A 53,272-nucleotide genomic window follows, 5' to 3' on the forward strand; every position below is an offset into this window, starting at 1 on the left:
TATATATATATATATATATATATATATATATATATATATATATAGCATAGCATATATAGTAATATACCTAGTAAAAGCTTTAGGGAAATCATAAAACTTGGTAAGGAGTCTGATAAAACTTGGCAATGAGCATCATATTTCAACTATATAATAAATAAAATTAAAATAAATTAAAAAGATGCGAGATTATTGGTGTTTTTTTTTAGGAAAAAGATCTGAGAAGCAAGAGATAAAATGTTTAATTGTTCTGCTGTGTATCTCATTGCTGTGTATGTGAAACAACTGAGATAATAAAAATATCTACTGAAAATGTTATTTTAAATGGGTCTGGACTGTAACAAACATACTGAAAATGTCTATTTACAGTCTTTTCCTCACTTGAAATCCAGTCAATTTGAGCTCAACTCAGACATAAACAGTTGCGAGCACATTTGTCGGTCATCGATTGCTCTGCGGATGACTGTCATGTCTTCCACACGCACGCACTGGGAACCACATGGTGGCCAAGTGTCTCCACACAGAGTGAGGTCCGCCAGTAATCAGAATTATTGCCGTCTAATAAAATAAAATGTCGCAGTTACAGGCCCGGTTCTTCACCGAAAACAAAAAGTGAGTATATCTGGTGTGCATAATACTAATAGCTGAAACGTTTAGCTTTAACGTTAGCTAGATAAGAGATATCCAGCTGACTTTTGATTAGTAGTATTTACAGTGTTCATTTGATAAAAATGGTAGGCTGTGTTTGTATCGGATGTAATGTGCTCTTCTCTGTAGGTATCTGATAGATGATGTTCCGTTCTCCATCCCTGCTGCCTCTGAGGTGGCGGATCTCAGTGGTGTCATCAACAAGCTGCTGGAAGCTAAGAATGGTGAACTTGTTTACCACTCATTCATTTTGACGTGTTTTTACCTTGTTATGGTGCAGAATACTTGCCCACTGTAAATATCACTTTACATAATTTGTGTGGAATCTAATAATAACCTTAATACTATGCTTGGTTATATTTTTCTTGTATTTTTTATTTATTTAAATTCATATAATTGATGTCTCTTTTTACAGCTGGACACAAACATGTTGAGTTTGATTTCCTGGTTCAAGGACAGTTTCTCCGCACTTCACTGGCCAATCACATGGAGACAGAGAACATCTCAACGGTATGGCAATGCATTTAATGTAGTCTCACCTACACGCATCTACAGACCGCCTACAGTCTGTTTACTCTGATACTGAATGCACACGAAACTTGCAAACTCCAATTAGATTACTTGACAGTAGCATTCCATTTCATTCAGACAGTGGCTGCATCCCACATCATATACTTCCCCACTATAGTAGGCGAAAAAACAGTTACAGGCTGTTTTTGAATGTTTTGTTATGTGAAAAGAGTTCAAATTCGTAGTATACATAAAACTAGACAATACCCAATATGACATAATACTTCTGATGAGATTCTGAAGTGCGCCTAAAATAGGCGCTTTACTATCCCATGAGGGCACTGTGAATGTCAGTGGACAATGGTAGGTAAGTGTCAACATAAAAAAAATATGTCTGGATTACCTTCATTCTAAACACATATAGAACATACTTTTTTTAATGGTCACGAAGTAATTACTTATCCAAAAGAAGTACCTACTCAGAGAGTATGTGATAAAAATGAAAAGTCTGTCAGCGTTTACTCAAACTCATGCCATTCAAACACATTCTGCTTGTCTTTGGAATTCAAATGAAGATTTTTTTTTCAATATTATCTCATCATTTTTATCTATGCAACCAAAATTTTCACGTTTTAAAAAGTACAAAAATACATCTAAATCCAATCCTTTTTCAAGCTGAGTTTAAATGCTCAATATGTAGTTTTTCCACTGCTAGAGGTTGCCTATTCAAAACAAAATGATGCAGAGATTGAGTGCGGAATCATAGGAGATGTCGTCTTCACCTCACAGTCGGTGGAAAAGAATCTGACAGGACTCGGGCAGAAATCATGTTAATGGATGAGAGATGTAGTATGAAGCAGAGCAGGGCGAGTGCTGTGTGAGTGGAACGAGGCCGCTGGAGCGATTGCTAATGAGAGACGAGTGTGACACAGCTCGAGAGCTTTTATTATGCCACAGTCGCTGCTTCCGTTGTTTATCATATTAGATACATTTGAGTGTGTTGAAAATGATGTTATAACGTGATTCTGTGTGTTCGCTTGCCGGCCGCTATGAGACACTTGTTGCACGCTGCAGTAAGCTAGATCAATATTAGAATATCATATTAATATAATGAAGAAGGTGAGATTCAAACCGTAAGACTAAATGTGTTGAGCTATATAACAATGATTAGTTTTCTGTCTATAAATGTATCCAAACAGTTGTTCTCTTGTCTTATAAAACATATAATATATTAAAGCATCTTTGCTGTTTCCATGGTTTCTACAAAATAAAACCGGAAATCGAGGGTAACGCATGTATGGTGTCATTCATAGGCGACGCACGGACACGGTCCGTGTCCTGGTTAAAATTGCTTATTTCTCTGGATTTAAACATTTTCGGAAACATCTGGGATAATGCAAGTACAAAAGCCAACAAAATATATAACATTGTTCTTGTGGTTTTTGATATTTTAATCCAAAAATCTTACATATTGTGCCTTTAACAGATAAACTGCTGTGAAAGTGAAACAGCTAATGTGTTCAACATGCAAAAACATGTTTGTTATATGATTACATGCTCATCTGTGTTGTATGTGTGTGTGTTTACAGGAAGAAGTGGTGGAAATAGAATATGTAGAGAAGTTCACAGCCCCACAGCCAGAGGAGTGTATCATGCATGATGACTGGATCAGCTCGGTGGAGGCTGATTCTGAATGGTGCGCTTCATGCAAAACATTCTAAACAGAAGTCAAAAATCGATTTGCTTGGACAGTTTTATGGCTGATCTATTGAAATCATTTCTCTGCTTTGTGCCCAGGATCCTCACAGGCTCTTATGATAAGACTGCACGGATTTGGTCAATGGAAGGGAAGGCTGTGATGACTGTGGCTGGACACACTGATGTTGTGAAGGATGTAGCTTGGGTGAAGAGAGGTTAGAAACGTACAAGTGCATTTATTTGACAGATTAGCAGTATGAGATGCCTAATGTGTATTTATATGTGAATCTGAATGAAAGTTTAAGAGAACTAATGATGTATGAGGTTTCTGAATTGGTTCTCTTGATGCTTCTGTGGCTTTTAGATGGTCTGAGCTCTTTGCTCCTGACGGCATCTCTTGATCAAACAATCATGTTGTGGGAGTGGAATTCCGAACGGAACAAAGTGAAGGCCCGACACTGTTGCCGTGGACATGCAGGAAGTGTAGACACAGTTGCCGTTGACCCCTCTAGGACAAAGGTTTGTGTGTGTTTGCTAGTCTTTCTGTCTGTTTGTCTGCACTAGTTGATGTACTAGAAGTTTTTGATTTTTAAGATTTTTTTTTTTAAATAAATACTTTCATTCACCATGGATACATTAAATTAATCAAAAGAGTCATTGAAGACATTTCATAATGTTACAAAAGATTTCAGTTTCAAAATAAATTGGTTTCTACAAAAATATTATGCAGCACAACAAATGTTTTTAACATTGATAATAATAAAGAAATGTTATTTGAGCACCAAATTAAAATGATTTCGGAAGGATCATGTGACATTGAAGACTGGAGTAATGATGCTGAAAATTCAGCTTTGCATCACAATAATAAATTACTTTTTAAAGCAGTTATTGTAAATTTTAATGATATTTCAGAGTATTACTGTTTTTACTGTATCTGATCAAATAGTAGTGTGTATGTGTATATATATATATATATATATATATATATATATATATATATATATATATATATATATATATATATATTTTTTTTTTATTCATAATAATAATAGATGTACTGCTCCGAGTCTTTAGAATACCTTACCTCAAGATATACGTAATAATTCTAGTCTTTCAATTTTTAAATCACGTCTTACAACTCATTTTTTTAGCTTATTCTGATTGATTAACATAGCTTTTGTGTATTATTGTTGTAATAATTATTTATTGTTCATGTATTTTATTATTTATAAGGTGTCCTTGAGTGTCTTGAAAGGCACTTATGAATAAAAATAAAATGAATGATTAATAATAATAATAATATTTGCATCAAAGAAATAGTTCACCCAAAAATGAAAATTTGATGTTTATCTGCTAACCCCCAGGGCATCCAAGATGTAGGTGACTTTGTTTCTTCAGTAGAACACAAATGATGATTTTTAACTCCAATCGTTGCCGTCTGTCAGTCAAATAATGGAGTGAATGGTAACACAATTTATAAGAGTCAAAAAATATACTTAGACAAATCCAAATTAAACTCTGCGGCTCGTGACGACACATTGATGTCCTAAGACACGAAACGATCGGTTTGTGCGAGAAACCGAACAGTATTTATATAATTTTTTACCTCTAAAACACCACTATGTCCAGCTGCGTTCAGCACTCGCTTAGTGAGGTCTGATCACGCTCTGATGACGGAAGTAATGTCTAGCACTCATTGAAGTATAAGCGCGAGACATCACTGCCGTTGTCAGAGCGCGATCAGACCTCACTAAACGAGTGCTGAACGCAGTTGGAAATGGTGGTGTATTAGAGGTAAAAAATGATATAAATACTGTTCGGTTTCTCACACAAACCAATCGTTTTGGTCTTAGGACATCAATGTGTCGTCACGAGCCGCAGGGTTTAATTTGGATTTGTCTAAGCAAGTTTTATTTACTCTTATAGTAGAAGTTCCCATTCACTCCCATTATACCGCTGACAGACGGCAACGGTTGGAGTTAAAAATCATCATTTGTGTTCTACTGAAGAAACAAAGTCACCTACATCTTGGATGCTCTGGGAGTAAGCAGATAAACATAAAATTTTCATTTTTGGGTTAACTATCCCTCTAATTTGATTTGCTGGTCATATGTCTGTCTCATGTTTTTTTCCTCTTCAGTTTTGCAGTGGCTCATGGGACAAAATGCTTAAGATATGGTCAGCAGGTATGTTTTTTTGTTTTTATTTTTTAGAAACTTTTCTGTGAAAACTAATTCAGAAGGACAAAGAAAAATGTCCACCATCAAAAAAGGAAAACAATGAAAGGGTCTCTACATTTACATGTCTCTACACTATACATTTATAAAAACTGGCTTCTATTGTTGTTCTCAGTGCCAACGGAGGAAGAGGATGAAATAGAGGAACCCAACAGGCCACGCAAAAAACAGAAAACGGAGCAGATGGGGCTCACACGGGTGAGGATCTATGCATGTTCTTGACTCAAAGACTCTTGCTATCAGGTTTGCGGTTTCATAAATTCTTCTTGTTCTGCTCTAGACTCCCCTCATGACTCTTTCTGGCCATAATGAGGCAGTGTCCTCAGTGCTCTGGATGGATGCAGAAGAACTGTGTAGTGCGTCATGGGATCATACCATCCGTCTATGGGATGCAGAGACTGGCGGGCAGAAGAGTACGCTAGTGAGTGGCACCAGTTCTTCAGAAAAGAGTAGTAATAGATAAAGTTGGGAGTCAAGAATTTTGCACCACTAGTGTCATCAAGCATATTCAGACATGATTCCCAGACACTCCCTTCTGCCATTGGTTGAACAAATGAAATGATCTTAAAGGGTTAGTTCACCCAAAAATTAAATTCTGTCAATAATCACTCACCCTCATGTCGTTCCTAACCCGTAAGATTTTCCTTCATCTTGGGAGCACAAATGAAGATCTTTTTGATAAAATCATTCATGTTTGGTTGAGCTTCTGTTTATGTTCACTGATCAATATTTATATTTGAGTAAAAGCCTAAATTAAATCTCTTCATCATATAAAGTGATCGAGTCTCTTCAGAAAATTTGGACTGAACCTCTCGATTCATATGGATTAGTTTTCCGTTATCTCTGAACTTTTTGAATCTATGCAGGAGTCAGAAAGCTCTCAGATTTCATCAAAAAGATCTTCATTTGTGAAAGCCTTACGGGTTTGTAATGACATGAGGGCGAGTAATTAATGACAGAATTTTCATTTTTGGGAGAACTAACCAAGTTGGGTCAGGAGAAAGTATTTTAAGAAATGAAAAATAAACACACAAGGGCTGCTGGATTCTCAGACTGATGTTCTTGCATTGCAGACGGGCAGTAAGGTTTTCAACTGTATCTCATACTCTCCAATGTGTCGCCGTCTGGCCTCTGGCAGCACCGACAGACATGTGCGTCTATGGGACCCAAGATCGAAAGGTGACTCAGAGATTCCACATAATGATGCCCTCTCAAACTAACAGATATTTTTGTTGCTCATCTCACTCTTTTTCTTCCAGATGGCTCTCTAGTTCTCTTGTCACTGACGTCCCATAATGGTTGGGTGACGGCGGTCAGGTGGTCTCCATCACATGAGCATCAGCTGGTGTCAGGATCTCTAGATAATGTGGTTAAACTGTGGGATACCAGGAGGTGTGTGACTCACAGATACATTATACCCCAACACCATCCTGTTCCTGCATGTCTGTCCCTAACAGTGTTGGTTTCTTCCTTACAGCTGTAAAGCTCCACTGTATGATCTTGCTGCCCATGAAGACAAAGTACTGTGTGCTGACTGGACAGAGAATGGGGTACGACAAACCATTCAAATATTTGTCTGTTTTTTACTAGCACTATTAAATATCCCAAAAACTCACAATAGGAGGTTTGTGGCTTTTGAGGTCACCATGAAATCAAAATTGACAATTCAGTTCTTTTATATGGAATATTATAAATGATTTATCCGTGCACATCATTTTTTTTTTTTTTTTTATTCATGTGGCCTCGTAATCTTTAATCAGAATAACTTCCCCTCCCTCTTGCAATGACTTCTCGTCTCTGATGACCTGTCTTTCGGAGCAAGGGCAGGGCAACCTGTCACTCACATGAGATCACAGCAATAGTAAACAACAACCACCCAATCGATTCCCTGACAAAAAAAAGTCCCGCCCTACATTTTACTCAGATATACATCACAATTGGAACGAAAAGACTATCGCAACTCCGTTTCATGCCGACTTTACAGCCTGTTCACACCAAGATGATTATTTGGTTTGATGACCATTTGAGATAAACATTTTAATGTGTCTGTTCAGACTGACACGAACATTCCATCTGCTCGGTGGATTTTTTATGGATGGATGTTTTTATCTTTTTTCCATCGTACTGCGAAGAAAATTGGCTAATGAATTGGGGGCTTGCTCACGAACAAAGGATTTTGCTAAGCGTCTAAATGAATAACAGATGAAGAATCTACAATGGCTCTCTTGTCTCTGTACTTTTGTATATGGTGTTTTCCATAAATGCCATAGCTCAGTGGTTCCCAGACCTGTCCTGGAGGACCCCTAGCACTGCACATTTTGGATGTCTCTCTCATCTAACACACCTGATTCAACTCATCAGCTCATTAGTAGAGGCCGCAAGACCTGAAGTAGGTGTGTCAGATAAGGGCGACATACAAAATGTGCAGTGCTGGGGGTGTGCCTTCAGGACAAGTGTGGGAACCACTGCCATAGCGAATGCTAAAATCTGAATGACTATTTGAAAACAGAAAGTTGCGCAGCGCTGCTTTGTGTACCGTAGTAACTGGGGTAACCGCTATATTTCTGCTTTTCTGTAAATGCCACATACTGTCAGAAAGGTGATTTTGCATATTCAGCCTGTTTGCCATGTTTTAAAGGGGTGGTTGATTATTTCACTTTAACTTTAGTTAGTGTGTAACCCCCAGCACTGCATATTTTGGATGTCTCTCTCATCTAATACACCTGATTCAACTCATCAGCTCATTAGTAGAGACTGCAAGACCTGAAGTAGGTGTGTCAGATAAGGGCGACATACAAAATGTGCAGTGCTGGGGGTTAGATAAGGGCGACATACAAAATGTGCAGTGCTGGGGGTCCTTCAGGACAAGTGTGGGAACCACTGCCATAGCAAATACTAAAATCTGAATGACTATTTGAAAACAGAAAGTTGCGCAGCGCTGCTTTGTGTACCGTAGTAACTGGGGTAACCGCTATATTTCTGCTTTTCTGTAAATGCCACATACTGTCAGAAAGGTGATTTTGCATATTCAGCCTGTTTGCCATGTTTTAAAGGGGTGGTTGATTATTTCACTTTAACTTTAGTTAGTGTGTAACCCCCAGCACTGCATATTTTGGATGTCTCTCTCATCTAATACACCTGATTCAACTCATCAGCTCATTAGTAGAGACTGCAAGACCTGAAGTAGGTGTGTCAGATAAGGGCGACATACAAAATGTGCAGTGCTGGGGGTTAGATAAGGGCGACATACAAAATGTGCAGTGCTGGGGGTCCTTCAGGACAAGTGTGGGAACCACTGCCATAGCAAATACTAAAATCTGAATGACTATTTGAAAACAGAAAGTTGCGCAGCGCTGCTTTGTGTACCGTAGTAACTGGGGTAACCGCTATATTTCTGCTTTTCTGTAAACGCCAACTACTGTCAGAAAGGTGATTTTGCATATTCATTCAGCTTCTTTGCCATGTTTTAAAGGGGTGGTTGATTATTTCACTTTAACTTTAGTTAGTGTGTAATGTTGCTGTTTGTGCATAAAAAAACATCTGCAAAGTTACGACGCTCAAGGTTCAATGCAAAGGCACATGCTAGTTGATGAGTTGAATCAACTCCACAGCAACTACATAAATTTATCCACTAACCACTCAGAAACATCCATTTGTATTCTAAAAGTAACGTCTTCCTGAGTCTCTCCATTAGTGTCCGACTCCGGTTTGAACAATGTAAGGCTGAACGGACAATCCTCATTTTGGCTGCGTGAGATTCTCCGGCTTTGTTGTTGTTGAGCAACCGAAGAGTGAGCTGTTAAAGCTCCGCCCTCTTCTGGAAAGCGGGCCGGGAGCAGCAGCTCATTTGGATTTAAACGGACACACAAAAATGGCATGTTTTTGGGCAAATTTAACAAGCTAGTAAGCTATTATACTAGCAATTTCCATAGTTGCAAAAGATTTGTCAGTTGGCATGAATTAACATTTCTTTTCTTGGTCCAATTACCAATTGTTTATGAAGGAGATCCCTGTAATGTATTCATTTTGAAAATGTTTTCATTGCTTTTATCCGTTGTAGAAGTTGTGGTGGGCAGTGGTTCTTACCCAGGGGGCCGGGGTCCACTAGGGGGCCTCGTCAAACTCCCAGAGGGCCCCAGAAAGTCTTAAAACTGTTTAAATTTAAAAATTATATTAGCAATCTTAATTAAAATACAAAAATATAATATAAAAAACATGGGAAAGAACTGCATTTCATAGGGTCTTTAACAGTTTAACTTGGAGACCTTTTAAACTTGGAGGATATTTCTGTGGGTGTTTCACATTTTGTCTTTGTTCTGTCTGCTTTTCTCTCTAGTTGATTTTGAGTGGAGGAGCAGATAACAAACTCTACACATACAGATACTCCGCCTGCGTCTCGGATGCAGGGGCATAGAACAATCTTCTCTGATGCCAAGACCACAGCATATCCGTCATTTTACTTAAGGATCACCATGGGAACATAAGCAGCGTCTCCTTTTGCTTTATAACTTACAAAAAATTTATTCTGGAAACCAGCTACAAACAGAAAAGAAGACCTTACAGCCTTACAAGAGACAAATACATCTGTGTAAATCATGTGTAAAACCATTCTTGCATTCGATTCAATGGGGCGATTTATGTATGAATAGTTTTAAGAATAATTTGCACAAATTTGTTCTCCTGTTTCATGAATAAGGCCTATTGTTTCATTCAGTTCTTGAGTAAATTATCCAATTCAGTTCAACTCAATGCAACAATTTACATAAGAATGGGTTTCCCAATGATTTACACATTAATTAGTGCTGCTCATGTTTTATGTGTAAGGCATAGTCTTATTTTTGTTTGCTTTGAAATTGTTTAAACCTATGATGCTCAATACAGTGTCTGAAACCAGTCATGTGTCTGTTTTTACTCTGTTGCCTTTCATATAGAACAAATATTGAATGATAAATTTGTGAAATTGTTGGTTAGTTGTGTGATTTTGTGAAGTGTTCTGAAGTTTAAATATTTTTAAATTAGAATTTATGTTTTGAAAGTTCTTCCACACATTACGTCCTGTCATTAAATATTATACTCTTTCAGACAATGTTGATCTTTGGACTGTATTGCGGTGAAATAAATTCTAAATTACAGTTAAAACGCCAACGCTGTTTTATTTCAGTGATATTTAAGTTGTAGTTATTTGACCTGACACCGGCAGGTGGCGGTAGGTGTTCGGGGTTGGTTTACGTTTCTCCATCTTTTTTTTTTCAGTAGAAGAAGAGCGGGCTGGACATGGCCGCTGAAGCAGTGGCGTCGTAATGAATCCTCTTGCTGTTGTATTATTAAAATGTGTTAAATCAACACTGAATTCACAATTAGGGAGTGTTTTATAGTGCTGACACCATGGGAAAGAAAGATAAGAGTGATCGAGGTAAGACAGGCGGAGACGCCAGTCTTTATAAATGCATGAATTTAATCAACACAGTTTGATGAACCAATACAAGATTTGCTTTTATTGATGTTTAACTAATATAGCAGAGAACATTACAGATGGTTAAAAGATAACCATGAGCTCATTTTTGTTCAAAAGTAATATATAAACACAAATATTTAAATACATGACATTCAAGTGTCAAAAGAAATTACATTTTATTTTACCAAATGCTGTACACTTGAACTGTATTTCAGGCAACAGGAGTAAAGTTATTATGAAATTACATAAAAAGATCTACTTAAGTTGGTCAAAAACACAAAGTTAACTAATTGCATTTAATATAAAACTATAATGCATTTTCATATAATTATAGATATCATGCAATTAAGTAAATTCTTTTAATTATTTCTGTAATAAATACTATTTTTAAAAGTATGATAAAGTGTACTTTTTCACAAAGTTTACAGTGTAGATATTGTTTCTAAATACTATCTTAAACTATTACTAAAGACATCTGAACCAGAAAGGTCATCACAGACAAGGTTTGAACTAAAATCAGATCTTCAATAGCAGGATTGATCATCACCGATTGCTGAAGTGGTTGTTTGTTCACTTTAGATAAGAGGTCCAAGAAACGTTATTATGACGAGGAAGAGGAGGATGAAGAGTTGATAGGCAGTGAGTCTCAGGAGGCCATTCCAGCGGCTGCGGGGAAGCAGGTGGATGAATCCAGCATTAAACTGGATGAATATGGAGCCAAAGACTACAGACTTCAAATGCTTCTCAAGAACGACCATTCTTCACGACCCCTATGGGTGGTAAGACTAACTCTTCATCCCATTGTGCAGGCTAAATGATTCTTGATCAATTGGCCATTTACAACAGAAGCCCTAAACCATTATCTATGTGTCTGACTCTTGTAGGCTCCTGATGGTCACATCTTCCTAGAGGCTTTCTCTCCTGTATATAAATACGCTCAGGACTTCCTGGTGGCCATATCAGAGCCGGTGTGCAGACCCACACACGTGCACGAGTACAAGCTGACGGCATATTCTCTATACGCCGCCGTGAGCGTCGGCCTGCAGACCTCTGACATCATTGAGTACCTGCAGAAACTCAGCAAGACCTCTGTGCCTGATGGCATAGTGCAGTTTATTAAGGTGTGTGTGAGCTGCCAGTCAAGTCTGCCTGAATTTCAACAATTTCTGTATATCAAAGCCACTCATTTTCTTTCTCTCTCTTTCTGTTCTTCTGCAGTTGTGCACAGTGAGCTACGGTAAAGTCAAACTGGTCTTGAAACACAACAGGTCAGTTTGTTTTTTACGCATTGTTCATTATTTAAATCTCACTGAAGTTAGTTATAAACTCTGTTGACTATATATTGAATATATAGTCTATTGAATGATTTAGCTGTCATTTCATTATTGGATAATGGGTGGCATTTTGAGCAGCAGTTAGTATTTAGATAAGAGGAAGTTGGATGTTGTAAACCATTTTTTTTTACCATAATCTCTTTGGATTTACTTGAACTTGAATGTGAAGTGTTAGTTTTAAATCTTGAGATTGGATATACACTGCCCTTCAAAAATTTGGAAACGCCCTAGAAAAGTGGACAATATTGGCATGAATCCTTTTTAATTTGTGATAATTTTGCACTGATAAGGGACAACACAAACTACGAAAACATATTTTATTACATGAACAGTTTATACGTAGAAAAAACTAACATTTTCAATTCATCAAAATATCCACCATTAGCAGCTATCTGACCTAAACTGGGTTCTAATTGGTTCATTGTATTCTAAACTTAATTGGCAATCAATTGTTGAAGCTATTAAGGTGTGCTGACGCAAAAATCTTTTACAAACCTGGGCCAAGTTTAAACCAGTAACCAGGCATCACAGCTGGCAAAGGGGCATGTCTGACTTTGACATGTTTATATTGCCATTATTATGTAATCAAAATTAAAATTATTATTGCTGGTCTTCAATAATAATGTCAAGTTACTTTAATGTATTTGCACCAAAAAATTGTAAGGATTTATGCTGATATCGTCCAAAACCACACTTTGCCAGGGGTGTTTCCAAACTTTTGAAGGGCAGTGTACTTGATTATGAACCTAAATTGTGACTTGAATGGTGAAAGATAACTATTTATTGTGGACTATTGTTCAGAAGTTTAGGGTCGGTAAAATTTTTAAAATCAAATTTTACACATTTTAAAGAAGTCTTGTGTGCCCACCAAGGCTGCATTTGTTTAATTAAAAACAGTACTTTAGTAAAATATTATTACAGTTTAAAATAACTATTTTCTATTTTTATATATCTTAAAATGCAATTTATTCCTGTTATGGCAAGGCTGAATTTTAGTCTTCAGTGTCACATGATCTTCAGAAATCATTCTAATATGCTGATTTTGTGCTCATAAAACACTTATTATCATCAATGTTGAAAACAGTTTCAACGTTTAACTTTTTTGTGAAAACCATAATTTTTTTCCAGGATTGTTTGTTGAATGGAAAGTTAAAAAAACAGCATTAATTTAAAACAGAAATCTTTGGTAACACTGTGAATGTCATTACTGTCACTATTGATCAATTTAAAGGTGCCCAAGAATGCTTTTTCACAAGATGTAATATAAGTCTAAGGTGTCCCCTGAATGTGTCTGTGAAGTTTCAGCTCAAAATAGCCCATAGATTTTTTTTAATTAATTTTTTTAACTGCCTATTTTGGGGCATCATTAACTATGCACTGATTTTTTTCAGCGCGCCGCCCCTTTAATTCGCGTGCTCCCTGCCACACGAGCTTTCGATTATATTACAGCACATTTACAAAGTTCACACAGCTAATATAACCCTCAAATGGATCTTTACAAGATGTTCGTCATGCATGCTGTATGCATGCTTCGAATTATGTGAGTAAAGTATTTATTTTGATGTTTATATTTGATTCTCTATGAGTTTGAGGCTATGCTCTGTGGCTAATGGCTAATGCTACACTGTTGGAGAGATTTATAAAGAATGAAGTTGTGTTTATGAATTATACAGACTGCAAGTGTTTAAAAATGAAAATAGTGACGTCTCTTGTCTCCGTGAATTCAGTAAGAAACAATGGTAACTTTAACCTCATTTAACAGTACATTAGCAACATGCTAACGAAACATTTAGATAGACAATTTACAAATATCACTAAAAATATCATGTTATCATGTATCATGTCAGTTATTATCGCTCCATCTGCCATTTTTCGCTATTGTTCTTGCTTGCTTACTGTTGTGGCAAACAAAATCAACTCAGACTCTACTGCATAAGAGACAAACACGTCCAATTGTCTTTAAAGCTTTTATTTCTTGCAAGAAAGGTCAGACAGGTCATACAGAAACACAAGTAGCTGCAGAGTGTAAGACCAAGAACGAAAGCTTCCCCTCACTTTTATATCTCTTCCAAGGCCGAAGCCTCTGTCCTTTTACCATATTTGGAACATCCCTTAGTGGCTGTAACTTTCCACACATTGTTAGCACAGACATACATCTTGCACTTCCCCATACTATATCTTGCTCTTTCTATTTCTAACATCTATGTTAACACTATGTTAAATATTACCAATGAAGCCAACATCATACCATGTTCCATAAGTATCATATTTCATAAGAATACAGGTAAAAAGCATATGAAAAATTAAAATTTCCACAACAATTCCCTCTTCTTATCATTCATTGATAACTAATGATTACTTCTACTTCATTTCACACTCTTAAATTTGTGAAGAAAGTTAGAAAATGCTTAAGGCTTTTTCTGTGGGGATAGACCCTGTGTTTTAGCAAGCTAAATAGGATAGATAAAGAATGGGCTTTACCATGAAGTCAAATACCTCAGTCACATTTTACTATCACATTCTTTGAGGATTAACCACTAATCATCCATATTCATCTTAAAGTATCTTATACAGTAAATTTAAGTTCTTACGTCACATTTATGCTCTTCATTTCTGATCTTCATACAAACAACAAATTCAGATACATCACCCAATCATAGAAATCCTTCATTTTACAGACATATAGCATGCAAATTTAGGTTCTATAACATCTTATCACAACAGATCCATTTTGTAGCCCACGATGTGTCATTGTCCAGCCTCAGTGGTGATTTGGAATTCCTTGAGCTGGTTTCACCTGTACACAAACTTTAGACAGGATAGAAAACATTTCTTTGCAATAGTTCAACATGTCATGTTCACACAATTCTGTTGATGCCACTCGTTGTTTAGCCCCTTCTATTCCCAAAAATGGGCTCTTCCAACCTAATTTAAAATTTTCAGGCATATTTTCAGCCATACATTCGTTAGTTACCATCCCCCTTTTTGATACATTGTTCATTAATTGATCATAGTGGTTGGTGACAAGTTTCTCTAAACAACATTTGCCATCAACACTAAACTAAAATCCATCTTCAATTCTGCAACCAGATTTTCTCCAGCTTTCTGTGTCTCTGAACATGCTCTGTAAAGAGTTAGAAAAGTCATGGTTATTTTCAGATGACAGATTACACACAATCTCCTGTGTCTGCTCCAGCACTTCCTAAAGAAACAGAAACTTTTTTTTATTAGTTTGGACACAAACAAAAATTCAAACCACAGCACCCCAAAGATCGTCTACCACACCAACCTAACAATGGGCACCTGTGTAGATGGTCACAATTCTTTCCACCTTGAGTTCTCCCTTGTATTCTGTCATAAAAGCTCCTAACTCCTCACTGTAACTCACATTGTCACTCTTTTCAACCCAGTCTGTAGTCTCAACCCACTCTCTGACAAACAGGACCACTTCATTCTTATGTCTAGCCCAAAATTTAGCAGGTACCTCAGCCAATGCTGGGTGTACTTCTGAAGCACAATGATTTACTGTTGAATGATTTTCTGTACTCCGTTTCTCTAATTGTTCAGTTCTAAGTTCTTTCAGTCAGTCTACCCCCTCCAGTGAGGTTCAAAACTCATGTGCGTATACCAAATAGGTAGAGGACAGTAGCCCTGAAACCAACACTTCACATTCCATGGTCACAACTTCTCCTTCGCTATTCTGGCCTGTTGTTTTGTCTCTGAAGACAGAGCCATCTACAAACAACACGTCCTCACAGTTATCAAATGGTTTATCTAGCAGGTCAAGTCATGATGTACAGACTTGATCAAGGATAGTCAAATAACAATGATGTTTCTTCTCATCATCCTTCGTTCTATGAAGGTTACTGGGCTCTCTGGATAATCTTGTTTACTGCCAGTGTGTCACTGTTTCTCTGCCGTCAAGTCTACATCTTACATTTAGCATTGTGATCACACATAGCTGACAGTGTTTAAATTCAGACCCCAAGTTGAATTTAGACAAGGGGTTTTAACCCATGGACGGCAATCTTCAATTTCACAATTCCAATTTTCTAAAAATACTTAAACTTACTAATCCAGAGAGTAATTCAAATCAATATCATAAATGACAAAAGTGGTCATAATTACCATTAGTAGACAGAGCTGGATAAACAATCCACTTAAAGCTCGTCCCATGTTCTGTATCGTCTTTTCATCAGATTCAATCAAAATATCTGCTTCTCAAAATTTCTCGTTTCACTTAACCCATCTGTAACGATAAAACAGTCATTCACACTAGACACACATGACTATAAACTGCTCACTTTCAAAGTTGCTTTTGGTGTTAATTCTAAAAGCATATCTTTAAACTTCCCATTTTTTCTGTAGATCTTTACTTAGTTTCTTTTACATGATCTTTTATTCAGTCTCAAAACATCTCTGTTCATTATAATTCTTTTTCACAAAAGTCAGCTGGGTTGTTTTGGTAATAGTCTCATTGCTTTGTTTTGTTTAAACTTTAGCAGACTGATAACAGACAGACAGAGTATCCTTGCCTCTACCCCAGCCGTCTCTCTCTCTTACTGCACAAATAATCAATTCAGCAGCCTCTTAAGACTGTACTTAGACTGAATTTAACATCAAATTACTATACATAACCCTTGGTCAAATGTAAATGTTTTAACTTTCAAATAAAGAAAACATTACCACCACCTAAAATATGTTATGCCAGTTGCCTTTTCTGAGGGTATCTTTAGTTTAAATGCTGAATGCACTTAACTTTCTCTTGAATCTGCAAAATCAGTCTTCATCTTTAACACCACCATTGCCTTGGAATTATCCTCTGCCATGTCTAATGACCTGCAGGAGTAAAAACTATGATAGAAACGCATTAGTTCAAAATCACACAGCCTCATGAACTCAGGGATTCATCATCCTGCTGAATCCTAAATTTCTATACAGTTCTTGCCAACAAGGGCAACCAACATCATGTTACTAAATTTTACTCTGGTCTCCCCAGAACTTACGGACAATCACCTCATGTTCTCAGTCGGCTCTTGAAAGCTCATTCCCATCAGCTTTATATCAATACTCTTTTCCCTCAGGGTCGTGTCCCCTGGCATAGTTGCTTGTCACAATGAAAAACAAGCCCTCTCAGGAACACGGTTTCTGGTGAGTGGTATAGAGGAGCATTTTTGGGTCAGACTGCTGTTCTTCTCACAGGTCATTCCCCCTTCATGATGCTGCTGGCCTCACAGACATCCTGCTCAACTCTCATACCCATCTCACATAAACACCTCCCATCAGGGTAGATGCCCAGTGGCGGCGGCAACCCCCTGCCTTAGGTTGTCCTCATCTGGCCAAAAAGGATCTTACCCGTCATTGAGAAATCACCTCGTGCACACTGGTTACCGCTCTTTCCCATTCCAGATCTTTGACAGTTTTCTTCACCAGAATCAGGTGTTTTCTGGAGCTTAGGGAAGTTGCATTCAAGAGCCACCAGAGCCATTGGACTGCCTAATAGTGTTAAAACATGGAGACAGGTTAATAACAGCAGTATTTAATCACTAAAATCATTAGACTGTGCATTCTCTCAGCAGCAGCATATCAGTGCTGAGACTATACTCTGTGAATTTAATTCACAACTGTCCATTCAGTGTAATGTTCTGCTACATCTGTAACTGGAGCCATCAGCCCTGCACATGGTGGTGACAAAGATCAGACAAAAAGTTACTGGTCATAGAAGAAATTCATCAAAATATTCACTTCTGACCTTCAAGGTCTATATTACTAATTTAAAGACCTCTTTACACTCATTGAGTTTCCCTTTAACAAATTTAACCGTTAATTTTCCTCTTCATGGCAATCATTTCTTTTAACATCTCTGTGTCCATGATTTTCAACTGAGACACTGTGCTTCACTATAAATAGCTTGTTATCTCTTATGACACAAGCTCAGATAGCAGCTTTTAGCTGACTTTGAGTGAGAGACTGAGGATTTCAGGACTGGTACTCTGCCTTTTATAACTTTTAACATCAAACTTTGTCTACTGTCTTTTGACTCTGGCCCAGCTTAAGACTTTGCCAGAAATGACATTCATTCCCAAATAAACAACTGTTTATATTTGTCTTTTACTCACACATCATGGAAATTAGAGGTTACAAATTTCCAGTCAAGTTGAGTTTCTGATACAACTGGCAGCCTCATTTTTTCCTGCCATTTAACTTTTGACCATCAAAACTCAAACATTTAGACATTAAAGGTCCAAAATCATTTTAGTCATTTTACATTGTGATAGCGATGCGCTCATCACATAAAAACATACTTGAGACTGTTCAACTTTTTTTCCCAAAGTGAAACATTCTTTTAGAATTTTCATTTTCACTTTCATAAAATTAATTTTCTCCTGCTATGTTTCCCTTCATCATTGCCACTTATCTCACTATCAAATAGTTAGTCTGCAGATGCAAAACATATTATCAATATGGTTTCTACTGTTTTGCAGAACCACAATATTATTTTGATCATATTTCTACTACTAGGTTGGACTGACAGCCTTATAGCTGCTTTCTCCTTCAACCATTCTTATATAAATTGTAGTTCTCTAGACATCTAATGTCATGCATCCATTTAATGGATGAATAAACAAAACTTTTTTTGTAAGTTACATTCACATCGAACTTCTTCCCTACATGCCAATTCTTTTGCATTAACCTTCTTTCCCTTCTGTCTGCTTCCTCTAGCCTACAATCTATAGTCTGCTTATATTTCACACACACACACACACACACACACCGCGCTCACACAAACACAACATCACCAAATCGCAGTTCTCTTCAACTTCAAGTCTTATGACCACTCAACGTTCCCTCTTCTGGGATATCACAATACTTAACTAACTTTTCCTTCATTTTTATCGTGTTTTATATTTTTCTGTTTTTCTTCAGGTTTTTTCTTTATCCTGCACTTCCTCCTCTACCGGTTGCACTAACTGTTTCTGCAGAGCTCTCCGCTCTCTCTTTTCTGCTTCCTGCAACCAGCAGTTCACTGTCTGAGCGCAGTTTACACACACGTTTTCTTTTCCAGCAGCCCGCTTTCACCTGATTTCCTGCCTCTACATCAGCTTTTATCATTGTGAGCCGAGTTACACTTAATGTCCCTTCTGCTGGGAAATCGTGATACTTAATTAATTTATCAATGTCCCCTAGACACACACTTTTTGCAAGCTTGCTCTGGGATTCCCCATTTTGGTTCTCCTTTTCTGACTCCCGTGGCTTTCCTTTCGGCGCGCACCTAATAATCTGGTGGACGTCTCCTCCAGATCCAATTTTTATCCCAAAATTGGACGGGTTGAGCCTCACTGCTCAGATCACTATAGACTCGAGCGCTCAGACTGTCACACCTTCACAAATTTATAAACTACAGCAACCCCGGCTGTAGTTGGGCTCAATCCCAAAATTTGTTTCAGTGTGACCCAGCCTAGATTTATTACCCCAAAATCGGTAACGGGTATCGCCGATTGTTTACCCCAAAATCGGTAACAGGTATCGCCGATTGCAAATCTTCCACCTTGGAAAGCGCTCTTACTACCCAAACGTGGTCAGTTTTAGGAACCTCTTGATCGCACTGCTTCTTTTTTATGATGTTAAAAAAAGATACGTCATAAAGCCTGGCGCGATCTGCCTCTCGGATTTCCTTTCCCACAGATTGCTCCAGCTCACCTAGTACAGCTCAAAATTTCTCCCTGGAAATTTTCTACAGCAGCCGACCTCAATTCCCAAAACCCCCCGACCACGACCACAGAGTCAGTCAGAGTCACCACAATGGTTTGTCCTGTTTCCTAATTATAATTTTCAAATCATAAATTCCCCTTTTTTTCACTTTTTCTATTCAAAAACTTATTTTACCCACATTAACTCATATTTAAATCACTTAAATCACAAATTTTTCAATTTTTCCTGTTTCCTAATATTCCATACTTTACCAAATCACACTAAGTCTTAATTCCCCATAAAATTTAAATTTATCTCTTACCAGAGAGTCGTGTAGCCACCTGGGTTCGTTTTCTGATTCCAGTGGTGTCCCCCTCTGGACCCTGGCGGTCGGCCCCTCATCCCTTAATCTATTCGGGGTAGGGCTGAGACTACTATTAAGTCCAGGATGATCAGTCACCGTCCGCTCTTGGGTCCAAAAGGCACATCCAAGGAATCCCACTTCTGACACCAATTGTTGTGGCAAACATAATCAACTCTGACTCTACTGCATAAGAGACAAACACGTCCAATTGTCTTTAAAGCTTTTATTTCTTGCAAGAAAGGTCAGACAGGTCATACAGAAACACAAGTAGCTGCAGAGTGTAAGACCAAGAACGAAAGCTTCCCCTCACTTTTATATCTCTAACCTCCAAGGCCGAAGCCTCTGTCCTTTTACCATATTTGGAACATCCCTTAGTGGCTGTAACTTTCCACACATTGTTAGCACAGACATACATCTTGCATTTCCCCATACTATATCTTGCTCTTTCTATTTCTAACATCTATGTTAACACTATGTTAAATATTACCAATGAAGCCAACATATACATGTATGTATATGTATATATATGTATGTATATGTACACACATAAGATCTATATCTATGTAAATTTCACCTTAACATGTTTATAAGGCCACCAAGAGTATGTGATTTTTGTGTACAAGTGGTTTCAGCTGTTCCTAATTTTTTTTTTGTAAATTTAGATTAAATTTTAGAACTCAAGTTATTGATGAATCATGATTCATCAATAACTTTTGTTCCTATGCAGATTTCAGGCACAAATTCGTGTGTATGCATGATTAGTGAATGAGAACTAATGTGTGTGTGTGTGTGTATGTGTGTGTTGAGAACAGGTACTTTGTGGAAAGTGCATTCCCTGATGTCATTCAGAGGCTGTTACAAGACACTGTGATTCGGGACTGTCGTCTTCGGTCTGCCGAGGGTGAGGAGACTGAGCTCATCACTGAGATCATCTCTAGCAAACCAGCAGTGAGTATGAATGCATACACAATCTCAGTTTTGCATACAGCACAAAAACATGTTGTTTGGGTGTAAACATAATGACATAAAGACACTTACAGTGCAGCAAAAAGCACATTTCTGGTTCTAAAACCTGTTGTGTCGTCCGGTCCAGATCTCAAAGTCTCAGCAGGACAATGGCGGTCCATCCACATCCCAGCCTGCAGAGGGGCAGAGCTCAGGAACTCAGGTGCCAGAGGACATCTTCAGTTACTACGAACAGATGGATAAAGAGGAGGAGGAGGAGGAAGAGACGCAAACAGTGTCATTTGAGATCCGTCAGGTGTGTGTCTGTGCTTGAATGAGATGTTACTTCATTGTGAATTTAGGGTTCATTTACCTTGAAAGATCCTCCAAAGACTTTAGATTTACAAAGACTGTGCACTCACATTACCATGAATGGTATAAAATGCAACGCGCAATATGGTGGAATAAGTCCCGCCTTCTCAATAAAAGAGCCAATCCCCAATTCATTTTTTTGACATGATTTGAGCGTTTAGAAACTACATTTATGAGACAGTTGTTGTCAGATTTCATTGGTGATTTCAAATGTTAACAGTTTCTGAGAATTTGATGTTCCCCATTCAAAGAAATATATATATGTTTGAGAGGCATTTCAAAGATGGCCGCTGAGTGAAATGACTTGCCTTAAAGGGACAGTTCACCCCAAAATGGAAATTTTGTCATCATTTACTTGCCCTCATGTTGTTCCAAACCTGTATGAATTTCTTTCTTCTGCTGAACACAAAAGAAGATATTTAGAAGAATGTCAGTAACCAAACAGTTGATGGTGAATAGTGACCAGCATCAAGTTTTTTAAAAAATACGCAAAAGTATCTTAGAATGGTCTGATAGGGTTTGTCCATCCCATCCCATCTCATATTCCACCATGAGAAATCTGGTTACCCTAACTATCCCTTTAAATCAGGGGTGTCCAAACTCCTGGAGGGCCACTGACCTGCAGAATTTAGCTCCAGCTTGTGTTAGCTGTCTAATCTTTAGATTCAAGAGCATTCAATTTAGATTTCATGCACGATAATACTGCTTCTGCTGGACCTTGTTAGGAAATGATTGAGGAGCTTCAGAAGCGCTGCATTCAGTTGGAGTATCCCCTCCTGGCGGAATACGACTTCCGTAACGACACGGTGAACCCTGACATTAACATGGACCTGAAGCCCACCGCTGTACTGAGACCATATCAGGAAAAGAGTCTGAGGAAGATGTTTGGGAACGGCAGAGCTCGATCTGGAGTCATCGTCCTGCCTTGCGGTAAACTATCTCTGAACATCTGTACAGTGTTCAAATAATTTCTTCCCAGAAGCAGTTGATGCCTAGTCCTGTATTATAGCAGAGCTTGAATAGTATTTCCACAGCTAACTAAACAGACAAGGCTTAAACCTAGTCCCAGACTAAAATACATGTTTGAACTGTTTTAACTGAAAGTAACTTGCACTGACATATCTTAAAATATGTCACTGCCATTTTTGGCTCAAGATGCACATTAGTAATGTTTTTTCTAAGGCACATTTTAAAAAGCTTCTTAAATGTCCTAACTGAACTAAGGCTGGTTTAATCTAAGCCCTATCTGTGAAACCCAGGCCTAGGTTTTGAAATATGTAATTCAATTGAATTCAATTAAATTCAATGATATAATTTGCCCAAAATAACTAAATAAATATGAAATTAGCAATTTCAGACTATTTGCCATTCATTTCCTCTTTTTAGCAATTATGATATAGACTTTATGGAAATTCAGGAATTTTGCCTCAGCCTGGATGGATATTTGTAATAATTATAAATGGAATATTCATTTTCTAGGACAGTTTTACTTCAATAAAGTATTTCTTTGTCATTGTTTGGGTTCCAGAAAGGCACAATTTCTTTATTTTGTTCCATGAAAAGATGATGTTTTAATTTTAAACCTTGTCCTTTAAAGGTAAAGTGAGTAAAATCTGTTCCACAAAAATTGTGACTGTTCAGTGCTCATCAGTAAAAATGTTTGTACATTAAAGGTGCCCTAGAATTAAAAATTGAATTTACCTTGACATAGTTAAATAACAAGAGTTCAGTACATGGAAATGACATACAGTGAGTCTCAAACTCCATTGTTTCCTCCTTCTTATATAAATCTCATTTGTTTAAAAGACCTCCGAAGAACAGGCGAATCTCAACATAACACCGACTGTTACGTAACAGTCGGGATCATTAATATGTACGCCCCCAATATTTGCATATGCCAGCCCATGTTCAAAGCATTACACAAGGGCAGCCAGTATTAACGTCTGGATCTGTGCACAGCCGAATCAACAGACTAGGTAAGCAAGCAAGGACAATAGCGAAAAATGGCAGATGGAGCAATAATAACTGACATGATCCATGATATCATGATATTTTTAGTGATATTTGTAAACTGTCTTTCTAAATGTTTCGTTAGCATGTTGCTAATGTACTGTTAAATGTGGTTAAAGTTACCATCGTTTCTTACTGTATTCACAAAGACAAGAGCCGTTGTTATTTTCATTATTAAACACTTGCAGTCTGTATAATTCATAAACACAACTTCATTCTTTGTAAATCTCTCCAACAGTGTAGCATTAGCCGTTAGCCACGGAGCATAGCCTCAAACTCATTCAGAATCAGATGTAAACATCCAAATAAATACAATACTCACATAATCCGATGTATGCATGCAGCATGCATGACGAACACTTTGTAAAGATCCATTTTGAGGGTTATATTAGCTGTGTGAACTTTGTTTATGCAATGATAGAGTCGAGAGCTCGGGAGGGGGCGGAGAGCGTGAGCAATTAAAGGGGCCGCAACCTGAATCGGCGCATTTCTAATGATGCCCCAAAATAGGCAGTTAAAAAAATTAATTAAAAAAAATCGATGGGGTATTTTGAGCTGAAACTTCACAGACACATTCAGGGGACACCTTAGACTTATATTACATCTTGTAAAAAAACGTTCGATGGCACCTTTAAAAAACATATACATTATAAACATTATAGATATTTTGTTTATGGTCAACTAGGGTTGTCACAGGACCAAAATTTCAGTAGTCGGTACCAATACCGGTAAAATTGTACGGTTCTCTGTACCAGAGCAAAAACTGTTGAATTAAGTACTTTTAAAAAAATATGTCCACTTTTTGTCTCGTCCGTTGGTTATCACTGTCAATCATTGCAGTTTCTGATTCAATCGTGCATTTAAATGCGGTTGTCAATCCAGAAACTTTGCATCATGCAGCATGAAAAATGAAATTTATATTCAGATTATGAATGGTTAATAAACAGAATGCAAGAGAAGAGCCTCCCTTCATAATCACGAAGTCTGTCAATCTCTAAAGTGCAAGCTCACAATAAATCTCTTATTTACATCATGTTTACACTTTGTTGGCTATAATGAAAGGTTTTGTGAGTGTGTGGCTTGCGATGAACAAACAAAACCTTGTGCATTTTCAGCAATGTTAAGTGGATTTTAACTAACTTACTGACTAGCACCTCTGATGGGCCATTGCTTTCATGCGCTCAACAGCTATGATTGTGATTGGCTACAATACCCAACGCTTGTAAAAACACTGCAATTAGAAAACTTTGACGCTCAGAGAGTGCTCAAACAAACACGAATGAGAGTGTTTGAAAGCAGTGACTATCAGCGGGTACCGAATATACCCAGTACTTTAGAAATACTGGTACTGTCAACTTTTTCTTGGTACCGACTGGTACTGGTAGTACTGGTACGTTTGACAACCCTATTTTCAACATTTTTTTTTTTCCTATACTATCAAGACAAGTCATTCTTGAAATTTTGACACAATCTCATTTATGTTAGCAAGCTTTTAATAACTGACAACCAGAAATTGCACCATAAAGCATGTTTAAGTTTGCAAGACATAAAAATCCATGTACGTGATTTACTAGATCAGTTACCAGGGGTTAGAAGCTATTTGAATGGCATTATTGAGTTAAAATGAATTGAATCTACATTGAAGTCTTTCGTTATTCTATGTTATTTCCCACAGGTGCTGGTAAGTCACTGGTGGGCGTCACTGCTGCCTGCACAGTGCGTAAGCGCTGCCTGGTGTTGGGGAACTCCTCTGTGTCAGTGGAACAGTGGAAGGCTCAGTTTAAGATGTGGTCCACCATTGATGACTCCCAGATCTGCCGTTTCACTTCAGATGCAAAGGACAAACCCATCGGGTGCTCAGTGGCCATCAGCACCTACTCTATGCTGGGCCACACCACCAAACGCTCATGGGAGGCTGAGAGGGTCATGGAGTGGATGAAAAGTCAGGAGTGGGGGCTCATTATACTGGATGAAGTGCACACAATCCCAGGTAGGTTGTGTTTGTGAGTGCAACTTGACAAAATGTCAAGCAAGAAATCACATGTTCCATGCTAATATTTTTGGTCACTTTGATTTTGTTATCCTCACTTCACACTAGTTAGCTCCGCCCACAGTGAAATTTCAAGACAGAAGACAATCCGTAATTCAGGCATCACTGCTATTAGTTCGATTTTGAATGGAGAATATTTGAACGATTTAAGTCTTTCACCTAAAACTCTTGTCATCATTTACTCACCCTCAAGTTGTTCAAAACCTGTATTTCTTTTCTTCTGCTCAACACAAAAGAAGATATTTTGAAGAATATGGACACGAATGCATGTACATAGAGCACATCAAATAACGGAAGCACAAATTATGGTTAAGAACAAACCTCACTGGTTCAAGTATATTTGAACTGCTACTATATTTGATGTGCTCCATGTATGTGAATAAGAGCCAAAATTAAACTATTTTTGCTTGTCTTGCAGCAAAGATGTTCCGTCGTGTTCTGACGATAGTCCAGGCTCATTGTAAACTGGGTCTCACTGCCACACTTGTGAGAGAGGACGATAAGATTGTCGATCTTAACTTCCTGATTGGGCCGAAGCTCTATGAGGCGAACTGGATGGAACTACAGAACAATGGTTACATTGCTAAAGTCCAGTGTGCTGAGGTGAGCTGGCGAAAAATATAAATAACTTCTTAACTTAAATATCTTATCTATAAATATTCACTGTGATACAGGGAATAAATCAAACATTTTTCCACATAGTACAAAAAAGACAACAAACAATCTTTTCTTGTGTATATATTTCGTAATGTGAACTGTTAGATTGATGTCTGAAACGTGTCGGGGGGTCAACAGGGTGATTGGACTTGTGAAACTTTGTGTTTGGAGGCTTTGGAGGCTGGTGCACAAAGAAAATACAATACAGTTATTCAGTATTTCCTTGAATTTATGATCTTACCAAAAAATGCCCAGCACACACTGTAACCACATGAGCAGAAAACCACATGTACCCATGCATTGTTTACTGTTCACTGTGCGCTGAATACAGTCTCAACAAAGAGGTTCTATAAAGAGTAAAACTTTCAATGCAAAACAATTAATCACATTTTTTTATTTAACATTTTGTACTAACATTTTAGCATGCTTTAACTAAAATAATTAATATTGGCAGTCAAGTATAGTGAAATATATCAATTAGATATATAGCCTAAAAATATACAAAGTTCTTACAGACTTAGTATTTTCATGGAAATAACTATATTTAATGTAAATGTTTCTAATTGTGTTTTTTATTTTTTTATTTTAGTGAAGTATTACTGTGCAATTGTATGCTATGTGAATAAGAGTGCCTGGTTAATCTAAAAAATCTCTACCCTCTTATAGATCTTAACAGCAGAAAGAGTGTTTAGAAACTTGATTCAAATATTTATTTTACTTTTTGTATATTATATGTTATATAGATAATGTTTATATGGATATAATAAATACCATATATATATATATATATATATATATATATATATATATATATAACACTTTATTTTACAGTGCCGTAGTTACATGTTACTACATGTACTTACAACAGTATTAACAGTAAATTATGCATAATTACAAGTAACTAAACCTAAACCAAACCCTAACTGTAACTCTTTAGTAAGTACATGTAGTTAGTTAATAGTACTCAGTACTTATTTGAGTAATTACAATGTAACTATGGCACTGTAAAATAAAGTGTAACCAAAGTCTCTTATGCTCAACCAAAGCTGCATTTATTTTATCGCAAAAACAGTAATATTCCAAAATATTATTACAAATTAAATCAAACTGTTTTCTACTTGAATATATTTTAAAATGTAATTTGTTCCTGTGATGGCAGCTGAATTTTCAGCATCATTACTCCAGTCTTCAGTGTCACATGATCCTTCAGAAATCATTCTAATATGATAATTTGCTGCCCAAGAAACATTTCTTCTTATTATCAATGTTGAAAACAGTTGTGCTACCTAATTTTTATTTGCACTTATTAAATTTATTTATTAAATAGAAACATTCTAAATGGCTTCGCTGTCACTTTTGATCAATTTAATGCGTCCTTGATGGATAAAAGTATTAATTTCTCTCTTTTTTTATTCTTACCATAAACGTTTGAATGGTATAATTGTTTCCACAAAAAAGTTTAGCAGCAAAAACTGTTTAAAAAAACGGATTAAATAAATGCAGACTTGGTGATCATAAGAGACTTCTTTTAAAAACATAAAAAAATTGTAATGTTTCCAAAATGTTCACAGGTACTGTATACATTTAAAATGTTTAATTAAATAGAAACTTCACAGATTAGTGACATTGAGAGTTTGTTGGATAAATCTTGTAAGGACCTAATCCATGTAGCTAATCCACTTTATTTAATTGGTGAATAATCCAATGGTTGTTGTACAGAAAATGTAAAAGGCTGTGTGTATTGTTCTCAAGTTTTTGAATGGGGTTTTCATGTGTGTGCTTTAAACCTACATTTCCTTTTGAGTGTTCACAGTCCCTTTGTCCCTAGGTATGGTGTCCCATGTCTCCTGAGTTTTATCGTGAATACGTAGCCATAAAGACGAAGAAGAGAATTCTGCTCTACACCATGAATCCCAACAAGTTCCGTGCATGTCAGTTCCTGATCCGCTACCACGAGCGGAGAAACGACAAGATCATTGTATTTGCAGACAACGTCTTCGCTCTGAAAGAATACGCCATCCGTCTGAACAAGTAATGACTCATTCTCGCACGTGGTTAGTTCACCCAAAAATGAAATTTCTGTCATTAATTACTCACCCTCATGTTGTTCCAAACCCGTAAGACTTTCATTCATCTTCAGAACACAAATGCAGATACAGTATTTTTCATGAAATCTGAGAGATTTCTGTCCCTCCATAAGCATTGATCAGTGAATATAAGCAGAAGCTCAGCCGAACCTGCTTGACGCACGAGAACAAACCTCTTTTGGAAGCTCAGACGTGCTGCGTAACACGTGAGAATGAACCTCATTGTTTCTCACACATCAAGCAAACATGCTTGAGCTTCTCTTTACCATAACTGATGTTTGAGTTGATGAATGTTTATATGTGTGAATAAAAGCCTAACTTAAATCTGTTCATCATATAAAGTGATTGAGTCTTTTCAGAAAATTTGGACTAAAGCATTCAATTCATACGGAGTAGTTTTACGATCTCTTTATGAACTTTTTGAAGCGTCAAAGTGTCAGTTGCATAACTGTCTATGGAGGGACAGAAAGCTCTCAGATTTCATCAAAAATATCTTCATTTGTGTTCCAAAGATGAAAGTCTTGCTGGTTTGGAATGACAAGAGGGTGAGTAATTAGTGATGGAATTTTCATTTTTGGATGAACTAACCCTTTAAGCAGTATTGCTAAATTAAATTTCTCTATAGAGAAAATGAATGGGATTTTTTCTTTAGGGTCTTTTGAGAACTGTAGTAAAAAAAAAAACTGTAGTAGTTTTACCTTTCATTTGGTCTAATAGTACCAGAGTAATATCAACAAAGTCATTAACTTAAAAAGCCTGATAAGAAGCAGCTTTTACAAAAGAGCTCCTCATACTGCATGAACTTAAATGATCCAAGAAATATTTCGAAAGGATTTTAAATGCGTGTTAAAGGCCATGATGCAAACCTGAAAAAAAGAGTAAGTGTGTTTGTGTCTGGGTGTTTTAGAAAACAGCGTAAGTTCTATTGGACTGTCCCTGGCGCAACCTGTAATCAGCTTTACTTTACTGTTAATCACCTTTAACTTTGCCAAATGAATGGGCTTTTCCTGGAGAAGTGTAAAGTGTGATCTTTCAAAGAAATTAAAGGCTAACACACTAAATCTCTTACGCTATCGAGAGGTTGTACAGGGACGCTGCAGGGAGGAAGCCTGAGGGTTTGTGAGGTGAAATTTGCAACGATTTTGTTCCGTTTTTATATATATAATTGTAGAGTTTTATATAGTATATAAATGTGTGTGTATGTACAGTGTGATTCTGCTAGAAATATGCTTTGAATTTGCATTTTGCATTGTGAACTCCTTTGTACATTCTTTAAAATAAAGATTCCAAAAGGGGGTTTTCAAAGCGATTCCATAGAAGAACCATTTTTGGTTCCCCCAAAGAACCTTTCAGTGAATAGTTCTTAAAATAATCATTTTTTTCTTAGCGTGAAGAACATTTAAAAAATCTGAAGACCCATTTTCCACTATAAAGCAGTAGGACCTTTTGCACAATGGAAAGGTTCCCTGAGTATTAAAGGTTCTTCATTAAACCATCAATGTCAGGAAAGAACCTTTTTTTTTTTTTTTTTTAAAGAATCTGTGAAGGGTCAAAGTGTCCTTCAAAGCAAAAAAAGATGGTTTGAATGATTTTTGTATATATGTGTATATGCACACATACGGTTCATTCTCTCTTACATCTCTCTTTTCAGACCCTATATTTATGGACCCACATCTCAAGGAGAACGTATGCAGATCCTTCAGAACTTTAAACACAATCCTAAAATCAATACCATCTTCATCTCCAAGGTAAACTGCTTTTCTCTGTCCACTTCCCTGTGAAACTGTGAAATAGTATTTTTCTTTTAAAGGGGTGGTTCATTATAATTTCACTTTTTTAATTTTACAACTTTACATCTCTATCGCTTTGTTGCTGGAGTAATCCCGTGTTTGCGTCGTAGCACATGACGTGCTAATTGGTGGGCGGGGCTAAAGAAGCAGTGATGTAGGAGATGGCATCGAGTAGGCATTGCGTTGCATTACAATGTAATAATGTGACAAAATCCGAAAAGAGTCGTTTTCTGAGCTTGGTTTTTGGACTAACAACGAAGTTTTGAGTTCTGAAACTTAGAGGATATTTTTAACAGTAAAATGATTTCTTACGTATATGTCAAAAGTAATATTTTTTTGATTTTTGAGGTGTTATTCTTAGCCTCTTTTACACGAGTAAAAAAAAAAAAAAAAGTCTGCAACTGATGTAAATCAATAATGTTTTTCAATTTAAATGGAATTTAATAAAATATCAACAGCCCTTTTACACAGTTAGAAGTTGGCGTGTTGCTGTAAATGAGTTCAGCAGAGGTGACCGGCACACTGATGTGACCCTTTAATTCCTTTCAGAACTTGACGCTCCACCCATTTTACAAGACAAACACATGCAGTTTAGGTGCTTTAGAAACGCTAATAACATTCTTGTGTCTAAGATCATTTTTCATGACCTGACAAATCTCTCAGTAACTGGACAAGCTCTTTTTTTTTAATCATAATCTACTTTATTTGCTAAATCAGCCAACTAAACAACTCTCTCTGTTTATGTCTAAAACATCATAAATCTAAATGTCTTTAAACTTTTATTTCATTGCTGAATGTTGTCAAGATGAAACCCTTGTGTCATGGTGAAGTAAAGCTTGGGGTAATTTTCATTTGAAAGTTAACTAATCCTTTAATGCAAATGATTGGAAATGATTTAGTGGGAAAAGTGATGCACGTGTGCTGATATGATTGTCCTCAAAAGTCAGGCTATTCAAATAAGAGTATCTGCATGGGAAAGGGCTGTAGGCATGGTGTAAAAAGAGGGTATGTAAGAATCAATGCATACATTTTTATGGATGTCATAAAAAGCCTATGAATAACCAAAAGCACTGTTGTAAAGAACACCATATTTATTAAAATATAAGCTCGTTTAATTGATGGAAAAATGTGTTCTGTGTGAATGGCCCTTTAATCTGTCTTCTCTTGTTCTCTTCTTCTGTCAGGTAGGAGATACTTCATTTGACCTGCCAGAGGCAAACGTGCTCATTCAGATCTCCTCTCATGGCGGTTCACGTCGACAGGAAGCTCAAAGACTGGGCAGAGTGCTGCGAGCCAAGAAAGGTAGCATGCCATGAGAAGTCAACACTTCGATAATCATTATGGGATATCTGGATAGACCGTTTAGACTGTCAAGTTAGATGTTGTATATTATAATACATGCTTTCTGAGATCTTTTAGAATTTAGGAATGAAAGAATTTTTAGATAAATTATATTTAACCAGTTGTACCACAAAATTTCAAACTAAAGCTGTATATTAAACTACTTTTTTTTTTAACAGGTATGGTTGCGGAGGAATACAACGCTTACTTCTACTCACTCGTCTCCCAGGACACACAGGAAATGGCTTATTCCACCAAGAGACAGCGCTTCCTGGTGGACCAGGGATACAGTTTCAAGGTTTCGAGGCTATACGTGAACTGCAAACGCCTCAATTTGATTATTCTGATTGGAGATGATGGTAACCAAACTGGATGTTAAATTGGGTCTTGGTCTGTCACACTCAAGTATCATTCTTTTTTATCTCTTTTTAGGTGATCACAAAGTTGGCTGGGATGGAGGAGGAAGACTTGATGTTTTCCTCTCGTGATGAACAGCAGCAGCTCTTGCAGAAGGTTCTGGCAGCATCAGATTTGGATGCAGAAGAGGAAGTGGTGATAGGAGAGATAGGAGGGAAACCGCAGGTATCTCCACTCAGTTTTTTCCTTTCTGCTGCCTCATTCATTTGCTCAGTTTGTGTCGCTGTTTTGAGCCAGGAACAGCTTGTATTCTTGGCTCTGCTGATTTTGATCATTAACCTCAGAAATGATCTTGCTTCTGTGGAGCATAAATGGAACTATTTCACATTATATCCATGCTGCTTTTTCAATGCAATGGAAGTGAATGGTGATTGAGACTGTCAAGCTCCAAGAATTTCCTCAAATTTTTTATCTAATAATCATTTTTTAATTTTATTTCAGCTTTTATTTTATTTCTGTTAACAAAAATAGTTTCATAGTTTTTGTGTCTCACAAGTTTGACTACGAAAGTTCAAATGCAAATTGAGAATTACAATATATATTTCCTTGCATTAGTCCCGCTCATTTGCAGGGTCCGCTTCATCGGAATTACCCTCATTCACATTGGATTTGGCACAGGTTTTACACTGGTTGCCCGTCAGTTACGCTTTTTCGTAAGTTGAATACAGAAAGACGTAGGACGTAGTGTAAGCTTTTTGAACTGTGAGAGACATTACACTTTCTTCTCAAGTTGAATACTGAAGGCAGTCTGGCGGAAACTAGACTCATTAAATATGGACATTTTTCATACAATGAACTTGGGTCGCCTGAAGCGCAGTGGCACTACATATCGGCGTGGCTACCCACAAGGCTATCGGCGCAGACACTTTAATGTAATTTTATGCACTTTTTGGACAGCCTCAGTCACCATTCACTGTCATATATTCTGTATAGATAAAAAACTTTCTTCCAAATTGTTCCTTTTTGACCTACGGAAGAGAGAAATTTAGAAGCTTTGGAATGACATAAGAGTGAGCAAATTAAATGTTTAGGTCAACTGAGAACAGACCGACCACTTTTCGCTCTTTGTCCGTATAGCCTGCTTCTGGTTTATAGCAGTGACGTACATTAAAGCATCATGAGGATTGTTTTAATCTGTAAATGCCTTTAGATGATTTATGTTAACCTGCTTAACATGTACAAGTGAAGATTATTGTAAATATTGACCTGTTTTCTGTAGTTTTCTCGCCGTATGGGAACTATGAGCTCCATGTCTGGTGCAGACGATGCAGTCTACATGGAATACCAGATGTCCCGCAGTAGCAAGGGTTCGGCCGGCAAGAATATCCATCCTCTATTTAAACGCTTCCGCAAGTGAATGTATTCATGGACCGACTGAAGCACTGACAGCATCTGGAGGCACCAGGACCAAATAACAGACTTCCAGTGGCAGGACTGCCAACATAATCATAAAAAAAAACACTTTATGGCTGTTTGTCTCAGACAGAGCCATTTAAAGACTCTGAGAAAAAAAAAACTGCTATAGTTTCAGAAAGATTCAAGTATCTAATATCTATAGTATTACAAACAGGATGTTTGTAATTAATACAATGATTTGTTTGAATTTTGTTATGAGAAATTGAATTGCAAAGAAAGAAGAATTTTGTACAGTATGTAAAAGCCAAAACAGAACCTGTTGTTGAAATGTACTGGTAAACTTTTATCAATAAAACATACTTTGGTAGCACTAATGAGATTTTATGCATTTACGTTAGTGCATTAGGTAACTTCAATGAACAATATTTACAGCATGTATTAATCTTAGTTCATTTTTTTATTGTTCATAAAGCATTAATTAACATTAATGTATACATTGAGACAGGAAAAATTGATGGTGCTGTACATATTTCTTTAAATCAATGTTCAGAACAGCAGTTTTGACGCAAAAATGAGGCCGCGGCCATCTTAGCAGCACGTGACTGCACGTCACTCCCGGATAACTGAAAATGGGCAAAGAGGCGGGGAGGTGGTTTGAGCTGATGCGACTGGTTGCTGAAACCACGCCCGCCTAGCTCGACGTAACCATAGCAGTCAAAGCCAAGGAGCTATCTATCTAAGATACGATCTAAAATATTAATGAAGATAAGTTTTATCATTAGAAAGTTCTAAAGGTTTACTGTCAATCTACGGTGGTTTTTTTGTTATTTTTTTAAGATATAGATATAGACCAGTGTTGGATGTGCAAATAACGGAAAATCAAATGGGACTTCATACCTTTATAATGAAATAGAGATCGCGAGATGAATCCAATCCGTGGCACTTGGGTAAAATATGAGTGTCCATTGCAAAACAAAAAAACATTTCACATTTCTTCTGAATGATCTGCTGTCTGTCATCGTTCTTCAAGAAATAATGCAATCTGAGCAGTGTTTATGTTGTAAAACTGTATACGAGCGTATCTAACAAACACATGAGCCCGTGTCCAAAGTATATTTTTTCAAAATAGTGCAGCAGTTTTAGTTATAATATCCAAGCAGTGCTGTCGGATTTTGATATCCTCCCGCCATTGTCATTGTAGTAAATCTCACAACCAAAACTTTCAGCCAATGCCACGATCCAACAACGTGTGTTCTCTTCCGCATGCATGCACATCTACACAGACACACATCAGTCTCGAATATTATGCAGCAAGCCATATTTTATAATTGTATAAAATAATCGAGCACAAATACGGCTGAGATGCCAAATTCAGCGGCTGGAATTAGCTGAGGTAAAGTGACGGCTCACAGACAGCAGCGGCATCTACCTGTCACTCAAGTGACCACGCCCTTAATTATGCAGAACTTTAAGGCTTAATATTATTTAAACGAATGAGTTAGAAAAAAATTCACCGCCATCAGAGTTGTCATGAAGGGCAACGTTAGCAGTATAGACCAAAACCACAATTTGAACCAACTTGTTTTTTTCTGCTATAGAGAATACGAACCGACATCACGCCGCGTTGCATGCTGGGACGGCGCCGCCATCTTAACAGGATCACGCTCGCTTATTGTTAATGACGATACTCTGTTTTGATTGAGTAAAGTGTTGAAATTTTAATGAAAAATAAAGTATGGAGAAGCGAAAACAAAAGGAAAGTGGCCCATGTCGAGACAAACTAAACGCCAGCGCCAAGCAACGGTATTTTGAAAAATTAAAGGGAATTAACGACGTAGATCCATACGAGTTGTCAGCCCCAGAATGGATTTCAGATCCCGAAGCACTACCTCCACTGACTTATCCGGACATCGTGAACTATCTCGTATTTGGTCTGAGTGCATACACCCTCAATCAGTTCAAATGCTACAAATCCCTTGATGCTTACGAGCAATTTAGTAGTGGCTGGGTGCAAGATCTGCTCAGCCACAGGCCTGCCAACTGTGATTTCCCCGTCGTACTTGCAAAGGTAAGGTGTCACTCTAATTTGTAATAATTATTCAATTAAACAAAATTAAAATACTCAGCTAACCTTATGTGAATATTTGTCATGGCAATTAGCTTACTTAATTGGTTTAATAAAAATAAATGGCCTATGCTGGTCTTTCAACCTTAAAACCGTATGTTTTACAACTTTATATGGGAAGATGACTAGTATTTTGTAACGAGTAGACATTGACCCTGCAGTTACTCATCTCTTGTTCAGTTGTTTATTACACAACACCCTTAATAACATTTTTGTTGTTCAACAGGTCATGCACTCACAGCGCTTAAACGAGGCTCCTCTCAAGGCTTGGGTTGCCCATTGTACATGCATGGCAGGCGTTGCAGAGACATGCACTCACGTTAGGGCCCTACTATTCAAAATGGAAGCAACTGTTAGGTGCAGGGAAATGAGAATTGTCACTGACAAACCTGCATATTGGATCTTACCAAGCAATGTAAAAAAAAGTACATTCTGAGGTAGGACACCAGATAGATTATACTTCTGCTTCTGCCACACGGAAATCCCTGAACTGTCTTCTTAATGCGGAGACTGTTAGCAAGCCGGGTTTGAGGACCTGTACCAGGAATCTCACTACACCACCACCAACACACTCTGAGTTAACCCAGTTCTATGAAGATCTTCATAAAGCTGATGGCAAATCTGCTATACTCAGTGTGCTGCCACATTATTGCCAGTCGATGAATCGCAGTTTAAGTCACTTCCGTATTGGCTTCACGAGAGACTGGGGGAGGTTGCCGCTTGAAATAAAGTTGTTTTTTAAATACAGTTTGAGGAAGCTTGGTGGTGACGCCGTTGATCCACGACCATGGTGTGCTGTAGTCCGTTTATAGCCTAATGTTAGCCTTTTATATCTGACGACTTTATTTAGGCTTCAAAATCTATACATTTTGTGTTCACCTGTACAGATTATCTTGATAGACAAAACGTGTAAGTGTCATAACCCTTTGTTAAATACAGAGCTTTTTTTCTGCGATTTTCCAAAAGTCTATGGGAAAAATGCATAGGCTTTCAACCGAGGGAACCCGTGCACCGCTAACTTCCGGGTTGGCCTACAAAAACGCGTCATCCCTGGGGCACTCTATTTCTTTCGTCAGTTGAAAAGAAATTAAGGTTTTTGATGAAAACATTCCAGGATTATTCTCCTTAAAGTGGACTTCAATGGACACCAAACGGTTGAAGGTGAAAATTACAGTTTCAGTGCAGCTTCAAAGTGCTTTAGAGATACCAGACAAGGAATAAGGGTCTTATCTAGCGAAACGATCGGTCATTTTTGAAAAAAATACAATTGTTTATGCTTTATAAACACAAAATATCGCCTTGAACGTACTTCCGGTTTTGCATTCTTCAAAACGCTTACGCTAAATGTCATACGCCTTTCCTATTCTACTTACGGAACGAACGCGGCGCCAGTTTTGTTTTTTCCGCAAGTAGTACGTTTTAATGGATCACGCTACAAACATAATGATCTTATAATAGAGGGTACCCAGATAGCACACATACGTCTGCAAGACGTCTGTTAAAGATCACTTCATCTGGAAAGCATCTGCTGTTTACAAACATCTAATAGACGTCTTTAAGATGTCAGTTTTACATACATTCTAAATCATAAACATCTTAAAGATATCTTCTAAACGTCTATTTGACATCTGACAGGATACGTCCTATAGACGTATTCCAGATGAGCAAACACTCTAAATAATACGTCTTCCAGACGTAATCACACACATCAAATAGACGTCTCCGAGATGTACGTGTGCTATCAGGGTATGCACGTGACGTCACCGTCGACCGTTACAGCTGCAGTCACGGCCACTGAGTGGCAAAAGACTGAAGGGGCTCGCACACCGGACGCGAAGCTCAGCGCCTCGCCACGTCTTTAAAATTCGAACACATTGTTTTCTATGAGTGTAAATTACGCACACGCGGCGCCCAGCTACGACTCAGAAAAAATATAAAACAATGCGTTCGAATTTGAAAGACGTGTCGCGGCGCTGAGCTTCGCGTCCGGTGTGCGAGCCCTTTGATTGGCAGTATTGGTTTTCAGCGTGAATGTTGCGAAAAACACACAAAACACATCCAAAACGGGAAAAAGCTTTGTGATTGACTGTACAAATAGCTTTGATACAAACCCTGAGATATATATTTAAAAACTGCAGAAAGCAACAGGGAAAAAAGCAAATGGATCACTGCAATTCACAGAAACATCTGGACTCTAGGCAGAGAAGCATGGATTTGCAGAAATTGTAGGATTTTGAGGTAAAAACCATACCGTATATACTGTATTGTTATATATTAGTTTGACAACTCATCAATTAAATATTTTCCATCTTATATTCTGCAATTGGGTGTTTTTCAATAAACAAAACTGACAAAAACTACACTATAAAACTATATATGTTTTAGGGCTGAACAATATGACGATATAAGTGATTACGCGGATTTAAACCTACCTATAAAATATCACAGGCAGATTTGCTTTATGTATTTCCCCACCGTCGAAATCAGGCACATATAAATGTGAGGAAACACGACTCCTGGCTGCATGTCAATAGGCCTATCCATAGATTAGGTTTATTTGACAAGTTGTAAAGAACACATTGAATTCCAACCTTTAGTGTAATCGTTTGTTTTACTCGCGTTTTCGCAGTTTCCCCTATTAAATCCAGTCACGCAGCAGGTTCTTTTGCCACTCAGTCCAGCTGAGGGAGCGCGCTTTCGGCGGGAAAGTGACGCCGATGCATACCCTGTTGCATTGCTGTGTCCGTTATCCCATAATTTACACTTTTGGACACTTTTGCTTTAATGGACATTAAACAACACTGCAAAATCAAGCTGTGATATCATATATTTATTGTCCAACATTCCCAATTTTTCTGATGCATGTCCTTAATTTAATTTCATATGTTGGGAATTTTAACCCAAACTGACTGGGTTTCTAGAGAACAAATGTTTTGTGAAAAAAAGTGGACGACTTAAACCCAAAGTGTGTAAAATAAACTGCTAAAAGGATTTGATGATCACTAGTGATAGTATTTTATTCTGTGTTGTCATCATTCAAGTTTGATTTCAGCTTTAATGTAGGCTATGTTTTTTTTTTTTTACAAAGCAGCTGATATTTCCATCGAAACCAGTGGACTGCCGACTTTCACCCCAAAATGGCGGAAACGCAGGGCTGCTGCTGGGCGCCGGTGTTTCAATGGAACGTTCTATCCGCTTGTTAAGTCATGACGTAAAGAACGCCGTTTCCGGGTCCAAGCCTCGACTCGTTTCACTTGAGAATGCCATCGACGGCCGTTTATGAGCGCTATTTATTCATATTAAACATCACTCATTTAAAAAAGTTAAACATTTTAAATACTTACAGTCTACACAACAGTCTCCGTGCTCACAGCGTCACAGATATTAATATTTTAATGATTTATAAAAGATGAATCATTGTCTGGCCATCTGGAATTTTGATATGGAGATAAAGGTTGTAATTATATATATTTTTGTAGTATTACACCACATCGTGTATGTATATTAGCACCATTTGTTGTTTTCTTGTGGTATGAGATAGAGCGTTAGGACCCGGAAGCGCTGCCGCGTGACGTCAGACTTAACAACCGGATAGACCCCTTAATCGCCTACGTCACTGTGACGTCACTGCTCTAGCTGGAGGCAAAACATAAATAAGAACTAATAGCGGGCGCGCTAAAAGTTTGAGGTTTTGACTTTAAAATGTCGTCTTGTTGTGTTTTTGGCTGCCAGAATAGAAGGAACAGGACTTTTGGTTCAAAACTAAAGTTTTACCAGATCCCGGCAGACATTCCCTCACAGAATTCAAAAAGATAATTGTGGTTGAAAGCAATACGGCGTACAGACTGGACGGAGACGATCATAAATAATACTCGTGTTTGCAGTGCACACTTCATATCAGGTAAAATAATCGATGCATATGTAATGGTGTGTTGGTTTTATCTAGTACAAATCAGCAAGTTTCTGTTTTATAGGTGAAATGTCGGCAACTTTCAGCACACTAGCTAGCTTAAATGTTAAACAAACATACAGCGATAGATGAGTGTGCCATCCTTTGAATGGTCTCTTAAAATAATCCACATTGCTAGCCATAATCATAGTTAGCCCAGCGTTAGGTTACATTAGACAATAAACCTTGACAAAATGCCCCGAACCACCCGAAAGTAATTCATATGTTGTCTAGGAAATATCCAAAACTTAAGTTAATTTACAAAAATAGCTGTCACGGTCCCGCAGAGTCAGTGACTGTACATATTCGGACAGTTCTGAACCTTCTTCTGCATCTATGTTTAATAAATCCCTCCTAAAACATGCTATCTTACGCTTGTCAACATTGAGTCCAGCGTCTCTTTTTGCCTCCAGCTAAGCCCCGCCCACCAAGAAACGTTGCAATGTTTACAAACTTTTAAGGGGTCTATTGAGTGTTAGTGTATATTCTTTGGTATAATGACCAAAGACTAGGCTATAGACTTTGATAATGACAGCGCACTCTTTAACCGCTCCTGCAATGGACGCAACCGTAAATATAAAATATGAAATATAAAAACCCAAGTAAAGTTCAGATTCGCCCAAAAAATACTTAAGTACTGTAACTAAGTATTATTACTTAGTTACATTACACCACTGCATGTAACACATACATTTTTACTTTCAGGAGAAAACTATCCAAAGTGTCCATCTTGCCTGAACCCACTGTCCATTAAACATATTTTAAAACATTTTCAGCTGGTTAAACTTGGAAATGAAAGTTCACCTGCTGCCTTAAAAATGTGAGTTAATTCAACTTGAAAATAACTCCCGAATAGTCAAGACAATGCATTATTTTAAGTTAAAAATTAAACTTAAAGTAATGCATTGTCTTGACTATTTGTGAGTTGAGTTAACTTATACTTAGTTAACTCACATTTGTAAGGCAGCAGGTGAACTTACATTTCTAAGTTTAACCAGCTGAAATGTTTACCCTTTTAAGAAAATTATTTTATTCTGTTAATTCTTTTGAAGAGGTTTTTAACCTCTTCAAGGTTACATCCAAATTTAGTTTTAAGGTTTTTAGGAAAATGAATCTTAAACATCTTATTTAGTTTTTTTTTTCAACTAAACCTCTCTCTTGCCATGAATATAGCCATTGAAGCTGGAATGGGATTAAAGAAAGAAAGAAAGAAAGAAAGAAAGAAAGAAAGAAAGAAAGATAGAAAGAAAGAAAGAGTACATGTGCTATATCAGAATCAGAAAGAGCTTTATTGCCAGGTATGTTTACACATACTAGGAATTTGTTTTAGTGACAGAAGCTCCATAGTGCAACAGAGTAACAGCGACAAGACAAGACACATAATAAAGAGAATAAAGATTAATATACAAATTTACAAGATGGATAAAGTGCAAAAAAGAAGCAAAAAAGACAATATATAATATAGACAATTTGTATGATGTGTGCAAATTTGAAATATAAATAAGCGTTTTAAGTAAATAAAGTGTAATAGTGTTGTGTGTTCCGTGTTTGTCAAGTGTTCATGAGATGGATTGCTTGAGGGAAGAAACTGTTCCTGTGTCTGGTCGTTCTGGTGCTCAGGGCTCTGTAGCGTCGACCAGATGGCAACAGTTCAAAGAGGGAGTGTGCTGGATGTGAGGGGTCCAGAGTGATCTTCTTTGCCTTTTTTCTCACTCTGGTTAAGTACAGTTCTTGGAGAGTGGGGAGGGTTGTACCAATGATTCGCTCAGCAGACCGGACTACCCTCTGTAGTCTTCTGAGGTCAGATTTGGTAGCTGAGCTGAACCAGACGGTAATTGAAGTGCAGAGGGTGGATTCAATGATGGCAGAGTAGAACTCTTTCAGCAGCTCCTGGGGTAGGTTGAACTTCCTCAGCTGGCGAAGGAAGTACAACCTCTGCTGGGCCTTTTTCACAATGGACTCGATGTGGTTGTCCCACTTCAGGTCCTGGGAGATGGTGGTGCCCAGGAACCTGAATGACTCCACTGCAGTCACAGTGCTGTTCATGATGGTGAGTGGGGGGAGAGCAGGGGGGTTTCTCCTGAAGTCCACGGTCATCTCCACTGTCTTGAGCGTGTTGAGCTCCAGGTTGTTAAGACTGCACCATCAGCCAGCTGTTCAACCTCCAGTCTGTAAGCAGACTCGTCACCGTCCTGGATGAGGCTGATCAGTGTGGTGTCATCCGCAAACTTCAGGAGCTTGACAGAGGGGTCTTTAGAGGTGCAGTCGATGATGTAGAGGGAGAAGAGCAGTGGGGAGAGGACACAGCCCTGGGGGGCGCCGGTGCTGATGGTGAGGGTGCTGGATGAGAATTTTCCCAGCCTCACTAGCTGCTGCCTGTCTGTCAGGAAGCTGCTGATCCACTGACAGACAGAGGTGGGCATGGAGAGCTGAGTTAGTTTGGGCTGGAGGAGTGATGGGATGATGGTGTTAAAAGCAGAGCTGAAGTCCACAAACAGGATCCTCACATAAGACCCTGGTCTGTCCAGATGCTGGAGAACATAATGCAGTCCCATATTGACTGCATCATCCACAGATCTGTTTGCTCGGTAAGCAAACTGCAGGGGGTCCAGTAAGGGTCCGGTGATGTCCTTCAGATAAGCCAGAACTATATGGTGTAAAATAAGCTTTTGTATTTCATATCCCTTCCCAAGTGTGTGTTTGTGTTTGTTGTTTGGACATTGTACAATCATAATCCCTCGGCCAAGTATCATTCTGCTGCTGGTATTAGTAGAAAAGTGTTCAGTCCAGGCATTGTGAAACAAGTGTGCTGTTTGGGGCCACCTGAGTTAAGAACCTCGATTTTACACAAATGCAAATCTCTGGGCAGGACACTATTGGCCACTTTCCCACAGGCTTGTTTTTGGAGTCCTTGAATAAAAGGGGCTTCATCGTCTTGGAACCGCTTTGGGTTGTACTGAGGAATACATCAGAATAACAAAGAATATAATGTTCCTTCTCATACCCATATTCACACTGATCCACCTTTTCTTTTCTTGTCTGTTACATAACCATGTATTGTTCATTTTATTGCAAGCATCTAAACACCCCGTTTCTTATTAAGTGTTCCCAGCCTACATTAAAATTCACAATTTAAGACTGCGTGAAAAGATTTGCGGAGTCCTGCTGTATGTTTGAGGTCTCTTCTATTTAGACCCTGTTTGCTTCTCTTTGAAAGAAAAGAGAGAATCAAGCTCAAGTGAATAAATTGTTTATGCAGGATTCTCATCTTAATAAGAATTAAATCAGAACCACTGATTTAAATTTTGTTCCTCTTTCAGAAATGAACTATTGTGTTCCAATACCTGCCTTTATTTAAATCTTTTTATCCTATTAGACTATTGCACCTACACATGCAAACACGCAGAAGGAATGCCCTCTGCTTACCTTTTCTTGGAAAATCACAGTTCCTGGGTGAAAACCGATGACTCTGAGCCAAGCGGATAGTTACTTAAAAGGGGAAAGCCACAAATACCCACCATCTCAGCAGACTCAATTATGCCAACACAATTGTTCTCTGAAAGATTATTTTCCTTCTGTGTTTTTTACCAGTGTTTGGCAACCCTAGGTGCATGAGGCTTCTGACCACACTTAACAATAATCATATTAATAATCATAATCCTTTAATCTCCATTCATTGTTTTATCAAGTAGCAATTATTGGAACGCGTGCACTGAACGGAATGGACTCGGGACTCAGCATTTCAACAAGCGGTTCAACAACAGTCTGCCACAGGACACGGAGACTATACAGGGAAGGAGATTGGAGGGTAGGTAAGATTAATAACAAAAGCTAACAAGTGGGCAGAGCCAAACGTGAGGCAAACAGAAGAGCGCATGGCAAATGGCAACAAACAAAAGCAACTGAACTCCATCATCATGTGCTCAAGCTGAAAAACATGACAAGCAGGACCAACAGAACCAAGGGAAGTGTACACAGCATGGATGTCAGGATCCCCACAATAACACTGTGGTAAGGTTCTTGTGTAGTGGGAAGGAAGAGGACAGGGATCGGCTTTGGCTGCTGACAGTCTTTTTATTCTCACCAGAGAAAATATCAAACAAAACAAACAAAAGGACGGTGCAACGCACACTCAATAATTCCACATCCAAGGACGGGCTTCACTCCAACGAAACGAGCACAGCTCACATCAGTCCGACTGTCAGCAGTCCCTCTCTCTCTCACACGCTCCTGCTTCTCCTGGCGTTTTATCCTGTCTCCACGCCAATTACTGGAACGAGAAACAGGTGTTCGTGATTTGCATTCAACCCATTCAATCACAGCGCTTCCCCAGACGCTCCCTCCTGTTGCAGACCCCGCTAAACCACGCTCCCCTCGCCACATACCCCCACCGCCCGACTCAGGCCGGGGAGCCGTCCGGCCTGCAGCACCCCCCCCCCCCCCCCCCCCCATTTTCTGGAGAGGAAGTCGGCCGACAGCCATCTGAACACCCGGCCTGTGGATCACCTTTGAATTTAAAAGGCTGTAAAGCGAGATACCAACGAGTGATCCGCGCGTTGGTGTCCTTCATGCGGTGGAGCCACTGCAGAGGGGCATGGTCCGAACAGAGGGTGAATTCCCGCCCCAGGAGATAATAGCGGAGGGTGAGGACGGCCCACCTGATGGCTAAACACTCCTTTCTCCACGGTGCTGTACTTAGCCTCTCTCTTAGAGAGCTTGCGGCTAATGTACAGCACCGGCCGCTCCTCACCCTCTATCTCCTGGGACAGGACCTGCACCCAGCCCTCTGTCCGACGCGTCTGTCTGCAACAAAAAGGGTAGAGAGAAATCAGGGGAATGAAGTAACGGCCCGCCACATAAAGCAGCCTTCACCTGGGTAAAGGCCTGCTGGCACAGCTCCGTCCACTGGACCGTATCTGGTGCATCCTTTTTAGTCAGATCAGTCAACGGGCTGGTGAGGTCCGAATAATTAGGAACAAACCTTCTGTAATATCCCGCCAGCCCGAGGAACTGTCTTACCTCCTTTTTGGTCTTGGGACGCGGACAGGTTGCAACCGCTGCTGTCTTATCAATTTGGGGACGCACCTGTCCATATCCCAAGTGGAAGCCCAGATACCTTACTTCCACGCCCAATTGCGCACTTCTTCGGGTTGGCCGTGAGCCCAGCCCCTCTCAGCGATCTCAGGACAGCCCTCAAATGCTGCATATGCCGCTGCCAATCATTACTAAAAATAATAATGTCATCCAGATAGGCAGCCGCATACGCAGCATGGGGCCGTAAGATCTTGTCCATGAGTCGCTGAAAGGTCGCCGGTGCCCCGAACAGCCCGAACGGAAGGGTCACGAATTGGTGTAATCCAAACGGCGTCGTGAAAGCGGTCTTTTCTTTGGATAATGGAGACAAGGGGATCTGCCAATACCCTTTTCGTTAAGTCCAGTGTCGAATAAAAGCGAGCTGTACCGAGCCGGTCAAGCAATTCGTCCACACGCGGCATTGGATACGCGTTCGAATTTCGACACTGCATTCACCTTGCGATAATCCACACAGAACCGCACTGAGCCGTCCTGTTTTGGGGAACCAAAACTATCGGGCTCGCCCAGTTACTGCTGGATTCCTCTATTACCCCCATTTCAAGCATTGCCTCTAATTCTGCCTGAACCACTTTTTTTTTTTGTGTTCAGGTAACCTATACGGCCGGCTGCGAATCACCACGCCCGGCTCTGTCTCGATGTGGTGCTGAATGAGGTCAGTACGGCCCGGTAGGGGAGAGAACACGTCGGCAAATTCAGCTCTGTAATTTGGAAACATCAGTGAGCTGTGAGGGCGAAAGGTGATCTCCCCCTGGGGCCAGAGCGAGGGATTGTTTTTTTACATTCGCCTCCTGGCCCGAGATCATCCTCCTCCGCTAATCACCGTCGCCAGCATCACTGATTCCGCCTCACTCCACTTTTTCAGGAGGTTGAGGTGATAAATTTGACGTGCCCCTCTCCTATCGGACCGTATTACTTCATAATCGAGATCACCAACTCGCCGTGTGACCTCAAATGGTCCTTGCCACTTCGCCAGTAATTTTGAGCTTGATGTGGGGAGTAATACGAGCACTTTCTCTCCCGGTGCAAATTTACGCAGATTAGTTCCCCTGTTATACAACCGGCACTGTCTGTCCTGGGCTTGTAACAAATTCTCCATAGATAGCCGCCCCAAAGTGTGGAGTTTTGTTCTCAAGTCCAGCACATACTGAATTTCATTTTTCGATTGAGACGGTCCGTCCTCCCAAGACTCTCTTAGGACATCCAACACCCCGCGGGGGTGGCGCCCAAAGAGAAGCTCGAAGGGGGAAAACCCCGTGGAGGCTTGCGGGACCTCTCGCACAGCGAACAACAGGGGTTCCAACCATTTATCCCAATTTTTGGCGTCTTCTTGAACGAACTTACGAATCATGGATTTAAGCGTGCGATTAAAACGTTCGACCAGCCCGTCCGTTTGTGGGTGAAAGAACGCTGGTTCGAAATCGATTTAATGCCCAACAATTCGTACAGTTCGCGTAGCGTACGTGACATAAACGCCGTGCCTTGATCAGTGAGGATTTCTTTCGGAATCCCCACTCGGGAGATTAAACTGAAGAGGGCGTCCGCAACACTCTTAGCGGAAATGTTGCGGAGAGCCACTGCTTCTGGATATCGTGTTGCATAATCCACAATGACCTAATGCAAAACGATGCCCTCTCGCTGATCGCTCTAATGGCCCGATGAGGGTCCATGCCAAGTTCGTTCGAAGGGGACCTGCATTAATGGAAGGGGGCGCAAAGGCGCTTTTGGAGTGGCCGGAGGATTTACCAGCTGACATTCACGACAAGACGCGCACCACCTGCGCACGTTCTCGTGAATGCCCGGCCAAAAGAATCGGGTCATGAGGCGATTTAGTGTCGCTGTTTGTCCTAAGTGTCCAGCCATTGGGTTAGAGTGAGCCGCATGGAAAAGCATTTCCCTGCGGCTCTTTGGTACTAACAACTGGGTTGTATCTTCTTTTGATTGAGTGTCTTGGGTCACTCGATACAACCTATCTTTAATAATCGCAAAATAGGGATAAGTTCAGTGGTCGTCCAGGCTGGAGAGGCTGACCGTCAATCGTACTGACCCTCTCAAACGCATTTTTCAGCGTGTCATCGTGAGACTGCTCCAGGGGGAAAATCATCACGGTCCGAGAGAATCAGTCTCCCGATTCCCGCTCTGTTCCCCTGAGGCAGTCACCACTGGTCCCCGGATCAGTCTCCCCCGCCTGCACTCGCACTTCCCTTTCCCTCGCGTACATTCTACTCCAAGAGGCACCCGAAGCATAAATGTCCCAATAATTTATTAAATGCGGGCCAATTCGTCCCCAAAATTATCGGGTGCCGGAGGTGCGGATTAACTGCCACCTCCACACTATGCTTTTGACCCCTAAATAGAATCCCTGACTGACACCAACGGATAACTCGCGATATCCCCGTGCACACACCGTACCCTTAACCACGCGGCCTGTATCCAATGCCCCGGATGAAATCAGGCTTTGATGCACGGAGGTTTGGTTACAACCCTGAGTCCACCAAAGCCTGATATGTACCCCCCTTGATACTCACTGGTATCTGGTACTGACCAGCTTGACCGGGGGCGACCTGCAGGATCGTCCGGGACCCGGATCAATGTCCACCACCTCCATCACTGGACACCGGTCTATGAAAGTGATCCGGGTCCCCGCAACGCCAACAGGCCGGCCCAGACCTGCCCGCCGCTCCAGTGGCGGAGAACGGGCCGGAATGATTGGCGTGGAGAGAGGGGAGAAGCAGGCGCGGGGTCCAGCCCGGCGGTGGCCGAGTCCCGCCCCCCTGGGCGGGGCTCTCGGCGCCACGAACGGCCGATAATCCGTTCCACCCCGCCCCCGGGGCGGAACACGAGGCGGGCCGGGCGGACGGGACCTAGGTAAAGGGACAGGTCTGGAGAGAGAGAGAGGGAGGAAGAGAGGGAGAGAGAGAGACAGATGGCAGGGGTTCGCCGACCCCTGGGCACGCCACCAAGTGGTCCTCCGCCAATTGGATGGCCGAATCCAGCGACGTGGGCCGGTGGCACTGGACCCACTCGGCGGTCTTCTTCGGGAGCCGAGTGGTGAACTGTTCCAGCACCACGCGATCGATCATCTGCTCCACGTCGCCTCCGTCGGCCATCAGCCATTTGCGGCACGAGTCCCGGAGCTGTTGGGCCAACACGAAGGGCCGGCCCGCCTCCCCCAGCTCCAAAGACCGGAAACCGCTGACGATGCTGCTCGGGGGAGCGGCCGACCCGCTGTAGGATGGCCCTCTTGAGGTCGTTGAAAACCAGGAGGTTCTGGATGGGCAGCTGCTGTGCTGCCACCTGCACTCGCCCGAAAGCAGCGGGACGAGCCGCATGGGCCACTGGTCCCGGGGCCAACCTGACACCTCAGCCGACTTCTCAAACAGGTCCAGGAAGGCCTCCGGGTCATCTTGCGGGCCCATCTTCTGCAGTGGCAGCTGGAAGGGGCCAGCAGCTGCCGCGCTGGTCTCCGCGGGAACCTCCCGGTCTATCCAGCTCCGGAACCTCTCGCGGTCCTCCTGCTGGCCCTGGATGATCGCCTCGAAGCGGCGCTCCTGGTCATTTCGGAGATCCAGCAGGGCCCGATGTTGTTCTTGATGAAGGACCGCGAGGGATGCGATGATGTCCGCAAACGGCTTTCCAGCGGCGGGGGATGCCTGCATGGCGGCGGCTTCCGTCTTCCCTCCCGGGTTTCGGCACCAGTGTGGTAAGGTTCTTGTGTAGTGGGAAGGAAGAGGACAGGGATCGGCTTTGGCTGCTGACAGTCTTTTTATTCTCACCAGAGAAAATATCAAACAAAACAAACAAAAGGACGGTGCAACGCACACTCAATAACTCCACATCCGAGGACGGGCTTCACTCCAAGCAACGAGCACGGCTCACATATCGACTGTCAGCAGACTCTCTCTCTCTCCCCCGCTCCTGCTTCTCCTGGCGTTTTATCCTGTCTCCACGCCAATTACTGGAACGAGAAACAGGTGTTCGTGATTTGCATTCAACCCGTTCAATCACCGCGCTTCCCCAGACGCTCCCTCCTGTTGCAGACCCCGCTAAACCACGCCCCCCTCGCCACAGACACTGAAGTTGCAGTGTTACATTATATATATGTGTGTGTGTGTGTATGTGACCCTGGACCACAAAACCAGTCATATTTGAGATTGAGATTTATACATCATCTGAAAGCTGATAAATAAGCTTTCCATTGATGTATGGTTTGTTAGGATTTGGCTGAGATACAACTATTTGAAAATCTGGAATCTGAGGGGGCAAAAAAAATCGAAATATTGAGAAAATCAAATAAAGTCCTTAGCAATGCATACTCACAAAAATACATTTCTGATATATTTACGGTAGGAAATTTTCATGGAACATGATCTTTACTTAATATCCTAGTGATTTCGATAAATAGAAAAAGAAAAAAGAAAAATCGATAATTTTGATCCATACAATGTATTGTTGTCTACTGCTACTTATGACTGGTTTTGTGGTCCAGGGTCACATATGTGACTAAAATGGTAATAGAAATTCACAAGATCTAAATGTGCTTTTATGTGTTATATGAAAACACATAAAAGCACATTTAGATCTTGTGAATTTCTATTACCATTTTAGTCACATTAAGCAGTTCGCGTCAATAATCTTGTGGTGTGACAAAGTAAACTTATATATGTGTAGATATAATATAAAAGCAAGCTCGAATGGAGTTACAAGGTCCAAACCAAGAGCAAACCATCAGAAGCGCAAGACTGGTTCACCCGGCATAATTCCTCACAATTTGAAAACTCACAAATAAAAGAATTTACTAAAGCAAAGACTTCTAGGAAAGTCAAACAAGAGAAAACCATTGTGAAAAGAGACTCCTGCTGAGATATATATGAACATTTATGATATATGTAACTTGAACCAAGGAAGCTATTCAAAGTCAGTACCAATAATAATGCAAAAACATTTGATTTCATTACATTTATTTCAAAGAAGCAAAAAGCAACAATAAAATGTTTTGTATTATTGTGTACATTGTGTTAAGGTAGATTTTTGACAAATAACTGTTTGAGAGCAAACCACTGGAACTGAACCTGAAAAATCTCCTGGTAGGATGGCATTTGTTCATAGTATGTGATGTGCAATATTTCATAGGCTATATGATGAATCACCTCAGATTCGCATGGCAAGAACATTCATTTAAAAATGATCATTTGTTTGTTCCCGTAGCTCAAATGGTGGCAAAAACACCAAAATAATAGGTTTAATTCCCAAAGAACACACAAACTGATAAAACATATGGGCTGTAAGTCGCTTTAAAACATCTAAATACACAAACACAAAGCCCAGCCCTGCCTTTCACTGCTTCTTGTACACTGAAGAATATAAGGCTTGTTCATTTAATATCCATCCATAAAGAGATTACAAACTCAGGTATTAAGATGAATGGGGATCCCGGAGTCCTCCTGGTGTGGGAGACGAGAGGAGGATTGTATGATTCAGCAAATCACATAAAGTTATATGGGGACACAAGTCCTGACTTGAGTGGATTACTTTCAACAATGCAGTGGGAAGGAGATTACACACGGAGATCAACAAAGCTCATTGTAAAATAAGGCATTCACTAGATGTCCAGAAATTCCACTCCATCGACACGGGTGTGAGTAACACTGTACAAAATGGCTGTATACAGAAAACATTAGTTAAAGGTGCCGTAGAATGGAAAATTGAATTGACCTTGGCACAGTTGAATAACAAGAGTTCAGTACATGGAAATGACATACAGTGAGTCTCAAACAACATTGTTTCCTCCTTCTTATATAAATCTCATTAATTTAAAAGACCTCTGAAGAACAGGCAAATCTCAACATAACATCGACTGTTACGTAACAGTCGGGATCATTAATATGTACGCCCCCAATATTTGCATATGCTAGCCCATGTTCAAGGCATTACACAAGGGCAGGACGTCTGGATGTGCACAGCTGAATCAACAGACTAGGTAAGCAAGCAAGAACAATAGCGAAAAATGGCAGATGGAGCAATAATAACTGACATGATCCATGATAACATAATAATTTTAGTGATATTTGTAAATTGTCTTTCTAAATATTTCGTTAGCATGTTGCTAATGTACTGTTAAATGTGGTTAAAGTTACCATCGTTTCTTACTGTATTCACGGAGACAAGAGCCGTCGTTATTTTCATTTTTTAAACACTTGCAGTCTGTATAATGCTTAAACACATCTTCATTCTTTATAAATCTCTCCAACAGTGTAGCATTAGCCCATTAGCCACGGAGCACCATCAAACTCATTCAGAATCAAATGTAAACATCCAAATAAATACCATACTTGCGCGATTAGACATGCTGCATGACGAACACTTTGTAAAGATCCATTTTGAGGGTTATATTAGCCGTGTGAACTTTGTTTATGGTGTTTAAGGCAGTCGCGAGCTCGGGGGCGGGGAGCACGAGAATTTAAAGGGGCCGCGCGCTGAATCGGCGCATATTTAATGATGCCCCAAAATAGGCAGTTAAAAAAATGAAGTAAAAAAATCTATGGGGTGTTTTGAGCTGAAACTTCACAGACACATTCAGGGGACACCTTAGACTTATATTACATCTTTTGAAAACGCATTCTACGGCACCTTTAACATATTTGAGCCAACAATGAACGGCAGCCTACATTTATCAACCTTGATCGACGTCAAAGAAATAGTTTACCCAAAACTAATAAAATTCTCATCGTTTACTTCATCGTGCCATTCCAAAATAGGATTTTAAAAAATATCCTATTTTGAGGAATGTTTTAGTGCTGTTGTTTTTGTGTTCATAAAATGGAAGTCAGTGGTAACCAAATACCAGCATTTACCAGAATTATTCAAAATACCTTCTTTTGTGTTCCACAGAAGGAAGGATTTTTGGGTGATCTCTGTAACATCTACATATAAAAAAATGTTTTAATGTTTTAATACATTTTATTATACCACTATGGGGCTGTTGAATTCTTGGTTCATATTGGTTGTACTGATGTTAAAATATAAACACTACATCAAACATTTTAACATTTTTAAACATCTTTAAGTCTAAGTAAAATTGAGTGAAAGTAAAAAATAAATAAATAAATAAATAAAAAAAAGTATTTAAAAGTAAACAATTTTATTAGCATTTTAAATGAAAGCAATAAGCCCCAAGAAGCAGTGGTTTACAGTGAATATATAACAGCTAGTTAGGCACAAAGGGGAGCGCCTAAAACCCCCTTAGCTGTTATAAATTCACTGTAAACCACGGCTTCACTGGCTTATTGCTTTTATAAAACGGTTACCACACAATACAAATATTAAAGCCAAAAAATATGTATCAATGCAACTTTCATGAAGTAAAATCATTAAAAGCCTTCCTTCCACTGAAAAATATAGTCCCTGACCATGAATAGCATTTATTACGCCATTAGATGGCGGCAAATATTGTCTTCATGAGCGAGTCATTCAGTCGCAAAGACTTTTATATTGAAACTGGTTGTGAACACGGAACAAGAGGCAAATGACAAATGCTTTGACTAGCTGTCAGTGTCAGCAGGGCACGGGAAAACCCATTAAATGTTAAAAGGACAAGATCGCTGTGACATTCAAATGGATTTTTCATTAAAATAATCATAAATCTACATCGACAGTTATTATAATTACTATAGTTAAAAATCGGTCTGAAAGCGATAGTTTTAACATTCTGCCATCATTTACTCACTATCATTTTTCAAAGCATGAATACATTGCTTCCATGGAATATAGAAGTATAAAGGAGTATTATGCAAGGCAGAATGTCCAAATGTAGACCATGTAGACCTATGAAAGTATTTAGAGGCTTTGTTAACCACAGACCTTATTTCAGGCGATTTAGCAAAAACCCATAGACTTTACGGCGTTGGAACCGGAAGTCCAAAAATGCTAACTCGCTTCCGGGTTTTGCCTACAAAAATGCGTCATCCCTGAGGCACTCTATACTTGAACATCTTGGATGATATGGGGGTGAGTAAATTATCAGGAAAAGATTATTTAAAAGTGGACTAATCCTTTAAATTGCTGTGTAGCATATGCACACGTATCAGGATAATCAATAAACTTGGGAATGTTCAGAACGCTTTTAGCATGCTGGACTGGGTTGTAAAACCATTTCGGCTCCGCATAGTCTGCCATAAGATGAGCCCACTTGACACTTTTGTGGACAAGCGATGGTAAACAGTAAAGTCCAACTTCCTCTCTTTGGTGACTTCAAAAGGAGCACCCCCCCCCAGAGACTGACCAGATCCACATTCCAACACCCCACACGCACAGGGACACACAAAAACACACACACAGACACACACAGAAACACACAATCATACATTTTGAACTGTATTTGCAAACTACCACTATGCTGAAATATATATTTCATATATTTTAGGGCCTATGCATGTTTCCTAGTGTTTAAATGAGTGTATTTGTGCTAGTGTGCATTTTAATAGTGGAATTCTGTCTGTAAACCATAACTTCTTGTCTATGCCTTTATGATCTGTCGAGTTTGGTCTCTCCGTAAAGCTCCGGACACGAGCTATTTACTGAGATATGTCACACCGCTGACAAATGCATTTTTCTATGTGTTTAATGATACTGTGAAGAACACACTCCATTTGGAGATCTGAACTGATAGTCATAAATCATGCAGATTAAGTCGTGAGGCCAAGCAAAGGAAAAGCTTTCCCGCCAACTTTGCACCCATGTTATTGGCTACCCCACCTCAAGGAGGTGTGTCGGCTTATCTGTCATAAAAGCAAAGACGCACAATTCCGGCTCTCTCTCCCGGCTCTCCCCGATTGTCTCACGAGCCTCTCGTGCACGTTTTTCCCGGACATCTCCGGTGACCACGCGCTGCCATCGCGCTCAGCTTCGGGACCGCCATCTTCCAGCGAAACTCACTCTCAAGTCCTCAGTTCGAACCTTCCCGCGGAACGGAGGAAGCCAACGAACTGCACCAGCGCTAACCTGAAATTTGACACACGCAACCAATGCAAGTATACTGCCGTTTCTCAATCTTAGATGATGAAACTGATTTCCGTGCTGGCCTAGGACTGGTTGTGAGTTTGCTACTTGCCTTCTCTCTTTCCTTCTCTACTTCCACTCTTGTACATA

The 53,272-nt window shown here is 39.5% G+C and overlaps 2 protein-coding genes across 2 annotated transcripts; both read left to right on the forward strand.

The window, feature by feature from the left end:
* The first annotated feature begins 443 nt into the window (after nucleotides 1-443).
* On the forward strand, nucleotides 444-10,235 carry wdr12 (WD repeat domain 12). The gene is made up of 13 exons (XM_048200818.1): nucleotides 444-609; nucleotides 775-869; nucleotides 1,061-1,155; nucleotides 2,745-2,851; nucleotides 2,953-3,068; nucleotides 3,218-3,372; nucleotides 4,994-5,039; nucleotides 5,206-5,288; nucleotides 5,371-5,511; nucleotides 6,164-6,269; nucleotides 6,350-6,482; nucleotides 6,568-6,640; nucleotides 9,427-10,235. Exons 1-13 carry the CDS (start codon nucleotides 569-571, stop codon nucleotides 9,502-9,504), a joined length of 1,269 nt encoding a protein of 422 aa, XP_048056775.1. The 5' UTR covers nucleotides 444-568; the 3' UTR covers nucleotides 9,505-10,235.
* A 100-nt stretch (nucleotides 10,236-10,335) lies between these two features.
* Nucleotides 10,336-33,334, forward strand: ercc3 (excision repair cross-complementation group 3). The gene is made up of 15 exons (XM_048200817.1): nucleotides 10,336-10,503; nucleotides 11,125-11,324; nucleotides 11,430-11,666; nucleotides 11,764-11,813; nucleotides 20,748-20,883; nucleotides 21,029-21,196; nucleotides 21,978-22,182; nucleotides 24,938-25,252; nucleotides 25,731-25,915; nucleotides 27,798-28,000; nucleotides 29,708-29,804; nucleotides 31,031-31,148; nucleotides 31,367-31,485; nucleotides 31,620-31,769; nucleotides 32,824-33,334. The coding sequence occupies exons 1-15, from the start codon at nucleotides 10,476-10,478 to the stop codon at nucleotides 32,959-32,961; spliced, it is 2,349 nt and encodes a 782-aa protein (XP_048056774.1). The 5' UTR covers nucleotides 10,336-10,475; the 3' UTR covers nucleotides 32,962-33,334.
* Nucleotides 33,335-53,272: the final 19,938 nt, after the last annotated feature.

The sequence above is a fragment of the Megalobrama amblycephala genome, linkage group LG8 (genome assembly GCF_018812025.1).
Source record: "Megalobrama amblycephala isolate DHTTF-2021 linkage group LG8, ASM1881202v1, whole genome shotgun sequence".
NCBI classification, from domain to species: Eukaryota; Metazoa; Chordata; class Actinopteri; order Cypriniformes; family Xenocyprididae; genus Megalobrama; species Megalobrama amblycephala.

Bases quoted from the DNA above. Each gene is read 5' to 3' on its own strand.
- ercc3 (XM_048200817.1), top strand. From the start codon at position 10,476: ATGGGAAAGAAAGATAAGAGTGATCGAG. The intron at 31,149-31,366 runs GTAGCATGCCAT...TTTTTTTAACAG, and splicing joins AGTGCTGCGAGCCAAGAAAG to GTATGGTTGCGGAGGAATAC. The intron at 31,486-31,619 runs GTTTCGAGGCTA...ATCTCTTTTTAG, and splicing joins ACCAGGGATACAGTTTCAAG to GTGATCACAAAGTTGGCTGG.
- wdr12 (XM_048200818.1), top strand. From the start codon at position 569: ATGTCGCAGTTACAGGCCCGGTTCTTCACCGAAAACAAAAA. The intron at 610-774 runs GTGAGTATATCT...TCTTCTCTGTAG, and splicing joins TTCTTCACCGAAAACAAAAA to GTATCTGATAGATGATGTTC. The intron at 3,069-3,217 runs GTTAGAAACGTA...TGTGGCTTTTAG, and splicing joins TGTAGCTTGGGTGAAGAGAG to ATGGTCTGAGCTCTTTGCTC.